Raw genomic sequence first — 72,089 nt, 5'->3', positions numbered from 1 at the left:
AATGCATGGTTATGATTTAAAGCATGTTATTTGACTATTTATTTATCTGAGATGCATGACTATGTGTATTAGTATGCATGTAGGCCCTAATTGTGTTTGAAGGGCATAATTGTAATTTTAGCCCGCTAAGGGCATATATGTGATAATTGTATTCCGTGATTTGTACCACGTGAGTGTGGTGTTATTATTGTGATGCACGTGCCGAGACGGTCCTAGAGAGCAAATTTAACTTAAGAGTCACAACGGGAATTCTATAGCCGGCTCGGGAGGAGCCTAGGGGTACCTCGGGAATTTTATGGCTAAGTTGAGATTTAGCGGGTAATGGTTATTGGTGATTGAGTAACCTGGGTAACCATTAGTTACTGCTGTGGGTAACAAGTTTTAAGGTAAAAAGTGATAGAATTGAAATGATGTGTAAAGACTTAAGTGCCCTTGAAGGTTTAGTTAGGAGGGATTAGTAGGAAAGGGTAATATGGTCTTTTGGCAAGGGTTATAGACATATTGCAGCTGGGATTTAGGGGTATTCGGTTTGGGCATTTATGTCACTTAAGGCTTGATAGAAATTGAAGAGAAGAAAGAGAAGGAGAAAGAAGGTTAGGGCAAGAAGAAGAAGAGAAGGAGAAGTGGGAGTCTAGGAGGAGATCAAGGACTTTGTGTGGGTTCTCCATTTGAGGTAAGGGTTTTATACACATCTAAGTTTTGATTTCTGTTTTGATTTGTAAAATCTAGAGCTTGAATTGTGTGTTTGAGTTTTTGGTTTGAGTTGCTGAAAATAGGAATCAAGGGGTGGATTCTTGAGTGTGTTGATGTTTTGATCTTGTATCTAGTGCCTATAGGTTGTTATATTGTTCATATGAAGCTTGGAATTGAGTTTTGGGGTTTGGGTATTGGTTTGGTATGATTTTGGAAGGTGTTAGCTCGGAGAAACGCAAGAGAAAACCCAGAATTCTGGGTTCGCGATGGGGCGCCGCGGCCCTGTTCTTGGGCGCCGCGGCGCGAGGCTGTGTCCAGGCGAGGGTGGCTTTCTGTCTTGCTGGGCACCGCGGCTATAGGGCAGCGCCGCGGTGCTAGGCCATTTTCAGGGGTTGGAAATTTGCATTTTTGAGCTTTTGCTCCGGGGGTTCGGGGGGTGTTTCCGATGAGTTGTTTTAGGGATTTGGGAGTCCCGAGAGTGTGGGATTGGTCCCGGGAAGCGGTTTTTGGATTTGATTAGTGTTGAGGGTGTTTCTTGTGTGTTGTGACTAGGTTATTGGAGAGGCTTGTGCTAGAGGACCGTGCTCGCGGCGTGAGTGCATCAGGAGGCTCGGAATACAGGTAAGAAAACTATAACACCCGTAGGATAGGGCGTGGGCCCATAGTGTGATTGCGGGGCACGGCCCTATATTTCATGATGAGATGATTGCCGGGCATGGCCCTATATTGCATTACATGTTAGGGTGTAGACTTAATGAATTAACATTTATTGGATTGTTGTTGTGTTATGCTATATGTGTGATTATAGTAAATTGAACGGCAAGGGCCGAGAACGGCGTAGGCTGGGTACGGCAGCGGGGCCGGAAGTAACACCTAGCACGTGGGATGCTATAGTCAGGGTGGGACCCAAGGGATACATGAGTTATCCTCGCGGTGAGAACCGATACCCCAGGGCTTTGGTAAGGTTTCTAGGGCGGCATGGCTGTGTTTGCTTAGTCTAATGATTGACTTGTTTATTTGTGGATTATCTGTTATGATAAACTGTATACATTGCATATGTTATGTACTGCATGAGTTTTCTTGCTGGGCTTCGGCTCACGGGTGCTCTGTGTTGCAGGTAAGGGCAATGTCTGAGTCAACCAACCATGAGTACGGAGAGCATGAAGCGACGCATACATGTTTGGCCTGCCCGACTGCTTTGGTTGGGGGTTTATTCGAAAATGGCTGTAATAATCTATGATTTTATGATTTCTCAACTGTAACCTTATTTCAAGATGTAATTAGTTTTCAAACCTTAATTTGGGATCCCAAATGTTTAATAATAGAAGTTTTAATGAAACGACGCATTTTCAAAGATTACAGCCTTAACTTTTAATTAGTCACACTTTTGTTTCAAAACCTCGGTTAGCGAGTTCATTGCACACTGTTTTGTCTTAAAAACTCACTTAGTAACGGCCCTAAGGAAGTAGGGCGTTACATTCTATTTCCCAAACACCATTGTAAGATACAAAAACGTAAACAATGGAACCTGTAATGAAAAAAAAAAACCAAGAAATTGTTAAAAAAAAAAAAAAAATTCAGATTTTAAAAAGAAATCTATCAAGCTTCTATCGATCCTACATCAAGAAACAAGTTTTTAAAATGAACATAACCCTAACCAAACATTTCACCAAGCCCCTATCAAGCCATAATCGAGCAACATCGAGATTAACAGAACCTACACCATCTACCTATTATCGAGCCCCTATCGAGCTCCCATCGAGCACGTATCAAGAAAATACTAAACCAAATAGTCTAGGGTCCAATCGAACCCCTATCGAGTTACCATTAAGAAATAAATGCTAAACCTATCGAGCTATCATCGAGCCACTAACGAGCAGCATAAAGTTGGCAACTTAACAATCTTCTAAATATCATCGAGCCCCTGTCGAGCTGTTATTGAGCTCATATCGAGCAAAAATGTTGTAGAAAACGCAAAAAACCTAGAAAAATGTAGATCACAAAATCTCTCTAACAAACCCAAAAAACACACCAATATAGGCTCAGATCTATTCGAAATAGCCAAAAAAAAAGTAAACAAACAATACCCAACAAAAAAAATGAACAATCTTCTTACCCATGGTTTTTCTCCTCAAAATTGATGTTTCCTTTGATATTGTGATCTTTACAGAGACAATAGAGATGGCTAACAACAATTTTAGCAAGAAATTTGCCACTCTACCGTGGTTTTGGTGAGGGTTTCGTGAGAGAGAGAGAGAGGAAGAGAGGGTTTTGGTGTTCTTGATATAATGGGAGGGATATTTTGGGTGGATGGGCAATGTTTAGCATCAAAATGAAAGAGTGATTAGTGGTGGTATTTTTTGGTAATAGTAGAAACTATTAAGCCTAAATAGTAAAATTTCCCATGTGAAATTAGACGTTAAAAAAGTTGTATAAGATGACAACTTTAAATCTGACGTTAAGGAGGTTTTTGTTTGTAAGTATATAATTTCTTTTCTTTAGTATATAGAAATTGATGTATTCTTTGTTTTTTGGTTTAACTTTCTAGTTCACTATTAAGTATGGTTGAAAAGGCCCTCACATGTTCTGCTCATCGTCGTTCTGGCTGTGACTTTCCTCAGAAGTAATATCAGGTGTAGCGAAGGAATCGGTGGCACATCATCATGGTTTCCATCATCTCCAGTGTTTTTTCTTTTTGGAGGCTTTTTTTATTTTATATTTTTGGTGAGAATGTTTGAATTTGAGATTAGAAAAAGACTTGAGTTCAACTCTCAATAAATGCACCAAAATATTGACATAGTTTTTTTTTTATAATGATATATTTTTAGAAGAACTACAAATGTTTGGTTCTATAGGTGTTCTGCCACTTCGCCACTTGCTTTGACACGCCATCGTTAACTTACGAGGAATAATAAATGAGGAGTTGTTTTGTGTGTAAAATCCTAAGTGGAATCTTTGTTGTGAATAATGAACCAAAGACAAAGAAATAAATGTGGTAATAAGCGAAAGAGGCACGAGTTTATACTAGTTCGGCCCCAAAAAGATGACCTACGTCCACTTGAGTTAGCTGTATTTATGATAAACTTTGAACTAGCAAGAACAGTTACACTGAGTTCTGAATCTATTCTTGAGGTAGTTACAACAATGGAGAGTGAAGGCTCTCTTGAAGATGAATGGTTACTGACTTATTGATCGACCCCCTTTACATTTTGATTTGCAGCATTTATAGCCGCGGAGGTAGGAAAAGATGATTGTAACGTCTCGAATTTGCTAATAGGGCTTAGTGCCTTGATTAGCGTCCCGGGAGGGCATAAATGGATTATTACATGAACTTAATTGGATATATGTGTGATTATGTGAAATATATGAGTTATATTAAGATATAACTATTTATGCATGCTTATGTGTATTAAATGTGATTGTGGGCTCGTTTTTGTGAAAAGAGGCATTTTCGTAATTTTGACTTGTTAAGGGTATAATTGTAATTATATGTTATATGATTGGAACCATATTATTATGTGGATATATTTGCGATAATTTGCCTAAGTCGATCCTTTAGAGAGATTTGGCAAAAAAGTCACAACGGGGATTTATACCCAGCTCAAGGTGAGCCAAGGGGTATTTTGGTAATTTTGTATAGGTCAGGAATTAGTGGAACATTACTGGAGGAAATATTTGTATTTGGAGGGTTAGTAATTTAATTGGGAAATTAGGAGTGTAAATTGAGGTTTAGTGGGATTAGTTGTATAAAGACCAAACTACCCTTGGGAATTTAACTTTGAGACTAAGTAAGGCTAGAGGTAAGGTGATCATTTGACTAATTGGTGAGGCATATGGTTAAGTCTAGACTCAGATGCAGTTCATGTTTTGGACACTAAGCCCCTTCTTGGTCACTCTCAAGGGACACACAAGTTGGGTCAAGGAATTTGAAGGATCCTTATAAGAAATTGGAGGTTCTAGGGACCAAAGGCTGCCAAGGATAGCTAATTCCAGCTACGGATTCGAATCTAGAGAGGTAACATTCTCTTTATTTCCAAGTATTAAGATAAATTTTTGATGTTCTTAGTTTTGGGAAATTTTGGGCTTTAGTCTTGCTAGTGATGATGCTGAATTATTTTAGAGGTTTGATAAGAGTTAGAATCAAGTTTGTAAGCCCCTTAAGCTTTGAATCCCTGCTGAGATCATAAATTTAGTGAAGATTCTCGGATTTGGGGCAAGCTCAAGCTTTTGAATTGTTGCAAATTGGTGATTTGTGGGGGTTTTGGGTGTATTTTATGGTAGATTGATGTTGGTATTAGGTTGTTAGGGCTGTATAGGGCGTTTTTGTGGTTATAAACTTGTTGGAGAGTCTGTTTGGAGTCGATTTTCTAGGTCTGATATGCAGGGGAATATGGGTTTGAGAAATTGGGGAAGAACATAAGATCTGGGGCTCGATTTCGAGTTTTTGGCGACCTAGCGCGACTGCACTAGGTTGGGGCGTGATCGCGCTAGTGTCTCAGGGAGTGGGGATTTTGCTTTTTTATTTTTATTTTTTTTTATTTTTGGGTTTCAGAGTTAGTGGTTCGACCGCGCTGGGATAGGGCGTGGCCGCGTTAGTATCCCAGAAAGCCCAAACTTTCTACAGCCGCGACTGCGCTAGGTGCCCCGAAACATGGTTTTCTGGTTTTAGGATTAGGGCTCAGGGAGTCCGGGAATCCATTTGGTGGCCCACTTGGGGGCTCGGGGGATGTTTTTAACGTCCCGAAAACTAAGAATGGTAATCTTAAGGATAGGGTTTAGAGTGGGGCTCAGGATTTGAAGTCAATCCCTAATAAGAGTATGTTTATGTTGTGACTAGATTATGGGGTCAGGATCGTACTTGAGGCCGTATAGTCTATCGTACGAAACTTGAGGTAAGAAAACTGCACCCTGGTTGTGATTGGGGCTTGGGCCCCTGTAATTGGATATGACTATGATTATAATTGTAATTTCCCGATAGAGCATGCTTGTATATGTTGTATCTGATTACGTGATTGTGGAAGATAAATATGTGATTATATTTATGTTGAAAGACTGGCCTAAGGGAGTCATGGCCGACATTAAGGGTGCGGAACGCAGCCCGACCTAAGTGAGCCGGGGTCGGCCATAAGACTAGAGGACTCGGTCTAAGGGCACCGAGTCTGAATGTCACTTAAATAAATAGAAGTGTCAATTGAACTTAACTAACTGTATTGATTGTTGAGATTGGAATATGTATTTGATTGAGTAGATTATCACAGCAAGCTTATTGCTTATATCCCGTTACTTATTGAATTTGTTGATTCAAGTTTATTGCTTATATGTTGTTGCTTATCGTATTCGTTGATTTAAGTTTTCTTGCTGAGCTTTGGCTCACGGGAGCTATGTGGTGCAGGTAAGGGAAAGGGAAAGTTGGACCAGTTGTGAGTTGGAAAGCTTTAGGGGTGACGTGTAAAGCTGGACCAGCTGTGAGTTGGAGAGCTTTAGGGGAGGCGTGTACATCAGCAGCTACTCGACTGCCATGGCTGAGGGATCAAAAGGGACTAGAGCCAAACTTAATTTTGCTGCTTAGGCTGGCTTAAGTTGTAATTATTTTGAGAGTTGTAAATGTCTTGTAAACACTTATTTTTGGGATCCCATGTACAAACTCACACTTTTTAATGAAAAATAACTATTCCTATGATCAAAATCTTTTAACCTTAATCCATTAATTATCCTTAGTGACACATTTATATCCAAACGACTTGATTAGAAAGTCCAGCACTATTTAAAATACACAATGTAATGGTCTTGGCTATCTAGGGCAGTACACTGATGGTGGCAAGTCGTTTCCCGATCCGGCTAATTTCTGAGACACTCAGATGAACACCAGGTTTTTGTACCCTTCAAATATGGAAATACAGCATTTCATGTGCGTGAAGAGGTTGGTTGAACTTTTCGGTGCTAAGGAAGGCTCTGGTGGCGAGGGCCACCAGCAAGTAGTGACAATCACTGGTGACCGACGTGGGCCACCTGCGATTAGCTAGGGCCATCAGTGATGGGGGACTGGCGAGGAGCCCCTAGTCCTCGTTTTTAGCAACGACCTAATGGAAACGGTGACGGGGCCCAAGCGGCTGAGGGCTGACTAACCCATGCGATTGGAGAAGTAGACTCTTGCTAGTGAAGTCCATTTTTTTCTAAGTGTTGTGGGACTGATGAGGGTCACTCCCTTGGCGAGTGACGATGATTGAGGTGTTTTGCCACTTCGATACTTGGTTTGACACATTATTAACTATGCAGATCACCACGAGGAAATACCAAAATTGGGTATAACATCTTCTTTGTTGCAAATTGTTTTATAGAAATATCCTAGGATTAAGGAGAATCAGTTTTTTTTTTCTTTTTCAAATTTGCTTTCTCTTTATAATTTTGCACCTGCTTGATAAGAGCACTAGCTCAAACACTTTTTCTACTATGAGCAAAGTACTTACTACGTATTGAGTATGTGACATATACTATGACCACTTTACTAAGATTTTGATGTTTGAATTGGCCATACCTTTACTCGAGCAAGTGGTCGTCTTTTTTTTTGTCAAACCTTACTTGCCTTTCTCCTGCGCCCGAAACTAGGCAAATAGGAAACCGTCATTTTTTACGTGATAAAAACACATTTAATTTTTTAAAAACAACATTGTTATAAGGCACCTTGGACACATTATAATATGACATATAATGATTGATGTAAATTAATAATGATTGTAACATATTTTAATTTAAATTAGAATATATGAAACTCGATGTTAAATTTGCGGATTATCTTTTATAAATAGTAAATAAATTTGGTTGGAAAGAAGTGTCCCAATCATTGAGAAAAGTGGGTGACATATATAGTGAACGACTTGTCCAATTATCATCTATCGAGTATAGTACTTGTGGATACAAAATCCACCAAGAAAAAAAGAAGAAGTTTCTAGTCCCTTAATGAAGTAAGCAGCTAAGGGGCACCAAAGGTGCCAAGTACGCGATGGAGGCAGAAGGTTATTACAGGCCATCAAAATGTCAGACATTCGCAAGGCCCTAGGCCTCACGAGGTCATTCCAGGCCTCCAAGCCGCATCACCTCGTAAGACGCCTCTATCAGGCGCACATGGCCCTTAGCCATGGCCCTCAGAGTCAAGGCCCCAGCCTCGCGGAACCACTCCGGCAGCACCCAGCTGCGCCTCGCGCATGAGCCACGCGGACACCACTCCGATAGCACCCAGCTGTGCCTCGCGCATGGGCCTCGCAGACACCACTCCGGCAGCACCTAGTTGCGCCTCGCGCATGGGCCTCGCGAACACCACTCCGGCAGCACCCAGCTGTGCCTCGCGCATGGGCCTCGCGGACACCACTCCGGCAACACCCAGCTGCACCTCGCGCATGCCAACACGTCACGCACCACGCCTAGCCTTGCCTCGAGGGTCTCGCACCATGTGTCTCACACCAAGTGAGGCGCGCCTAGCCTCGCCCCAAGGTGTCCCACACCATGGACCTCGCGTCAAGAAGACGCCTCGCACTAGGGATGTGTCCCACGCCTCGCCAAGGCATGCGCCTCGCGGCTCCCAAGCACCTGACCTCGCCTCGCGCATCTAGGAGCGCCTAGGAGGTGTCTCGTGCCCGCACGCACAGGGTCCTCGCCCCCGCGCGCACCAAGACCTCGCGCCAAGGCCTCGCCTCATACGCCTACGGAAATACGTCTTGTGCCCAGAGTACACACTGTTAGGAGTGTGTCCTAAAAGCATGTAAAGACATTTGTTTTTTCTGTGAATAAATAAATACAATGGTTTATTATTATTGTCATATTTAGATTGTTAAATTATTGTTTGAATAATTTTGTAAATATCAGAAAAATTCCATATTCATTATTAAGGATGTGATCTTGTATTAGTACGAGAGAATTAAGATCACATGAATGAATAAAAATAGTCAACAACAACAAATTAAAGTTATGGAATTCTTTAATTGGAGTTGTAAGTACGGTTTACTGAGTATCATAATGATACAAATAATCTAGATTCGGATTATTGATGTGGTAAGACATCTTGGTAAAGGTGCTTTATATAATATGATTATATATGACATGGACCGATATGAATTAAAGTCTTTATCCAAAAACCATTTAACAATAAAGACTTGTAATTCATATCATAATTGATGATCATTTATAGATCAACCTAAATCCTGAGTGTTCATGAACTCTTGTTCATGTGTTATTAAATCTTTTGATTCATTCGTTAAGGTCTCTTCAAAGAATGAGGCTAATGACTTTTGTTTTGGAGATTTAATATCATGAATGGCTGGGAACATGTATCAACAATACGGAATCTAATCTTTCTTAACGGATCGTATATTAGTTCCCTTAAGGGTTAATTCTGGAACTGAATGATTTTGAGCTCAAATCTATAATTAGATTATAGATTAATTATTCACTAGTGAATTAATGGTACTTAAGGAATAAGAAGTAAATTAGAAAGGTTAAATGGTAATTCTCCCATTCTAATTTATGAACTAATTAATTAGAGGGTTGAACTATTGTAAGATGGTTATATCAATGGACGACTTAAGAAAAAGATTTCTGTAAAAGTATATCTATAACATAAAGAGTGCAATTCTGAATTTATAGTGGAGTAATATCAGAATTAATAAATTAACTATTATAATTAAAGAGTTTAATTATTTAGTTTTAATTTATTGGAGCTTAATGTTATAGGTCCATGGTCCCCAAAATGGCTCAAATAATCACTATCAAAGGCAAATACAAAAATGAGCAAAAAGGACTTATGTGATAAGTAAAATATTTTTCTATGTATCAAACATAATTATTGTTTAATTATGTGTAATTAATTAAGAATTAATTAATTATTTGATTTAACAAAAATATAATTAATTTTGAATTAATTTATTTTTGGGATTTTTGGTATTTAAATAATAATAAAAATTGGGAAAAATCACATACCTGCACATGCATGTGGTACACGTGTGGCACAATGCACAGGCACTGTGCTACACGCATAAGAGATGGACTGAGTCTCTTGATTCCACAATTTTAGTTATTTAAATATTAAATAAATAATGAGATATTTTAATATGATTAAAATATTATTATTTAAACAAAAATCTGATAACTGATCAGTTATTTTGAATTTGTTTAAAATAACAAATATTTTAATATATTGGATATTATTAAATATTGGATATCAGTTTTCACGAACGTAAGTTTTCAGGGATAGAAAAATATCTAGGATTCTCTCAGAGAAAAGAGAACAATGACAAAAACAAAGGTCATTGTTCTTCACAAAACCTAGGTCCAAAACTTTATCAGATCTCATGTGTTGAGAACATCTGATAAATAGTTATTGCCTATTATTTGTATAGCGAGCCCACACTCGTTCTTTGTGTGACTGAGAACATTTTGGAAGACCTTGGTGTGAGATCTCAAGGATTCAGCCATACGAAAATATAGCAGCTAGGAAGGACCTGAGGTAATTTTTCTATTCTTGTCCTTGATTCAATATATATATGAGTGTGAAGAAGTAGATCTAGAAATCTTATGGGATTAATTTGACAATTTGATTGTTGTTCCGCTGCGCATAATCTCTGATTTGATCAATAAAAACCAACACACACGTGGGGTCGAGGGGCCCTTCTCACCTCATTCTCATGGAGCCATCTCGCAAGGTACATGATTGACAAGCACCTTAGAATAGCATATAAGGGTTTCAACACTTGAAGTCCATGGGAATAAGATACCTTGCGAGGATAAAAACCTGTGGCTCAAGGAGGTCGTACACGTACGATATGTGCTTGCAAACCAAGAGGTGTTAGAGTACGGACGCGATGTCCATGCCAGACAAGTAATGGTCGTACAAGAATGGTACATGGTGCGGACTCCCTCAGCACGCTTATGAGGTCTGTACCCGACAAGTAGTGGAGGCATAATATGGCACCAAGACAGGAGCACTTTTGCAGACCTCTGACACGTACTGGAGTCGACCACCACTCTTCCAACACCACTACCATCTGTGCTAGTACCCTGACAGTATACTCATGTACTATTTGGTCCCAGGGGACCACCGTGTATAATGGGCCATTGGAGCCCAACTATAAATATAGCTTGACCCCTCAGAATAAGGGGTTGGAAAATTTATTGTATGCAAAGGCTATTAAGCAATAGACAATTTTTACTCCATTGTTGATCTATGTTGATCCTTCCATAAGTCCATTCTAAGTTCTTATCTAAATATCACCTTACTTTGAGTTTTCCGATCTAATTTCGTTGACGAGATTTCACCGTCAACAGTACTCTCTGCTAAAACATTTCTATTATTATTAAGAAAATTTGGAATGAAAATCAATAAGTAGTCTATAAGGTTACACTTAAGTCATTAAGTAGTTTTTTCTGTGGCAAAAATCAGCAAATAGTCTAAAATGTTGCACTTAAGTCACTAAGTGTTTTTCTTTTTGCGGCAAAAATATATAATTCTAATATTGAAATATTAATTGAAATATGTTTTAAAAATAATAAATAATTAAAAAGTTTTAATATGAAACCATTATTTAATTTTAATTAAACTAAGTTTTAATTCAATTTAAGTTGTATAATTTTCTAAAATTTAGTTTAAGTAAAATTAAATAACTTTTTCATGTTAGAAATTTTAAATTATTTTTTATTTTTATAACAGATTTCAAATAATTTTTCAAAGTTTGAAATATTTTTTTTTAGATTTTTATTAATTAAATAAAACTAAGACAAAATTGGTGTAAAATAACTTTGGATAAATAAAAATTGAGGTCCTTTTTTTTTATACCAATAGTATCACTTAGGTCCCCATTTTAAATTTTGTAGCACATAGGTCCTCATTTTCTAGTGAATGCTACTGTAACACCCCAAGTTGCTAATAAGGTTTAAGACCTTGTTTAGCGTGCCTGGAGGGCAATAAATGAATTTACATGATAATATATGAATTTGAATGAATATGTGATTAGTAATGCATGTTTAGGTGCTATATAGATGCATGTGGGCCCCGTTTGTATGTTGGGGGTAAACTGGTAATTTTAGCCCGTTGAGGGCATAAATGTGATAATTGTATTATGTGATTTGTACCGCGTGAGTGTGGAGTTTTTATTGTGATGCACGCGTCGAGACGGTCCTAGTGAGCTAATTAGTCTAAAAGTCACAACGGGATTTTGTACCCGGCTCGGAAGGAGCCTAGGGGTACTTTAGGAATTTTGTAAGTTGAATTGAGAACTGAAGGTTATAGTTTTTGGCGATTGAGTAACCTGTGTAACCATTTGTAACTGCTTTGAGTAACAAGTTTTAGATGGAAAATGGTAGAATTGAATAGAAGTGAAAGGACTTGAGTGCCCTTGAAGGTTTAGTTAGGAAGGACTATTAGGAAGGGGTAAAGTGGTCATTTGGCAAGGGATTTAGACAATTTTTAGCTGGGATATTGGGGTACACGGTTTGGGCATTGGGTCACTTGTTGGTTTTGATAAAAATTGAAGAGAAGAAAAACTAGAAGAAAGAAAAAGCTAGGGCAAGAAGAAGAAAAAGAAGAAGAAGAGTAGAAGGGGCTGAAGTGGGAGTTTAAGAGGAGATCAAGGAAGCTTTTGGGTGAATTCTCCACTTGAGGTAAGGATTTTATGCACATTTAAGATTTTTTTCTGTTTTGATTTGAGAAATCTAAAGCATGAGTTAAGTTTTTAAAGTTTTGGGTTGAGTTGCTGAAATTAGAAATCAAAGGGTGGATCTTTGGGTTAGATGGTGTTTTGATCTTGATACTAGTGTTTATGGGTTGTTAGATGGTTCATATGAAGTTTTAAATTGATCTTGGGGTTTAGGTATTTGTTTGGGATGATTTGGGGAGGTTGTAGCTCGGGAAAAACGCAAGAGAAAACCCAGAAAATCTGGGTTCGAGAGGGAGCGTCGCGGCCCTGTTCTTGGGCGCCGCGGCGCAAGGCTGCTTCCAGGCAAGGGGGGCTCTCTGACTTGCTGGGCGCCGCGGCCCTCTTGGGCAGCGCCGCAGCGCTAGGCCATTTTTAGGACATGAAATTTGCAATTTTGAGCTTTTGCTCCGGGGGTTCGGGGGATGTTTCCAATGAATTGTTTTAGGAATTTGGGAGTCCCGAGAGTGTGGAATTGGTCCCGGGAAGTGGTTTTGAATTGATTAGTATTAAAGGATGTTTTATACGTGTTGTGACTAGGTCTTTGGAAAAGCTCGGGTTAGAGGACCGTGCTCGCGGCTTTAGTGCATCAGAAAGCTCGGAATATAGGTAAGAAAACTGTAGCACCCGAGAACAGGGCATGGGCCCATAATGTTATTGCAGGGCATGACCCTAGATTGTATTACGTGTTAATGTATAACCTTAAATGAATTATTATATGATTGAATGATTATTTCGAGATGTACTATATGTGTGATTATAGTGAAATGAACGGCTAAGGCCGAGAGCGGCGAAGGCTGAGAACGGCCGTGGGGCCGGAAGTAACACTTAGCACATGGAGTGCTTATAGTCAGGGTGGGACCCAATGGATACATGAGTTATCCTTACGGTAAGGACCGAGACCCCAGGCTTTGGTAAGGCCTCTGGGGCGGCATGGCCGTGTTTGTTCAGTCTGATGGTTTTCCTGGTTATCAGTGGGTTATATGTTAATTATATTATATGCATATGTTATTTACTGTATGAGTTTTCTTGTTGGGCTTCGGCTCACGGGTGCTCTGTGTTGCAGGTAAAAGCAAGGGGTCAGTCAACCAGCCATGAGTATGGAGAGCGTGGGGGCGGCGCGTACATGTTCGGCCTGCCCGACTGCTTTGGTTAGGGCCATTTTGAATATGGCTGTATTAACTTGTTCTTTTGATAGTCAATCAAGTGTAAATCTATTTTTGAGTTGTAAATATTTTGTAAACCTTATTTTTGGGATCCCAGATGTTGATACTTAAAGTTTTCAATGAAACTAAGTATTTTCAAAGATTACAGCTTTAACTTCCGTTTAGTCACACTTTTGGTCTTTGAAAACCTCGTAGAGTCAGTTAGTTGCACAGTTGTGTTTTAAACTCACTTAGTAACGGCTCTAAGGTTGTAGGGCGTTACAGCTACAATTTATTCTCAACACCCTATTTACTATTTAAAAAATATTAAATTTAAAGGAAAAACAATAATTATAGTAATTTTTTATTATTTGTGTAATATAATGGTTGTTTGTTTCGTTTTCCGTTATTTTATTACTGTAATATTTTTTTTTCTCAAACCTTAATAGTTTAGAGAAATTCTCAAGTGTTACTGCTCTTTTCTATTTTCGGCATATAGAAAAGTTATAACTTTAATTTTTTTATATCACGGAATTTTGAAGAAAATGTGAATAATTTACTGTGTCGAAAACATGGTTAAAAAAACTGTTACACGTTGTGAAATAAACTGTTTGAACATTGATAATGTGTGTTTATATATATATATATATATAATATTTATTATTATAGAATTATCTAGGTGTCAAAGTGTGTGTATATATATTAATGAATAAAGGTGTATATTTATTATTATTATTATTATTATTATTATTATTATTATTCAAGATGTAAGATTATTTTTATTTATTTAAGATTTATTTTTGTTAATTTATTTAAAAATATTACAAATTTTAATGAAAAATTATTTTTATCTATTATTATTTAAATAATAATTTTTAATTGTAAAAATAATAATTTAAAGTGTTTAAAATATTAATATTATTTTATTATATATAAAATATCATTTTAATTTATTACATTATGAATATTTTAAAAAAACATATTTGATGTAGGAATATTTTTGTCAATTTATCACTTATTCTATTTCATTCCCACACAAAATCAAACAAATTAATTATTATTCCAATGTTTATTCAAACAACAAACCAAACATTTTAATCAATTCCCATTATCATTCTTTTTCCAATCTATTACAAATCTCATTACCATTCCAATTCCATTCCATCAAACAAAACACCACATGAGGTTTATCTATAATTTTTTTTTTTATAATCTTATCATTTACCATTTTTTCCATTCATTATATTTGTACGCCCTGTTTTTCCCACGGGCTGATTAGCGAGCTGAGCTGCAGGCCTAGTCATGGCCATATTTTGGACGCCCCCGCAACCGGAGCTGGGTTGTAAGATCATACCTCCATTAGCTCGAGGTAATCTAAGGAGTCGCCTCTGGCTGCTTAATGACAGAGTCCGGGCTCTGAAGACCGAAGGTCGAGTCAAGCATCCAGCCCGTAGTACGAGCTGGGGGTGAAGGCTCTGACCCTTTATAAAGTCAGCCACGCAAGGTAAACGTGCATATATCAGACATCACGTGTCTGATATATCCCTGACTTCTCGGACACGCAGCAAGAACGTGCGTATTCAGACACCCACGATTGGGTTGGGCCGTGCGGCCCATTATCTCCTTACCAATTGATTTGACCACACTTATGTGTCAGGTTTAGGAATTAATCATGAATGTCACAGAGTTGATATGATAGGTAAGAAGGTCACGGGATGACCTTCTTACCAACTCCTAGGTGCCTTCTCCTATAAATATGGAGACCCTGGGAGTTAAAAAGGGTTGGATTCTCTCTTGTAAGAAATACCCTGTAATCGTATACCCAGAATATAGCAATAATATTGACTAGTGGAGTAGAAGGATTTTAACCTTCGAACCACTTAAAAAACGTGCCTTGAGTAGCCATTTCATTTTCCTAAGATCATATATCTGTTTCGGTTCAACTTTAAGCACTAATCCCTTTCTCTCCTTTTCTTAATTACCTGTTGGCGAAGAACCGCATCAACAGTTTGGTGCTTTCATTGAGAGCAAATTCGATTAGTGCTGTTGCAAACATCCAACTATGGTGACAACTCGATCCAGGCACGGTAATGAGGCAGAGCAACATGATGGTCAGGAGGCTCATCATACTGCCATCCCTGGCGAACAAGGTCCTGAAGTCCAACAGCGGCCCGGAAAACAGCCGGCAGGCCAAGATGATACTGCTAGTTCGGCGCCTCGACCGCCTAATCCACACCCGTGTTACTACACGGCGGTGGAGATGGAGAACGCTCAGCTGAGGAGCCAGTTAGCAACAGCTAGCCAACAAATCAAGGATATGCTGGCCCGACTACCCCCTCTCACAACCGACGCTAACGTTGGAGAGAGGCAAGGTGAGGCTTCTAAGTCTCGCCGGGATAATCGATCCAGGTGTAGCCGCTCAAACAGACTTCTGACGCCCAACTCCATCCCTTCATCACACAATCGAGAAGCAGATTCCAGAGGAATGCCTAGAGCCGAACAACAGCAATACAGCCGTTCGGTCAGGACGTCGACTCCTAGCTCCCAACCATCCTCGAGGACGCCCAAAAGAGCTCGAGGAAATTCTCGAAGGAGATCCGGAGCGGGCTCACGACATCAGCCTGTTCCCAACAACCATCCTGCGCCTCGTCCAGATCGCCAGGCGCGGGACCAGCAGGTTGGCAGGGCCGAAAGGCCCCCACCAAACTTGATCCGTCCTGACGGAACTAGGATAGCCTCCCCAGTCAGGCATCCTCCTTCTCCAATCAGATACCCATCTCCTCCTCGGCCCGTCCGAGACATCCCAACCTATGGGAGTAGTAGGAGAAATTCGCCATCGGCAGGACCTTCCCAGCGTAGCAGGGCACCGAGGGAAAGCCCAGATCCTCAGCACCAGAGGCGGACTACAAGCCTATCTAGCAGGAGCCATTGGACCGGCAGTCGCCGGAGTGATCCCTCTGGGGGAGACCTGCACCAGCGTCTGAGTTCGGCGCAAAGTCATCAAACCACCCAGGGAGGCGACCTGTGAGATCGCCTCAACTCTCATAGAGGAGAACAAGTAGGAGGAGATGTCCATGCTCGCTCAAGGGGGGCTCTGTCCGAAGTACGTAACGGGGGGAATGTCCCAGATAACCTATCTCAAGATAGGAGGGGCAATAACCCACCAAATATGTACAATGGATCCGGAGCTGTTGAACAGCCCCGGAATAACCAAGGACATCAAGACCAAACCCTTGAAAGCTTGACCCAGATGGAGGAGCTGATGAGGAAGCTCCTATCAGAAAAAGACGAATATGATTCGGGGGACGAGATGGAACTCTTCGCCCCCAGCATAGCAACAACGGCATACCCATCTGGTTTCCGTATGCCTCACTTGTCAAAGTTCAATGGGGACGGAGACCCATTGGACCATCTAGGGATGTTCAACACCCTGATGATGGCCCACAACATTGGCCCCGAGCTGAGATGTTTAATCTTCCCTTCCACACTGACTGGACCTGCCAGGCAGTGGTTCAAGCAAAGTAAAAGACAGTCCATCAGCTCCTGGAAGACTTTCTCAGCAGATTTCAAAAGGGCATTCCGAGCCTCCCAGGCTGCCCGTGTTCAAGCCGACTCCCTGGCTAACGTAAGACAACAGCCCGGTGAGACTCTGAAGGCCTACTTGAGCAGATTTGTGAACATCACTGCTCGGGCCAGAGACGCAGATGATAGCTCCAAACTTATGGCCATGAGAACTGGAATCCTCGTCGGAGGAGATCTCTGGAAGGATATACAAAGGAAGGGAGTCAGCTCGGTTAACGAATTCCTTAACAGGGCCCAAGAATGGATAAACTTGGAGGAAGCCGAAGCCTCAGCTGCGGGAAGCAGCCAGGTCCCCGAACAGCCCGCTGGAGTGGGGACAAAGGTCGTGGCAGCGACCCAGAACATCACACAGAACAACCAGCTTGGTGGAGGCAAAAGAAAGGGTAATGGTGAGGGCAGCCAGCACGGCCAAAAGAAGAATAAGTCCATAGACAAGTTTAAGCCCGTCTTCGCGACTTATACCGAGCTCACCCAGTCTAGGGAGAATATCTTCCTAGCTAACTCTGCTCGAGTCCCTTGGAAAAGGCCAGAGCCATTAAAGCACCACAAGGGGAAGAGAGACGCCTCCAAGTTTTGCCGCTTTCACAACGATGTCGGCCACAACACCGACGATTGTAGGCATTTGAAAGATGAGATCGAGACTCTCATTCGAGCTGGCCCTTTGGCTCAATACGCACGGAACAGGGTCCCAGCAAGTCGACCTGCTCCGAAAATCCCGGCCAGTCAGCCCGATCTCGAGTAGACCAGGATGTTCCTCCTCCTGTGGTAGGAGGAGAGATATCCACCATCTCTGGAGGTCCACACATGGCCGGCACGAGCAGAGGTGCCCAGAAGAGATACGTGAACGAACTAAAGGCTCATAACGGAGTGGAGTTCATTCCGAAGCAGCGCCTGCCAAAGCAGCAGCGATTGGAGAAGCAACCAATCATTTTTACAGAGGAAGATGCGGGCCATGTCCAATTCCCTCACAATGACCCTCTGGTCGTAGCACTCCATCTCGCCAACCGTAGAGTGAGGCGGATATTGATAGACCACGGGAGTTCGGTGAAGCTCCTATTCCGATCCACCTTAGAGAAGATGGGTTTGACTATCGCCGAGCTGAAGGCGACCTCCATGATGTTGTATGGTTTTTTGGGAGAAGGTTCAGCAGCGATAGGGACGATCGAGCTGGTGATCACCCTAGGCGAAGGATCTCGGACAGTCTCCAAGCTCCTCGAGTTCGTGGTCATTGACTGCTCCGCTGCCTACAACGCCATTTTGGGGCGACCTACGCTCATAGCCTTCGAGGCCGTCACGTCCATTCGCCACCTCGCGATGAAATTCCCTACTTCGACGGGAATCTGCACTATCCATGGTGATCAGCTCGCTGCCAGGGAATACTACAGCATTTCCATGAAGGGAAAGTCTAAACCCGGGCAGCTGGCAATGGCCATCCAAGGTGAAGAGGAATCTCGGGAACCCTCGGCGGATCCTGAGATTGAAAAACCTCAAAGTGTCGAGGGGGAAAATGTCGACTTAAGTGAGGACATTGACCCCCGAATAGGCGAGGATAGATCCGATCTCCAGGCGATTGAGGAGCTCGAGGAGGTGAACCTTGATCCGCAGAATCCATCACGAATGGTCAGGCTCGGGAAAAACCTCTGTAGCAAGAGGAAGGCGGAGCTGACCAAGTTTCTGCAAGACAACCTGGACGTGTTTGCCTGGTCCCACGAGGACATGGTGGGAATCAGCCCCACTATCATCATGCATACACTTCATCTAGATAAAAGCGTTCCTGCCAATTCCCAGAAGCAAAGGCGTTTAGGAACAAATCGAGCTGAAGCCCTAGAGGAAGAGGTAGCCCGACTCAAGAAATGCGGCTTTATCCGTGAAGCCAAGTTTCCAATATGGGTCGCCAACCCCGTGCTGGTCCTGAAGCCTAACAGAAAATGGCGGACCTGCATCGATTTCTCTGACCTGAATAAAGCCTGCCCCAAGGACTGCTTCCCATTGCCCATAATCGACCAGTTGGTGGATGCCACGGCGGGGCACGAGCTCATGTCCTTTATGGACGCGTACTCGGGCTACAATCAGATCGCGATGAATCCGGCGGACCAGGAGCACACCAGCTTCATGACCCCAACTAACGTCTATTGTTACAAGGTCATGCCGTTCGGTCTGAAGAACACCGGAGCTACCTACCAAAGGCTAGTAAATAGGATGTTCGCAGACCAGATCGAAAAAAACATGGAAGTGTACGTTGATGACATTCTAGTCAAGTCAAAGATTGCCGATAACCATGTTTCCGACCTGGAAGAATGTTTTAAGATACTACGGGAATATGGCATGAGGCTAAATCCACAGAAATGCACTTTCGGAGTCGCGTCAGGGAAGTTCCTGGAGTTCATAGTCAATACCCGAGGAATCGAGGCAAACCCCGACAAGATCAGATCACTGCTCGAACTTCCTTGGCCCAGGTCGCGAAAAGATGTCCAAGGCCTGACCGGAAGAGTGGCAGCCCTCAACCGGTTTATTTCCAAGTCCACCGATAAGTGTTTGCCATTCTATAACCTGCTCCGAGGAAACAAGAAGTTTGAATGGACAGTAGAATGCGAAAGCGCATTCCTCGACCTGAAGGCACATCTGGCCGAGCCGCCCGTACTGTCCAAGCCCAAAGCAGGAGAGCCTCTTTTTCTCTACATGGCAGTCACCGAGGACGCAACAAGTGCCGTTCTGATTCAAGAAGAGGACCAAATTCAGAAGCCGGTCTACTACATTAGCAAAAGACTTCTTGGAGCTGAGTCCCGATACCCGTTGATGGAGAAATTGGTGTTCTGCCTCATCACAGCCTCTCGAAAGCTCAGGCTGTACTTCCAGTCCCACTCGATTCACGTCATGACCGATCAACCTTTAAGGCAGGTTTTGCAAAAACCTGAAGCATCGAGACGTTTGTTAAAGTGGGCCATCGAGCTTAGTCAGTTCGAGATTCTGTACACTCTGCGAACTTCCATAAAAAGTCAGGCCCTAGCCGATTTCATGGCAGAATGCACGGGATTCCAGGAGGACCTCGCAGAAAACTCACCCCAAAATAGCTCGCCCTTGGCTTCGTGGAGAATCTTTGTGGATGGTTCATCCAGCGAGAATGGCTCCGGAGCTGGAATCATTCTGATATCCCCTAAGGGACATAGATTCCACTCAGCGCTAAGATTCGGATTCAAAGCCTCCAACAACGAGGCCGAATACGAAGCTTTGCTGGCAGGACTAAGGATAGCCCAGGAGTTAAAGGCGAGCTCCATCCAATGCTTCAGTGACTCCCAGCTCGTGGTAAACCAGGTTCTGGGCGAATATCAAGCATGGGGACCCAAGATGGCCGCCTATCTGGTGAAGGTAAAAGTTGAGCTGTCCGTGTTTGAGCGAGGCTCGATCGAACAGATACCTCGGGAGCAGAACGCTAACGCAGACGCTCTTGCCAAGCTCGCCACCTTTGGGGAAACGGAGACCTTGGGGCTAGTACCAGTTGAATTCCTGGAGAAACCAAGCTTAGAAGATTTCAGGACGGAGGTCGAGATGATCGATGCCAGGCCGACCTGGATGACCCCCATCCTTGAATACCTCGTCGAGGGCAAGCTACCTGAAGGACGTAACGATGCACGGCGAGTCCTGTACCAAGCTCCTAGATATACGGTAGTCGATGGGGTGTTGTACCGACGTGGGCACTCCCTACCTCTCCTCCGGTGTGTTCTTCCAGGCAAAGCAAAGTCCATCCTGCAGGAAGTGCACGAAGGATTTTGCGGAGACCACACTGGGGGCAAAGCTTGGCCTTAAATGTCCTGAGGCAAGGATATTACTGGCCAACTCTGTCCAAAGACTCGATCTTGTACGTGAAGAAGTGCGACAAGTGCAAGCGGTTCTCTGCAGTTGCCCGAGCTCCTCCAGTCGAGCTGAAGATGATCTCGTCCCCATGGCCGTTTGCCGTTTGGGGGATAGACTTGGTTGGCGCCCTCCCCACTGGAAAAGGCGGGGTCCGTTACACCGTGGTAGCCATCGACTACTTCACTAAGTGGGTTGAGGCAGAACCTTTGGCAACGATAACGTCCAAAAAAGTGCTTGACTTCGTGGTTAAGAGCATTGTCTGCCGGTTCGGCCTGCCTAAGAAGATCGTTTCTGACAACGGCACTCAGTTCGACAGCGACCTGTTCACCGAGTTTTGTGAAAGATACGGAATCGTAAAAAGTTTCTCCTCCGTGGCCTATCCTCAGGCTAATGGCCAGGTCGAAGCTGTCAACAAGACCCTAAAGGCGAGCCTCAAGAAGAGATTAGACGAAGCAAAGGGGGTCTGGCCAGAACAGCTCCCCCAGGTCCTATGGGCATACCGGACCTCGCATCGGACTCCTACGGGTCATACTCCCTTTTCCCTAACCTTTGGGAGTGAGGCAGTCCTCCCCGTGGAAGTTAAAGTGCTTTCGCATAGAGTCTGGTCTTACGACCAAGTTCGAAACCACGAGCTCCTGTGCAATTCCCTCGATCTAGTTGATGAAAGGCGAGAGGATTCGCAACTCCAACTCGCCCATTATCAGCAGAAAATCACTCGCTACTTCAACACCAAAGTTAAAAAGCGCGCCTTTAGCGTGGGCGACTTGGTCCTAAGGAGAGTTTTCCTAGCCGGGAAAGATCCCAAAGATGGAGTTTTGGGACCAAATTGGGAAGGACCATACCAGGTCATCAAAGTCATTAAGGAGGGAACTTATAAGTTAGCTCGACTTGATGGAGGGGCGGTCCCGCGCACTTGGAACGCCATCCACTTAAAGAAATATTATCAATAATTCACCTATAAGGCTTGGAAGGCCACTTTTTATGTATTAATGAGAATAAGTTTTTATGTATGTTTGCAAGAGTAATCTAAAGTAACCACGAAAGACCCTTTCCCAGTTACTTGGGGGGCATATGGTACCTGGATATAACCAGGTCTCCTTAATGACTTAGAAGTTGATTCATATCGATTGACCGCTGTTTTTCTTAAAAAATACGAGATATTGATAAGGATTAACGCTATCTAAGTCCTATCCTGGTTTTAACCGGGTCATAAAACTTAGAAGTTAATTTAAATCTATTGATCGTTGTTCTTCCTAAAGAGCTCGAGATATGGATAAAGGTTAACACGAACTAAGTTTTCAAAATAAGTTCCTGGTCATAACCGGGTCATAAAACTTAGAAGTTAATTTAAATCTATTGATCGTTGTTCTTCCTAAAGAGCTCGAGATGTGGATAAAGGTTAACACGAACTAAGTTTTCAAAATAAGTTCCTGGTCATAACCGGGTCATAAAACTTAGAAGTTAATTTAAATCTATTGATCGTTGTTCTTCCTAAAGAGCTCGAGATATGGATAAAAGTTAACACGAACAAAGTTTTCAAAATAAGTTCCTGGTCATAACCGGGTCATAAAACTTAGAAGTTAATTTAAATCTATTGATCATTGTTCTTCCTAAAGAGCTCGAGATATGGATAAAGGTTAACACGAACTAAGTTTTCAAAATAAGTTCCTGGTCATAACCGGGTCATAAAACTTAGAAGTTAATTTAAATCTATTGATCGTTGTTCTTCCTAAAGAGCTCGAGATGTGGATAAAGGTTAACACGAACTAAGTTTTCAAAATAAGTTCCTGGTCATAACCGGGTCATAAAACTTAGAAGTTAATTTAAATCTATTGATCGTTGTTCTTCCTAAAGAGCTCGAGATATGGATAAAAGTTAACACGAACAAAGTTTTCAAAATAAGTTCCTGGTCATAACCGGGTCATAAAACTTAGAAGTTAATTTAAATCTATTGATCGTTGTTCTTCCTAAAGAGCTCGAGATATGGATAAAGGTTAACACGAACTAAGTTTTCAAAATAAGTTCCTGATCATAACCAGGTCATAAAACTTAGAAGTTAATTTAAATCTATTGATCGTTGTTCTTCCTAAAGAGCTCGAGATATGGATAAAAGTCAACACGAACTAAGTTTTCAAAATAAGTTCCTGGTCATAACCGGGTCATAAAACTTAGAAGTTAATTTAAATCTATTGATTGTTGTTCTTCCTAAAGAGCTCGAGATATGGATAAAGGTTAACACGAACTAAGTTTTCAAAATAAGTTCCTGGTCATAACTGGGTCATGAAACTTAGAAGTTAATTTAGACCTATTGATCGTTGTTCTTCCTAAAGAGCTCGAGATATGGATAACGGTTAACGCGATCTAAGTTTCTTAAAAAAAAAAAATTGTAACCAAAGTGCGCAAGGACAAGAAAGAGGATCAATTAAAAACAAAAAACCAAATTGTCTCGAGGTGGAAGCACCTCATGCAAAGGTTACACAAAAAAAATATATAATAGTGAAGGGCACAAGAGAGGAAAAGCCCTAAGCTCCGCTAGGTGGCCCCTTGGAGGTCGCCGTCTCGCCTTGCTCAGCTGCGCCAGAGCCTTCCCCGGCCTCGGAGGGCGCCTCTTTATCGAGGCGAGCCTGGAACTTCACCAGCAGACGCTCCCAAAGACTCGCTGACAGGAAGGAGTAATCAGCATCCAGGTTGTAGGCCCAACAATGATAGAACATGTCTTCCAAGGCCTTTTCCGAAGTTGCCTGCTCGACCTCTAAGGCGGCCTTGGCCTCAACCTTCGCGGTATCTAGGTCTGTCCGCGAGGTGGCGAGGGAGGTCTCGAGCTCTTGAACCTTCGAGCAGGTCTTCTCCAACTCGGCCTGCGAGGTCGCCAAGGCATCCTTAGCTGCTTGCAGAGAGGTCTGGTGCTCGTTCCTCATATCCTCGAGCTGCGTTTTGGCCCTGGCGATACTCCGGTGAAGAGCAATGACGCCCTGCGAGAAATGAGAGATAAATTGCCTTAGGAAAAAATAGGGCAAAGTGTAATACTAAAAAGTCATAAAAGGGTGAGTCAGCTTACCGTTAGGGTCATGCCCATTGAAGACTCCATCACGCCCACCGGGCTCATTGTCTCAATGGCCCGGAGCTCCTTCTCAGTGAACTTGTATATGTGGCTGACGGCGTAGTTCGTCGACTCATACACCGTTCCCCGGAAGGCCTCTGGGATCTTCTCCAGGTCCTGGGGGTTGACTGGGATGCGTACCTCGGGGGGTACAATCGCCGAAGCCCCGGCCTCCGTTCCTGCGTCCCGGGCGGTGATAGGAGCCCACAGAGGAGGTGGGGGCATGTTGCTCCCACTAGCAGCAGGAGGATTAGTTCCTGCGACCTGAGCGGCGGGGGGCTGCTCCTTTTCCTTTGTAGGAGATTTAGTGGGAGTTCCGAAAGTTTTCTTCAAGATCCGGGGCTTCTTCATCTTTGGCCCAGAGGCCCCGGCAAACGCACCTCGAAGGCTCTCTTCGGGGTGAGACATCTCTTCTGTCAAAGCAAAAACATGGTTAGTACGAGATTTAGCAATCATACAGAAACAAAAACAAAGGGGGAAAAAGAGTAATTAAAGTACACGCATACTAAAGGAAGCCCTACCCCCCGGGCTAGAAGCAGAACCTATGGTTACGACCATCAGTTCCGGAGTTTCTGCGGGAGAGTCTAAGTCAATTATTTCCCGAGCTGGAGCAGGTTCTGGATCCGACTCCGGTTCCGGGCTGGATTCTTCTACATATTGCCTAAGTCCCGGAGCCACGACACCTCTCCTGAGGGATGGCCAGGACCTAAGGTTGGTCCCATACTCCTCGAATAGGATCGACCTAAAGGACGAGGTGCTATCTACGACTACGGTACCCCTAGGTCGGCTATCTTGATAGTCCAGCACGAGCTGGTCAACGCAGTGGAGCAGGGTTGTGTCCAGATCCGGATCACTTCTGTGGCGATGGACGAGCTGTCTGGGGTTGAACCTAGCTAGCCGGGGGTCGGAAATGGCCCTATCTAAGTTCCTAAACATATAAAGGTTACCTTGGCCAGAAGGACCCGCGGCTGCTCCGGACTGGGTCCTCTCCTCGTCTGTTATCTGGGCGACCTCCAACGCCCGCTTCCTATTCCTCACAAGTGGAGTCTCGTCCTCCTCGTCCTCGTCCATCGCGACCTCCTCCATGATGATGGGCCTAGAAGTACGAGCTGGGGGAAGCCCCCAAGGCCTCCTTAGATTCAAAGTCTGATTTGGGAAAATCAGCTTACAGGCCACCATCGTCTCGTCTGTCACGAGCACTCGGTAGTCCTTCTCACTGGGGGGCAAGCCCGCCAGTGTCTCGTATTGACCCCCGAGGGTCGCAGATTTCTCTGTCCTCGCGAAGATAGCTGTAGAATTGATCTAAGTCAGATAGGGACACAGGAATTTTATGAAACTTAACTTCCGAGCTAAAGATAAAAAGCACTTACGAGGACGGTTGAAGTAATGGAGCTCGCAGTTCCTGAACCCCGTCGACATAAAGAATTGATCTTTAAAGTCATTGGGGTGGCTGGGCAGCTCGATGACCGCAGCCGTGTTGGGAAATCGGGTTAGATAGTAAAACCCATCGCCTCGCCCCCGCTGATCCAGGCTGGCCTTGAGGCAGAAGAAATACAATATATCCGCAGGAGTGGGGACCTCCCACTCGTGCTTCAAAAATAAGTATCTCAACCCCGCCAACAACCGATAAGAGTTGGGGGGAGCTAGAAGGGGGCCAACTTCACATAATTCAGGAAGTCAGCGAAATATTGATCCAATGGCAGGAAGGCCCCCGCCTTAAAATGCTAGTCGCTCCAGGCCGCGAACGATTCGTCGAGTGGCGCGCAGCTCCGCTCGCCCTCTGCGGGAGGTCGGGCCACTATAGATGCCTTCCCCAGCGCGATGTTGTGGGAGAGGAAGATTTTGTTGATCTTCGCCTAGTCGGTGATCTTTGAGACGATCCTATCTGCCTCAAAGAACGTGTCAGGAGCCACCTCGAGCTCCTGCTCCACTGCCGGCCCAAAGCTGGGGATCGGAGAGTCCGGCATCACCGATTTCCCTTTGTCCTGCTGAGAGGCCGAGCTTCCGACTGTCTTCTTTGGAGCGTTCCTCTTCGGTGCCATCTAGTCGCCTAACGAACAAAAGAAAAGATTTCAGAAAAGGCGACCTAAGCATAGGGAAGAATCAAATTGTTCTTTACACGAGCTGAGGTAAGCCCAGCCCGTGGAGAGTGAGACCACGTGGTTCAATGAACACGCGCCTGTTCTCCCAAAAAATCCCCGATTACTCGGAATTCGTGTGTCAGGAGGGTCAGATTAAATTTTTGCCTTGGAGGGAAAGTTCCAATTGGCATGAAAGGCAAAACCGCCTGTGAAGCGTATCCCCTAAGCTACCCGGTTTTGCACCCAAAATATGTCAAAAATCCTACCCAGAAATCGTCCCCAGAAAAGGCATCCTGTAACCCATACTCTTAAGTGATTTCCTACAGCCAAAAATACCCTAACCTAAAAGGCTTTCACCCTTCACTCCCACAAAAAACCAGTAGACCCTTGCATGTGACTATAGTAAATATTTACCTAAGCCACAGTGAAAAATATTTTCAAAACACGCATGATCAGGAGACTTACAGGGTATTTGATTGGAAGGTGGATGAAGGTGTCGCCTAGGTGGGAGCTTCGCCTGAGTATTTGTCCAAAGCTTTGAAGGAGTCCTCACGTCGGAGCTTCCTGAACGCTGAGTGTAACAGTCGCAGAGAAGAGGGTTTTGTCTGAGATAAAGAGAGAAGAAGGAGAAAAGTTCTGAGAAATTTCGAATGAAAGGGTGGCCCATGCGTAGGGTGGCCACCCCTTTTTATATACGTAAAGGGTCGAGTGTAGAGGGTCGTTGGATGGCCCTGATGAGGGATCCGAGGCCCTCAACTCGAAATACGGAACGACGGCTGGACATAGGCTAGGCCATTAAATGCGGTTCTCGTAAGACGTACCGTCACCAACCACGATGTTCCACGTATCAGGCGCCTGCGTAAGAGGTGGAATATGAAGAGTTCATGGGGAAGCCTAAAAGCCCCTACTGTGGTCTTACCCGACGTGGCATACTGCGGGCAGGGGCTTGGGGGGCAGATGTACGCCCTGTTTTTCCCACGGGCTGATTAGCGAGCTGAGCTGCAGGCCTAGTCATGGTCATCTTGTGGACGCCCCCGTAACCGGAGCTGGGTCGTAAGATCATACCTCCATTAGCTCGAGGTAATCTAAGGAGTCGCCTCTGGCTGCTTAATGACAGAGTCCGGGCTCTGAAGACCGAAGGTCGAGTCAAGCATCCAGCCCGTAGTACGAGCTGGGGGTGAAGGCTCTGACCCTTTATAAAGTCAGCCACGCAAGGTAAACGTGCATATATCAGACATCACGTGTCTGATATATCCCTGACTTCTCGGACACGCAGTAGGAACGTGCGTATTCAGACACCCACGATTGGGTTGGGCCGTGCGGCCCATTATCTCCTTACCAATTGATTTGACCACACTTATGTGTCAGGTTTAGGAATTAATCATGAATGTCACAGAGTTGATATGATAGGTAAGAAGGTCACGGGATGACCTTCTTACCAACTCCTAGGTGCCTTCTCCTATAAATATGGAGACCCTGGGAGTTAAAAAGGGTTAGATTCTCTCTTGTAAGAAATACCCTGTAATCGTATACCCAGAATATAGCAATAATATTGACTAGTGGAGTAGAAGGATTTTAACCTTCGAACCACTTAAAAAACGTGCCTTGAGTAGCCATTTCATTTTCCTAAGATCATATATTTGTTTCGGTTCAACTTTAAGCACTAATCCCTTTCTCTCCTTTTCTTAATTACATCTTGGCGAAGAACCGCGTCAATAATATTAATGTTTTTAAGATGATACTACAATTATAGATTTCTCTTTAAATTCAATGTTTTTAAAATGATAAATATGATATAGGGACTAAATTATAGTATTTGAAAGAAAATGAGGACTTATGTTCTACAAAATTTAAATTGGAGACTTAAGTGATATTATTGGTATAAATTAGGATTTCAAGTGTTATTTATCCAATAAATTTTGTTACAAAAAAAAATTAATTAGTGACATTTTAACTATTTAAATACAATATTCTAGATTACTTACTCATTAATTTATATGCAATTTTTTAAACAAGTTACAAATTTACCGATTACTTATGATTATTAATTGACGGGATATTTGCGGCATAAGTACCCAATGTTTGAGTTTTGTACGCGGCATAGACCCAATATTTATTTTTAGTGACAAAAGTACTCAAAGTCAGTAAAACTGTAATTCCGTCAGTCTCCTCCGTTAGGTTTCCGTTTGTGATGACTGGACCAACACGTGTCACTTCGTGATTGGTCCAACTCAATAATATTTTAAAAATAATTATGATTTGGACCAATAAAAACGTGACACATGTCTGCCTAACGGAGGAGACTGACGGAATTACAGTTTTACTATGGGTACTTTTGCCACTAAAAATAAACATTAGATCTATACAGCATACAAACGCCAAACATTGCTTACTTATGTCGTAATTATCCCTTAATTGAATAAATAAATATATAAATGGTGATTCAGACCGGGGTGATGAACTCAAAAGGCTTATTTATGTCCCTTGCGTTGGGAGAAACATGAGTGGTGTAAGTGTAACTCCTTCTCAATCTGGTAACCTTCACAATGTGTTCGTCTATGGCAGCCTCATGGCCGACGACGTCGTTCGCGTTCTGCTCAACCGTGTCCCTCTTTCATCCATCGCTCTCCTCAATGGCTTGTAAGAGTCTCTCTCTCCCTCTTTTCTGTCTTCCTCCTAACCACAGATTTTATCTCGGCGGAGCTATTTCTGTGTTTTTTCATGATTTTCTATTCAAGTATCAGCTTATTATTATTATTATTATTATTATGTATACACATATAGATACACTCGTGATACTTTGAGTTATTAATCAAACCCAAATTTGATTTGGGGTAAAAGATTTGATCTTTGGGTAGTGTTTTAATTTTTTTTATTAAATAATTTATTTGTGTTGCGATTGTTGAATCAAATTTTCATTTTCAGTCATCGGTATAGTATCAAAGGACGTGTTTATCCGGCTATACTACCAGTGGAGAATAAGAAAGTCTCTGGAAGGGTTTGTCAATGTCATATATTCCCTTCCTATTTGTTTATTTATTTCTTTAATGGCTTCCCAGTGACTGATTGGTTTTGACTAATGTTTTTATAGCTGTATGTTATTGTCATTAACATTCATGCGATTCAGCGATCCAAATATTACTCCATTTTCGTAGTTTTAGTGAGAGTTAATTTTTTATTGTAGCATAATTGCTCGGAAGAGCTTAAAGTAAATAAATATTCTTTATTTTGATAATGGAAAGAAAAATCTTCACCTTTACCCGTTGAAATTTTTTTATATTTATTTTATAGAATCTAATCAGTAGTCTGTTATTTGTAGTTGACGGGATATTAGATTAGTTATAGTTGTTAGTTGAGTAACTTGTCATTATCAGTTACCGTTTGGAACCAGTTGATAGTTTTAGTTGTTAGCCGTTATTTCAGTTAGGATTCCTTTAGCTTTGTACTTGTCTATAAAAGGGATCCTCAATCTCATTGTAATGCAGATCTAATTCACATTGTTTACCAATACTCAAATAAGAACTATTTTAGATTACTTTCTTTGTGTCACATACATTCTATAATGCTTGTGTGTGTGTTCTGCAATAGCTTTAGTGCTTGTGTTGTGGTGTTCTTGAGAGGTTCTTGTGGTGCGTGAGATTGGGGAATGCTAAGTTTGATCTTGAAAAGCTGGTATCACAACAATTGGTATCAGAGCCAGGTTGTTTGAAGTAGATTCTTGATTTCATTTTCAAGTTTCAAGTGGACAACCGGAGGAGATGGGGAATGCTAAGCTTGATCTTGAAAAGTTTACTAGTAAGAACAACTTTGGCTTATGGAGGGTGAAGATGAGGGCTCTGTTAGTTCAGCAAGGACTTCAAGCACTTGAAGAGAAGAAGTTTCCAGGTACTATGACAGAAAAGGAGAAGACCGACATTTTGGAGAAAGCACACAGTGCCATAATTCTCAATCTTGGAGACAAGGTTCTTTGTGAAGTGTCCAAAGAGAAGACTGCAGCTGAACTATGGTTGAAGCTCGAGAATCTTTACATGACGAAATCATTGGCCAATTGTTTGTTCTTGAAACAAAAACTGTATTCTTTTAGAATGACACCAGGGAAGGATATTGAAGATTATTTGGATGATTTCAATAAGATAATTTTTGATTTGGAGAATATTGGAATCAAGATAGAAGATAAGGACCGGGCCATTATAGTTTTGACTTCTCTTCCCACGGAGAACTACAAACACTTTGTGGATACCATGATGTATGGTAAAGACTCTGACATTAGAAGAGGTTCAAGCTGCATTAATGTTGAAAGAGATAAAGAGAAAATCAGAGCTTAAGGAGGAAAGCACTGGAGATTGTCGGCTGGTTCGAGGAAAATCTTTCAAGAGGGAACACAAGGGTTAGAACACATCAGGAAAAGGGAAGTCTAGTTCAAAGTTTAAGCGAAGATGCTTTATCTCTAACAAATCGTCTCATCTCAAGAAAGATTGTCCAGTCTTGAAAGAATACAATCATAAGAAGAATGGGAATGCAGATGTTTTTTATGGGGACAGTGATTGTTGTAGTGATGGTTATGATAGCGCAAGTGTTATGGTGGTGACCAAAGGATACTCAGATTTTGGATGGGTTCTTGATTCAAGATGTTCTTTCCACATATGTCCTCACAAGAACCAATTCTATGAGTATCATCAAATAAATGGTGGCACTTTCAAACTTGGGGATAACAGAGTCAAGTAATTGGAATTGGTACAATAAATCTGAGATTAAATGATGGTAGTGTTACAAAATTGGAGAGGATCGATATGTTCCTGAGATTAAAAGAAATTTGATCTCAGTAGCCATGCTTGATCAAGAAGGTTGTATTGTAAAGATGAAGAATGGAGAACTGAGAGTGATCATGAAAGGAACAACTTCAAACGACATTTATGTGTTACAAGGTAGCACTATGCAGGGTCAAGCTAATGTTGCAATAACAAATGCAAAGAATGTTACTATGATTTGACATAAGAGGCTCGGTCATATCAGCAATGGTGGTCTCAAAGTCCTGAACAAGGAGGGTGTATTTGGTAAGGATCAGGTTCAAGAATTAGACTTTTGTGAGCAATGCATACGTGGAAAAACAACCAGACTAAAGTTTGGAGTTGGGTTTCAAAAATCTAAGGGAATTGTAGATTATTTGCACTCAAATTTATGGTGGCCTTCCAGGACAATGTCAAGGGGAGGAGCCAGATATTTTCTAACATTCATAGATGATTTTTCTAGACATGTTTAGGTTTTCATTTTGAAACATAAAAATGAAGCTCTATCTAAATTCAAAGAACTGAGAATCATGCTAGAAAATCAGACAGAAAGGAAGATAAAGAAGCTGAGAACAAACAATAGACTAGAGTTCTGTGCAGAAGAGTTCATGAAGTTTTGTAAGCAAGTTGGAATAGGAAGGCACGTGATTGTTGCAAGGACACCCCAGCAGAACGGATTGGCTGAAAGGATGAATGGGACAATCCTAGAGAGAGTTAGATGCATGTTAATCTTCTCAGGACTTCCTAAAGACTTTTGGGCAGAAGCAGTTGCACTGCTTGTTACTTGATCAACTTATGTCCATCATCTGCTATTGATTTCAAGACCCCATTGGAAGTATGGACTGATCACAATGCCAAATATGAGCATCTAAGGATCTTCGGGTGTGTGACATATGCTCACATTAAGCAAGACAAATTGGAGCCTAGAGCTAGGAAATGTATTTTCCAAGGGTATCTAGAAGGTGTGAAGGGTTACAACCTATGGAGTTTGAGCCTAAAAACCACCAAAGATTTTTTATTAGTAGGGATGTTGTCTTTGAAGAAGACAAGGTGTACAAAGATACAATTGCTACCAGCTCAAAAGAATCAAAGCAAGAGAATGACCCCAAGTTACAACTCGAGGTGGAGATATCAAGCAATGACAGACCAAGCAATCAAGTAGATACAGAAGAAATCTCAGATGATGTTGAAGAACAAGAAACTGAGGAAGATGATGTAGAATCAGATGGAGAAAACATTCAAGACTATCAGTTAGTGAGGGACAGAAAGAGGAGCTATAAAACCCCCCAGACAAATTTGGATTTGCTGATATAGTACACTATGCTCTAAGTGTAGCTGAGTTTAGTGCAGAGGAACCAAATACGTATGAGGAAGCCATGAAGTATAGTGATAAACTTGAATGGGAAAAGGCAATGAAGGAAGAGATTGAGTCTCTGAATAAGAATGAGACTTGGACTCTTGTTAAGATAATTGTAGGAAGAAAGGTAATTGGCTGTAGGTGGATTTTTAAGTTTAAAGAAGGGATTCTTGGAGTGGAGAAGGCTCGACACGAAGCCAGACTTGTTGCAAGAGGTTTCACACAAAGAGAAGGGATTGACTACAATGAGATCTTCTCTCCTGTTATGAAACACACTTCAATTAGAATACTCTTAAGTTTGGTTGCTACTGAAGACTTGGAGCTTGAAGAGCTAGATGTAAAGACTGCCTTTCTTCATGAGGCAACCAAGAGGTTTTGAGGTGACAGGTTAAGATCATGTTTGTCTATTAAAGAGATCACTATATGGCTTGAAGCAATCACTCCGACAATGGTACAAACGTTTTGATGATTTTGTTACCAAATTAGGCTTCAAAAGGAGTTCATATGACAGTTGTGTGTATGTTAGAAATGCAAAGTTGTTGTCTACTAGCAAGCTCATTGCTAGCAAGCATATAGGTGAGATAGATAAAGTCAAGAAGCTACTGAGTAGAGAATTTGAAATGAAAGATCTTGGTCAAGCCAAGAGAATCTTGGGTATTGAGATCACTCGGGACAGAGGTAACAGAAGTCTGAAGCTCTCTCGAAGGGTATCACCAAATTATTGGATAAATTTGGTTTCTCAGATGTGAAGGCAGTTGGTACTCCAATTACTTTACATTTCAAACTCTCAATGAACAATCACCTCACATAGAAGAAGAAGCAGCCAAATGAATAAGGTACCATACACTAGTCTCGTTGGTAGCATCATGTACATTATGGTATGAGTCGATAATATTGGAAATATTCTGATATTGTGTCTTGTACACAAAGCGTGTATATCTAGAGTACAAGGATCATCCTATAAAGAGGGAAAGAAATAATTACAATAAATGAGAGAATAAGCTGCCTATAACTGCTCTCCTAATTTTTCTGAATATAGTGTAATAAATAAAAATATCAAATATACACCTATACAAGAATTAATCCCAAATATTGCATAGATTTTCCTACACTCTCCCTCAAGCCGGTTGAAAAATGTTCTCCATAGCCAGCTTGCTAGTGAGAAAATCAAACTGTCTTTTACACAATCCTTTTGTAAAGATATCTGCCACTTGTTCTTCAGTAGGGATATAAGACATGCTTACTTGGCCATTCTCAATCTTTTCCTTGGTAAAATGCTTGTCAACTTCAACGTGCTTCGTGCGATCATGAAGCACTGGATTGTGAACGATGGCAATTGCTGACTTGTTGTCACAGTACAACTTCATAGGAGATGACTGTGATGACTATAGCCCTTTAAGCAATCTTTTATCCATATAGTTTCACAGAGCCCTGTATTCAGCTGCCGCGCTGCTTCTAGCTACCACATTTTGTTTCTTACTTCGCCAAGTAACTAAATTACCACCAACGAATGAACAATAGCCTGAGGTCGATCTTCTGTCTACTATACTTCCAACTCAGTCAACATTTGTATAGGCTTCAATTTTCAAATGTCCTCGTGATTTGAACAAGAGGCCATTCCCAGGTGTTTCCTTTAGATACCTTAGAATTTTGTAAACTGCATCAAAGTGCTTAGAACCAAGTGAATGCATGAACTGACTTACCATACTTACAGAAAAGGCTATGTCTGGCCGTGTATGTGATAGATAAATCAACCTGCCAACTAGTCTTTGATAAAGCGCCCGGTCCTTCATATTCTTCAAGTCTACGGATTGTAACTTAACATTAGGTTCAATTGGTGTTTCAGCAGGCTTACACCCCATCATTACTGTCTCATTGAGTAAATTAAGCACATACTTACGTTGATTTACAAAGATACCTTCTTTGGATCTTGCAAAATCCATTTCAAGAAAGTACTTCAAAGCACCCAAGTCCTTGATTTCAAATTCTTCACCAAGTCTTCCCTTCAAATTTTTTAGTTCAACAGAATCATCTCTAGTCTGTACAATCTCATCTACATACACAATTAGAATCGCCACTTTACCCTCTTGTGAAAGTTTGTAGAACATTGTGTGATCTGCTTGACTTTGAGTGTACCCATAACGCTTCAACACGGTACCAAAACGCTCAAACCAGGCTCTAGGGTATTGCTTGAGTCCATATAAAGATTTTTTCAATTTGCAAACTTTTCCTGCTCCAAAGTAGCCTTCGAAACCTGGAGGGAGACTCATAAATACTTCATCTTCTAGATCTCTGTTAAGAAAATCATTTTTGACGTCTAATTGGTGTAAAGACCAATTAGAATTAACTGCTAGAGACAACAACACACGAATAGAGTTAATTTTAGCAACTGGAGCAAAAGTTTCTAAGTAATCAATTCCGTAGGTTTGAGTAAATCCCTTAGCCACAAGTCTGGCTTTGTACCTCTCAACACTTCCATCGGCTTTGTTTTTTATTGTGAACACTCATTTACACCCTACAATTTTTTTCTCCTTCGGTAACTCCACAATTTCCCAAATACCATTCCTTTTTAGAGCATTCATTCTGTCAAACACTGCTAGCCTCCAATTCGGTTCATCTAGAGCTTCCTGAACATTCTTAGGCATGTAGAAATATCATTGTAAATACCTAGAGTTTTTTGTACAGCTAAGTTTAGGTTGTAATTGACAACTAAGTTTAGGTTGTATTTTTTGTTTAGCTCTTTGTATTCAGCCTATATATAGGTCATACTATTTTTCAATAAAATCATATTAGAAGTATTATTCACAAAATCTACATGGTATCAGAGCATTTGTAGTCCAAAATTGTTCTTCTGCCCTTAAAAAAGAATTAGGGTTTAGTTATTTGAGGCTCAATCTTAGAAATCCATTTTAGAGTCGTCTTCTAATCTCACCTCCTGCCTAGAAAGCTCGCCCCACCTCCGATCGGCAAAACCCCAAAGTTTGGGGTCCAGAATAGTGGCACGTGAGCCACACGCGCCGCCTCAACCTCCGGCGACTTATCCCACGTGTCGTGCGCTTGTAGGCGCGTGACAGCGCTTCCAGCCACCTTTCTTCGACATCTTCCTCGTCAGCACTCCCTGCTTCGGCTATGATTCTTTATCTGGGGTTCTCTCACGATTTCATCAAAAAGTTGCATCCTTGACTAAGTTTTTCCTCTTCTAAGTGTGCATCAATTTTCTTTTTGAAATATTTCTCTACTGAATCGTCTTTGCTGCATAATCTCATAAAGAAAAAAAAATTCTAGTCCAAAACTCAATGGCTGCTCTAGCCAACTTCTCTTCCTCCGAAATCCCATCTTCCTCGAAGATTCAATTTCCAAATTCAGTGACTACTCAATCTCAATCATTAAATCTTAGAAATCTTTCTCAAATTCATGGGAGTCCTCTATCAACCATTTGTCACAACGTTAGCCCCTTCTTAAAAGACCCAAGTCAGCCACTTCTCAAACCACATTCAAATCCTCTTCGACAGTTTATGCAGCAGCCAAACCCACCCTCAACTGAGGCAAATGTCAGTATAGTGTCAACAAGGTTTTACATCTCACACATTTACTGCAACCTCCAACAAAGGTACTTAGATAGTGATAGGGACTGGCTCTATAACATTATCAGATGACCTTCTCCTTTCATCAGTTCTATTTGTCCCTAAACTAAATTGCAATCTTCTTTCAATAAGCAAACTTACTCGAGATCTGAATTGTGTAACTAAATTCTATCCAAATCTTTGTGAATTTCAGGTTGAGGGCCCGAAGAAGGTGATTGGCAGTGCTGAAATGCATGATGGGTTCTATATACTTTAGGATTCTCCTAACAGTAAACAAGTTCACAAATCAATTGTGGTAACCATTCCAATTTAGATTCTATTTTCAATCCTGTATCTGTTTCGAATGAAAATCTCGTCATGTTGTGCCATTTTCGACTTGGACATCCAAATTTTAGTTATCTTGAAAAACTATTTTCTCAGTTATTTGACAAAAGACTCAAATTCTTTCATTGTGAAGTATGTCAACTTGCTAAACATACTTGAAACTCTTTTCTTGGTCTTCCTTACAAACCTTCACAACCTTTTTCGATGATGCACAGTGATATTTGGGGACCCTCACGAGTAACAAATATTAATGGATGTAGATGGTTTGTATCCTTTATTGATGACCATACTAGGACAACATGTACATTCCTTATGAAAGAAAAATTTGAAATTGCTTCCATTTTTAAAATTTCTCATTTCATGATTCAAAATCAATTTAACTGAAAGATTTAAATCCTAAAAGCAAATAATGGAAAGAAATATTTTAACTTCTTTATTGGTCTATACTTGTTAGATCAAGGAATTGTTCACATTAGTTCATGTGTTGATACTCTGCAACAAAATGGAGTGGCTGAGAGGAAAAATAGACATCTTCTTGAAGTTTCTAGATCTATCATGTTTTCAAATCATGTTCCTAAACAATTTTGGGGGAAGCCTTACTCACTACCACCTATCTCATCAATCGTATGCCTAGCCGTGTACTACAATTCAAAGCCCCAAGAAATCTGTTACTTGCAACATTCCTTCATATCTCAACTTTCTCCTCAGATCTTCCATTCAAAGTCTTCGGATGTACAACTTTTGTCCATGTTTATGATCACAAAAGAACAAAACTTGATCCAAAGTCTCACAAGTGTCTCTTCATCGAGTATTCCAACACTCAAAAATTGTTCAAATGTTACTCCCCAATTACAAAAAGGGTTTATAACACTATGGATGTCACATTTTTTGAACATCAATCTTTCTTTCCCAAGTCTGGTATTCGGAGAGCATTCACAGGAATATCAGCTTTGGGAAACTCTTCAGGATCATCAAGCTGCATTTCCTCAACCCAATGTTGTGGCACACGAACATCAAAGTGCTCAGTCTTTGTTTTCTTTGCCTATCCAACCAGATCAATCAACTGGTCCTTCCTTGTCTTCTTTTCCTATCCAACCAGATATCAATCCAGAAAACACATCCAACCTGTCCTTTTCTACAATCAATCTGACCTCACCTTCCTCAGAAAATCCAAACACTCTTTCAAACTTACCACCACCTCAAACTCAAGCACAATTTGATACAAGTAACAAAGAACTTCGTGTTTATAGCAGGAGAAAAGTTGGGAATATAGAGATCAACATGCAAGACAAAAACTGTTCAAACACTCATCAAAGCCCTCTCAACCTTGAAAATCATGAAAGTAAGGATTCTATGACTCATGAGTTTGTTTCTCCTATTATTGATGATCTCGACCTACCTATTGCTCATCGGAAGGGTGTTAGAACTTGTACCAATCACCCATTGAAAAATATGTTGCTTATGGGACACTAACACCTATGTGCTGAGCTTTTGTCTCTTTTCTTGATCTTATTTAGATTCCCACAGACATTTATGAGACCTTGAGAGAGCCTAAATGGAAGAATGCAGTCGATGAAGAAATGAATGCTCTTGAGAAAAATGGTACTTGGGTTCTCACTGAGTTACCTCAAGGAAAGCGGACAGTTGGTTGTAAGTGGATTTTCACCGTCAAGTATAATTCAGATGGGAGTATCAACAGATTCAAGGCTCGATTAGTTGCCAAGGGGTTAACTCAATCATATGGTAATATAAGGAGTCCTTTGCTCCCGTTGCCAAACTTAATACAGTAAGAGTTTTATTATCACTTGCTGTAAATTGTGATTGGCTTTTATATCAGTTGGATGTAAAAAATGCATTTTTGAATGGAGATCTCGAAGAAGTCTTTATGGAAATTCCACTAGGGATGAAGAAACACTCTAGTGGTCGAGTGGTGTGCAAACTTCTCAAATCTCTTTATGACTTGAAACAGTCACCTCGGGCATGGTTTGACCAATTTGGGAAGTTAGTTGTCAAACATAGATATACTCAAAGCCAGGTTGATAGAGAAGCTAGCAATTCTCATCGTCTATGTGGATGACATAATCTTAACTATAGATGACTTGGGAGAAATTTCAGATTTCAAAAGACTTCTTGCCTAAGAATTTGAAATCAAAGATCTAGGAACCCTCAATTACTTTCTTGGTATGGAAGTAGCCCGATCGAAGGAAGGAATTGTTATATCTCAGCAAAAGTATATCGTAGATCTTCTAAAGGAAACTGGAATGATTGGGAGCAAGCTGGTTGACACTCCCATGGATCCAAACTTGAAAGTTAATCGAAGGGAGGATTCAACTCCAGTAGAGGGGGAGCTATCAAAGATTAGTAGAAAAACTAATCTATCTCTCTCATACTAGACCTGATATCGCCTTCCCTGTCAGTGTTGTAAGTCAGCACATGCACAGTCCTTGTGAGGAGCACTTGGAAGCAGTGTATCGTATTCTAATGTATCTGAAAATGACACCAAATCTTGGTTTGCAACTCAGAAAACACAACAACCGAGACTTGGAAGTTTACACAGACTCTAGTTGGCCTGGAAAGTTGATCGACAAACGATCAACCAGTGGTTATTGCACCTGTGTGCGGGGTAATTTAGTTACTTGGCGCAGTAAAAAGTAGTATGTGCTCTCAAGGAGTAGTGCAAAGTCAGAATATTGTAGTTTGGCCTTGGGTATTTATGGAGAGATGTGGATCAAGTCTTATGAATGAATTGAGGTTTGACTCTCCCGAGTCCTTTAAAATGTATAGTGATAGTCAAGCTGCAATTAACATTGCTAAAAATCTAGTTCACCACGATAAAACTAAACATGTTGAAATAGACACTTCATTTCTGAGGAGGTGAATTCAAAGAATATTGGGCTCAACTACATTCACATAGAAATAGATTGCCGCCATCCTAACAAAGGCCCTACCAAGAACAAGTTTTGAGGAATTCAATTCCAAGCTGGGTTTGTATGACATATACAACTCAGCTTGAGTGAAGTGTAGAAATATCATTGTAAATACCTAGAGTTTTTTGTACAACTAAGTTTAGGTTATATTTTTTCCTTATATTTTATCTAGCTCTTTGTATTCAACCTATACATAGGTCATACTGTTTATCAATAAAATCAGATTAGAAGTATTATTCACAAAATCTACAAGGCGCAACCAGTTCTGAAAGTTTAATGGTAAAGGCTTTATAGGATTCAGATAAGTGGTTGTAGGATATGTATTTAGCCATGGGGTATTTGGTACAGGTACGGGTTCCTTTCCTAAGAGCAATGGGAATGTTGTCTAACTCAAGATTTCCTGGGGCTAATTCTGGGGTAGTTTTAGAATCAGATTTTGGGTTTAAATCATGTTGAGATGGCTGAATAATATGTGGAGATGAATCAGAAACAGAATTGGAAGAAGAATTACCTGGAATACTCGAAGAACCATTGTCCAGGGCTTTCAATTGACCATGTGTAGGGATTATCAAAGGATTCCTACTTCTTTCAGTGACATTTTTCCTCGAATAAACCACAGGCTCAAGATTATTACGATATTTTATTAATCGTAGCATTTCTTTATTTGACAAACCAATTTCAGATTCGTAAGTGGGATTAGTTTCCTGAATAGAAATATCAAGAATAGTCTTAAGTAAAGCTTCCACAGTTTAGCAAAAATTTGGTTCCACTAAATTCTCCCCCTGGATTAAATTTTTGAAGAAAAAAGGGATATTTTCTAAAAAAGAAACATCCATAGTCGTATAAATACGCTTAGTGATAAGATTGAAACATTTATACCCTTTTTTATTAGGAGGATAACAAAAAAAAAAACACATTTTTCAGCTCTAGGATCTAGCTTAGACCAAGATCGTTTAAGAATGTGAACATAAGCGGTACAACCAAATTTTTTTAAAGGTAAATCAGAATTAATTCTAGAATTAGGAAAGCTTTTTGAGACATTCTAATGGGGTAAGATACTGTAAAATTTTGTGGGCATCCTATTTATTAAATAAGATGCAGTAAGAATGGCATCCCCCTCCATAAATATTTAGGAATTTGCATATAAAACATCATAACACAAGTAGTTTCCAATAAATGTCTTTTTTTCCTTTCAGCCACGTGTATCTGGACAAGTAGATTGATGCAAAATACCTTTGTCTTTTAAAAATTCCCAAGGATTTTATTAAAATACTCTGTTCCATTATCAGTTCTTAAAATACTAATTTTTGTTTGAAATTGGGTTTCAATCATTTTGTAAAAATCGAAAAAAAGCTGCCAGCCTCAGATTTTTCACTCATTAAATATACCCAACAAAGACGAGTATGGTCGTCTATAAAAGTAACAAACTATTTTTTTCCAGAATTAGTGATGACCTTAGATGGTCCTCAAACATAACTATGAAAAAGATAAAAATGTTTTGAAGATTTATAGGATGTTTAACATAAGACTTACGTTGGCTCTTGGTCAATAAACTTCCACATTGAAAAGTGTAGATAATACTGTTTTATTTTATTAGCTAATATTATTTAAATATTTGTTAGAGATGTTAGTTACATAAAATGTGAAACCAATTTGTATATTTCCTTTCTTAGATATTTGATAGGCTGATTTAATTGTAATTAGATGATTTGATTTTATTGTAATTACTCCAGAATGTTAGTTGGTTGGTTAATTACTCCAGAAAGTTAAATTATTTGGTTGGTTGTTATTCTTGGATAAGCTGAATGTCCATGATAACTTGCAAAGGTGTAGACCTTTTCACTATTTGTCGCCAAATTGGTGTGTTTGTTGTAAGAATGAGGGGGAGTCTGTTGGTCATTTGTTTTTGGAGTGTTTGTTTACTAGGGAGGTGTGGTTTAAAGTGCTAGATGAGTTTGGGATTTCTTGGTGTATGCCTTCCTCTTGTTCTCAATTATTCCTTTGCCATTTAGAGGGGGTCGGAGGGTGGCTCGTTTGTGGTAGAGTACTGTGTTGGCGACTTTTTGGGCAATTTGGCTGGAGAGAAATAGTAGGATTTTTTAAGATGTTTCTTCCACAGTGGAAAGTCTCTGGGATAAGATCAAGTTCTGAGTGGCCACGTGGGTGTTTAGATCAAAAGGTTTTGAGGGAGTTTCTTTCTTGGATCTTTGTAGGGAGTGGAGTAGTTTGTGGCTGTAATAGTTTTTGGAGAGTGAGTCGATAGGAGTTTTCTTAAGATTGGTAGGTTTAATTTTTATTTGTTTTTTGTAACCACGGTTTTCCTCCGCCATAAGTGAGGGCTCTCAATGTTATTGAGAGGAGATCATCCTATGACCTCTATCTCTTTTTCAAAAAAAATTACTCCAGAATATTAGGTATTCAATACCAAATATCTCTATAGGTTGTACCATGCCTATTTAAATGGCATAGCTCTCAAATAATAAAATATGTGAGGCTATTTTCCACATGGTATCAGAGCCCATACCCTCACCCTTGAGATTGCAATTTTTTTTTCTGCCATTTTTGAAATCGCAAACAATTTTTTTTCCTTCTTCTAAATCGCAGCCTTTGTTTCCCTTATGGCAGACCCCACCAACCAAACTCCTCCAATGGCTTCCATCACTAGTGATAACTCGGCCAACTCCTCCATCAACAAAACTCTTAAGAATTCTTCTGATGCCTCTCCTACTCCATTTGATCACCAAAATTCTCTCCAAATCACAATCCACAAGCTAAATGGTCAGAACTTCTTGCAATGGTCCCAATCTGTGAAGATGTATCTACATGGACGTGGCCGCTTGGGGTATTTGAATGGTTCTATTGCTGCTCCTGACCTTGCTGATCCATCTTATTCCAAATGGGAGTCAGGAAACTCTCATTATGGCATGGCTGATCAACTCCATGGAAGTTGATATTGGTAAGACTTATCTATTTCTCTCCACTGCTCAGGAAGTGTGGGATACTGTCCAGGAAGCTTTCTTGGATTTGGAGAATTCTGCTCAGGTGTTTGAACTCAAGTCTCGACTTAGGGACCAGCGACAAAACTCTCTTTCGGTAACTCAATACTATGGTATTCTTTATAATCTTTGGCAAGAGATTGATTTATTTTATGTGCTGAATGGAATGTTCTGCTGATGCTTCTATTTATCAAAAGATGCTTGATCGAGAGACTTTTTGATTTTCTCCATGGACTTAACCAAGACCTAGACGAGGTTCGTGGTTGTCTCTTAGGAAATTCCCACCATTCGTGAGGCTTTTGCAGAAGTTTGCAGGGAGGAAGTCGTAAAAGGGTCATGATGGGCTCTCCCGTTGCTGCTGAAACTGATCATTCTGCCCTTGCTGCCCGACGTCCTAATGATGGTGAAGACTCTCGAGGGACTCGTCGTGAACGCTCCTGGTGTACTCACTACAGGAAGGTTGGTCATACCAGGGAGACATGTTGGAAGATTCATGGGAAGCCTGTTGATTGGAAGCCTCGCTCCTCTAATCGCACCAATTCTGAGAGTCACGCCTTAATCGCTGCTCCACCTGAGCCTTTTCCATTTTCTCAAGCCCAAATCACTGAACTCCATCAGCTATTAAACACATCAACCTATGAGCAATTATCTGGAGAAAATTCTATATTTTTATTATATTTTCAATGAATAGATTACATTTGATACTTATACTGTATTTTACAATAAATAAAATAGGAACTAACTCCCTAACTAAATAGGACCTGACTAAAGACTAACTAATCAGCCTATGACTAGGGAAACCATACGACTGATTCTACACTCCTCCTCAAGCTGGATGATATATGTCATACATCCCAAGCTTGTCTATCAATCGCTCAAACATAGGTTTAACAAGAGCTTTTGTCAGAATGTCCGCTGTTTGTTGAGAAGTCGATATGTAGGAAACCTCAAGAATCCCTTCATCAATTTTTTCCTTTATAAAGTGTCGATCAATTTCAACATGTTTCATCCTATCATGATGGACAGGGTTGTGTGAAATTGAAATTGCAGCCTTGTTGTCACACCAAATGATTATAGGACCTTGCTTCAGTACTTGTAGTTCTCCAAGGAGATGTTTCAGCCAAAGTGCCTCACATATACCAAGAGCAGTAGAACGAAGTTCAGCCTCAGCACTACTCCTAGCAACCACAGACTGCTTCTTACTTCTCCAAGTAACCAAGTTTCCAAAAACATAAGAGCAATTTCCTGAAGTAGATCTCTGATCATTTGGACATCCTGCCCAGTCAGCATCAACAAACACTTCAATACTCCTCTTAGCTTGTTTCCTGAACATTAACCCTCTACTAGGAGTCCCCTTAAATATTTTAATACTCAGTTTGCAGCATCCAAGTGACATTGATATGGTGAATCCATGAACTGACTAATACAACTTACTGAAAAAGCAATATCCGGCCTGGTGTGAGCAAGATAAATTAACCTTCCAACCAGCTGTTGAAACATACCTCGGTCAACTGGTGAATCTTTAGGATTGACTTCAAGTTTAATATTTGGGTCCATAGGAGTATCCACTCGTTTACACCCCATTAATCCAGTATCTTCCAACAAATCTAGGACATATTTTCGTTGTGAGACAAATATTCCTTCCTGACTTCTAGCAACTTCCATACCAAGAAAAAACCCGAGTTTCCAAGATCCTTCATCTCAAAAGTCTTTGCAAGATGCTTCTTGATTCTATTTATCTCTTCAAGATCATCACCGGTGATTATAATATCATCCACGTAGACTATCAGTATAGCAATCTTGTTTTTTACTCTATGATGAAACAAAGTGTGATCGGTATGAGCTTGCTTGTATCCTAATTGTAGAACAGTTCTGGTAAACCTATCAAACCACGCCTTAGGAGACTGCTTCAACCCATAGAGAGCCTTCTTCAAATGACAAACTGATCCCTCTCTTTTTTTATTAAACCCTGGTGGTAGATCCATGTACGCTTCTTCTGCCAAATTGCCATTAAGGAAGGCATTTTTGACATCTAGCTGAAACAGCGACCAATCTAAGTTTGTTGCAAGAGATAACAACACTTGAATAGTATTGATCTTAGCCACAGGAGCAAAGGTCTCTTGATAATCTATGCCATAAGTCTGTGTATAACCCTTTGCAACTAGACGCGCCTTGCACCTTTCAACAGATCCATCACTCTTGTACTTAATTGTAAAGACCCATTTGCATCCAACATGTTCTTTCCCTGCTGGTCAGTCCACTATTTCCCATGTATCCTTTTTTTCTAAAGCCTTGATCTCCTCACAAACTGCTGCATACCACTGTTTGCTTTTAAAAGCTTCCTCAATATTTTTTGGTACCACTGTTTCTGAAAGATTAGTTACCAAGGCTTGCGAAGGTCTAGATAAATGAGAATAGCCCAAAAAATCTGATATAGGATGTTTTATAGTACACAAGCGAGTACCTTTATGTAGAGCAATTGGCATATCCAACTCAGTGTTTTCAGGACTTGGTTTCGAAGCAGATGATTGGTGTGCTGGTGGTGCTGGTTCAGTACCTATTTCTGCATGTTTTCTTCTGCTGTAAGTCAGAGGGAAAGGAGAAATTGATGGTACCACAGGCGCTGGAATTTGGGGACTATTTTGACCAGAATTTTGAATTTCTTGAATAGGTAAAGAAGCTAGGTCAGCTCCCTGATTTTGTGGGGAATAAGTCGGCTCAACATGCTGAATTTGTGGACCATTTCGAATTAAATTCAAATCAGAAATATCAAAGTTATTTTGAGAAAAATCTGGCGGATTTGGTGGGATTTGGTCAAAGGAATTTGGACCAATCTAATTTGAATTTAAATTGGAAATATGAGAAATATTAATATTCTGATTTTTTTTCCCTGATTTGATGGGAATACAGTCCCCCCTGAGTCGAATTAGGAGGGGAATTTAAATCCCAAAAATATTCCCAATTTTGTTGAGAAATAAGAGGAGCTGGATCAGAAAAATTCGAAAAATCAAAAGGTTCCTGCTGACTAGAAGAATCCAAATAAAATGACTGATGCTCAAAAAATATTACATCTCTAGAAATAAAATATTTTCTTTTTGAAGGAGAATAGCATCGGTAACCCTTTTGGGTAGAAGAATATCCAACAAAAACACATTTTTGACTTCTAGGATCCAATTTAGTTCTAAGATGAGTGAATATGAACAAAAACAGTATATCCAAAAATTCTTAAAGAGAGATCAAAAAATAGATTACTATTTGGAAAGCATTCATGAAGAACTGAAATTGGAGTTTTGAATTTTAAAATCCGAGATGGCAATCGGTTTATTAAATAGCAGGCAGTTAAAATTGTATCCCCCAATAGTGTTTAGGCAAATTACTAGTAAAAAGTAATGCACGAGCAACCTCTAGTAGGTGCCTATTTTTTCTTTCAGATACACCATTTTGTTGGGGTTTATCAACACAAGAACTTTGATGGATGATTCCTCTGTTTGAGCAAAAATTATTTAGAGTGGCAATAAAATACTCAGTTCCATTATCAGTTCGAAGAATCTGGATACGAGAATCAAATTGAGTAAAAATCATGTTATAAAATTGCTCAAATATTTGCACAACTTTAGATTTTTCACGTAAAAGAAATATCCAACAAACACGCAAATGATCATCAATAAACGTAATAAATCACCTTTTATTTGAAATAGAAGAAATTTTTGATGGACCCCATAGATCACTATGAACAATAGAAAAAGGTTTAGAAGAATGATATGAATGAAGTGAAAAAGGAATTCTAGTATGCTTAGCTAACTAACAAACTCCACACACAAAATTATCCGAGGAAAGAAATAATGAGGGAAATATGCGACGCATGTAAGAGAAACTAGGACGACCAAGACGATGATGGAGCAATTTTATTTGGTGGTGACGCTGAGAAGATAATGAACCATGGACAACTTGACAACAACGAACTTCAGGACCAGCACGAAGAAGATAATATAATCCAGCCACTTCAGCATGCCCAATCATCCTCCCCGAATCCTGATCCTGGAAAACATATATTTTTTGAGAAATTAGCAACACAATTAGAGTCCCGAGTTAATTTGCTAATAGAAAGAAAATTATAAGACAACTTAGGGACAAATAGAACATGGTGTAGCATGAAATGGGAATTAAAAACCACAGATCCAACCCCCTCTACTGGAGCAATAGATCTATCTGCCAATGTAACAGTACTAGTACCAAAATATTTTTTGTACGAAGAGAAAATATTATGAGAACTCGAATCATTAATGTGTTCGGAAGCACCCGAATCAATTATCCAAAACTCACCCAATGTGTCTGACTCGTTCACAGTGGAAGAAGAAATACCACGAGTCATTAATGATTTAGATGAAGAGAACAATCGTCCAATCTGATCAAGTTGAGCTTGAGTGAAGGTCATGGATGAGGAAGCAACTGCATCAGGTTTTTGAGTCACTACATCAAGTTTGGGGAAGGCTGGTGCATCAGGTTTGGAGGTTGTTGGTGGTTTGACTCCATTATTCTGTGGTTGCGTGGCACCTAGTCGGCTGGCTTACCATGTAGCTTCCAACACGTTTCTTTGCTATGATGAGGCCGACTACAGTGTGTACACCAAAGAGGCTTTCGAGAATCAGATGAGCGAGCAGCCATGGCAGATGCATTGGAGTTAAGTGGTGGAGTTGAACTCATAGAAGGACCTCCAAGCATAATACGACGGCGTTCTTCACGACGAACCTCTGAAAAAATAGAATCAAGAGTCGGAAGTTTCTTATTACTGAGGATGCGACTACGAACATCATCAAGGACAGGATTGAGACCAGTCAAAAAATCATAGGTTTGTTCTTTTGCAAGCAATTTCCTATAAATCTCTTGATTGGTAGTGTCTGTCCAAATTGGCCGAGTAAAAAGGTCAAGTTCCTGCCAAAGTTTGGTTAGAGAACTATAATATTGAGTGACAGTACCTTCATCTTGACACAAATTCCTAGAGCGATGTCGTAAATCGAACATTTGTGAATAATCCTCCAAATCTGAATAAGCTAAAAGCACTGCATCCCATCTTGTTTTTGCTATCGGGTAGAACAAATAAATTTTAGCAATGGAATCATCCATTGAGTGTAGGAGCCACGCCATAACCATGGAATTGTTGATATCCCAAGAAGGAAAAGTAGGATCAGTAGAAGCTGGTTTCAGAATCGAACCATCGAGATAGCCAAAATGGCCTTTTCCTCGAATGATGAGTTGAACAAAGCGGGACCATTGAAGGTAATTCTGGCCATTAAGTTTGAAACTTGTAATTTGGAAAGGCAGGGAGTTATTATCAGTGGCAGTAGGATTGGTGGAAGTGATTGTGGGATTTGAAGGTGGGGAATTATTATCAGTAGGATTTGTGGGAATGATTGTGGGATTTGATGGACCTGTGTCCAAGGACACATCAGATTCATTTGTCCCGCTCATTCCAGAAAAATTGAATTTTCTCAACCAAAAAATTGCTTTTAAGTGTGAGTAAGCTCTGATACCATATGAGCAATTATCAGGAGAAAATTCTATATTTTTATTATATTTTCAATGAATAGATTACACCTGATATTTATACTGTATTTACAATAAATAAAATAGGAACTAACTCCCTAACTAATAGGACCTGACTAAAGACTAACTAATCACCCTATGACTAGGGAAACCATACGACTGATTCTACGCAACCACTGCTTCCGCACCTGAACCTGTGTCTACTCTTAATCAAGGTACTTCTGTTGCCTTCAATGCTCAAAAAACTGCCTGGATTGTAGACTCAGGGGCTTCAGACCACATGACTAGTCATTCCAGCCACTTTACCACATATTCTCCTTGGCGAGGTACTCACAAAATTAAAATTGCTCATGGTTCTCTTTCTTTTGTGGCTGGTAAAGGATCTATACGTTTATCATCTTTCCTTATACTCCATGATATTCTCCATGTTCCCAATCTGTCTTGTAACCTTCTTTCTATCAATAAAATAACCCAAGATCTAAACTGTTTTGCTTCTTTCTCACCACTTGGTTGTCATTTTCAGGATATGTTCTCGGGGAAGATGATTGGGAATGCGAAGGTATGTAGCGGGCTGTACCACTTTGACTCAGTTCCTCCTGCTAAAGTCACAAAAGCTTTTGTTTCTGGTTGTATTTCTTCAGATAATAATGATATTATTCGGTGGCATTATAGGCTAGGCCACCCTAATTTCTCATATTTAAAATATTTATTCCCTAAGTTGTTTCAGAATAAAGACTTGAGCTTATTTCATTGTGAAATGTGTCAGCTTGCTACACATACTCGTGCTATTTTTCGTTCTATCCCTTACAAATCATCACAGCCTTTTAATCTTATTCATAGTGATATATGGGGACCATCTCAAATAACAAACACTACAAATACAAAATGCTTCATCACTTTTATTGATGATCACACAAGGGTTAGTTGGGTATTTTTGCTTAAATCTAAATTTGATGCTGCCATAATTTTTAAAAATTTCCACTCTATGATCAAAACTCAATTCAATGCAAATCTTCTAGTCTTACACACCGACAATGGAACTGAATATTTTAACTCAATCTTGGGTGATTATCTCCTCTCTCATGGCATTGTTCATAAAAGTTCTTGTGCAAGCACACCCCAACAAAATGGGATTGCCAAGTGCAAAAATAGACATCTATTAGAAGTTGCTCGAGCTATTATGTTCACAACTTCTGTTCCAAAACACTTTTGGGGGGAGGTAATACTCACTGCTGCCTATCTTATCAATAGAATGCCATCTCGAGTGTTGAAATTTCACACTCCTCTCTCTATGCTTCTCAAAGTATATCCAAAAACACCGTTGGTTTCTAATCTTCCTTTGAAAACATTTGGTTGTCTCTTATGTTCATGTTCTTGGTCAACATAGCTCTAAATTTGATCCTCGAGCCCTTAAATGCATTTTTTTGGGTTACTCTTCTACAAAGAAGGGCTACAAATGCTACCATCCTCCCACTCGTCGTATGTACATTTCAATAGACGTTACATTTCATGAAGAGCAACCCTATTATCCCAACCTTTCGAGGGATAGTGAGTGATGTCTCAAGTTGGGATACTTGCCTTCCAAAGGCTATCCCCGAAATTCCGGAATTTCCAAACCCATCTGAACAACAAGAATCTCAGCCACCTAAGCCTAAGGAAGTCTTAGTCTACTATCGGTGACCAAAAAATCTTCAAGTAGTGCAGTCCACTAATGCTCCAACATCTCATGAATCTGATCCACAGACTACTCCTGATGTAAGTAATTCCTCCCTTGCTCCTATTTTTCCTAATAATACTTTTCATGATGAGTCTTCCCATATGATTGAACCTGAGTCTGAGTTACCTATTGCTAAGAGAAAGGGAGTTTGGAGCTGTACAAAACACCCTATGTCCAGATATGTTTGCTATAGTAAACTTTCTTCTCATTATAGAGCTTTCCTATCGAAAGTTGAGTAGGTGGTAATTCCCAAGGACATCACTGAGGCTCTCTCACAGAAAGAATGGAAGCAAGCAGTGTATGAGGAGATTGGGGCATTAGAAGCTAACACTACATGGACACTTGTCAATCGACCTAGCGGTAAACATGTGGTGGGGTGTAAATGGGTGTTTATAGTTAAACACAAGGCTGATGGAACAATAGATCGATACAAAGTGAGACTAGTTGCAAAAGGATTCACTCAAACGTATGGTGTGGACTACAACGAGACATTTGCTCCTATTGCAAAGTTAAACACTGTTAGAGTCCTACTATCTATTGCCGCCAATCTAGATTGGCCTTTACAGCAGCTAGATATCAAAAATGCCTTCCTTAATGGGTATTTGGAGGAAGAAGTTTTTATGAGGATTCCTCTAGGATTCGAAGACAGGTTTGGAAAAGAGAATGTATGTCACCTGAAAAAATCTTGGTTCGAAAGATTTAATCAGGTGATAAAAAGGCATGGATACAAACAAGCTCAATCAGATCACACTTTGTTTTTCAAACACTCACAAGAGGGTAAGGTGACTATCCTCATTGTTTATGTTGATGACATGATAATTACAGGTGATGACTTTGGAGAGCAGGAAAAACTTAAAGGTGTGCTAGCCCAGGAGTTCGAAGTCAAAGATCTCGGACCCATGAAATACTTCCTAGGTATGGAGGTGGCAAGAACTAAACAAGGAATTGCAGTCTCTCAGAGGAAATATATTCTGTATTTTCTCAAAGAAACCAGAATGAGTGGTTGTAAACTTGTAGCTACACCAATTGAACCAAAAGGGAAGTACAACAAAAATAAAAAAGATAAGACTATTGACAGAGGAATGTATCAACAACTAGTGGGTAAACTGATCTATTTGTCTCATACCAGACCCGACATTGCTTTTGCTGTAAGCTTGGCTAGTCAATACATGCATAATCCTCTAGAGGAACATTTGGAAGCCGTGTACAGGATCTTGCGCTATCTAAAGAAGACACCTGGGATTGGATTATTGTTCAAGAAAAACAAATAACGAGGTGTTGAGGCCTTCACAGATGCGGATTGGGCAGGTTCTATTGAGGATAGAAGGTCAACCACGGGCTATTGTACAAAAGTTTGGGGGAACTTAGTTACTTGGAGAAGTAAGAAACAACCAGTGGTAGCTCGAAGTAGTGCAGAAGCAGAACTTAGAGCCCTTGCTCAAGGAGTATGCGAATTAATCTGGATCAAACGTATGTTTCAAGAGCTGAAACTTCAAAGAACAGAGCCTCTAAAGTTATTTAGTGACAACAAATCAACAATCAGCATTGCACATAACCCAGTTCATCATGATAGAACGAAACATGTGGAAGTGGATCGACACTTCATCAAAGAAAAAATTGAAGGAAAAGAGTTATGTGTTGTATATGTTCCTAGCAGACAACAACAAGCTGATATGTTCACTAAAGGTTTATCAAACGACAGTTTCAACGAGAATGTTTGCAAGCTGGGCATATGGAATCTCTATGCACCAGCTTGAGGGAGGGTGTAGAAAATACTGTTTTATTTTATTAGCTAACATTATTTAAATATTTGTTAGAGATATTAGTTGCATAGAATGTGAAACCAATCTGTATATTTCCTTTCTTAGATATTTGATAGGCTGATTTAATTGTAATTAGATGATTTGATTTTATTGTAATTACTCCAGAATATTAGGTATTCAATACCAAATATCTCTTTAGGTTGTACCATGCCTATTTAAATGGCATAGCTCTCAAATAATAAAATATGTGAGGCTATTTTCCACAAAAAGATCAAGGATTTAACCCTTTAAACAAAGTTGGAAATAAATGTTTTAAATAAGAGAAACTAGGATGACCTAACCTATAATGCCAAACCATTATTTGATCATGAACAGAATAAGAACTAATGCTACTAAACCCTTGACCAATTTTATTCTTAAAAATATTATCTTTGAAATAATAGAGACCATTAATCATCCTAGCATTGCCAATCGTCTTCCCTGAACTCCGGTCCTGAAAAAGACAACAAGATTCATGGAATATCACAAAACAATTAGAATCTCTTGATAATTTACTCACAAATAAAAGATTGCAGGGAAGAATAGGAATATGAAGGACAGATTTAAGATCTATTCCCTTAGATAAATTTACTAGATATTTTCCTACAATAGGTGAGAAATTACCATCTGCAATCCTAACTTTTTTATCACCTAAACAAGGTATATAGGAATCAAAGGATTTACTATAATTTGTCATATGATCAGAAGCCCCAAAATCAATTATCCATGTAGCATAAGATGTAAAGTGGCAGTTTAGGGCATGTGTTTCATTACCTGATTGTGCAACAAAAGCAATAGGAATACCAGATGAGTTCGAATTGGATTTCAGCAATGCATGAAGATGATTGAGCTGCTCCTTAGTGAAAGGATTGGTCTCAGCTTCATTGGCAGTAGGGGTGCGACCTGATTTCTCAGCTTTGCTCTTCCAATTTGCAGGTTTTTCATGGATCCTCCAACAGGTTTCGCGAGTATGGTGAGGCTTGTTACATAAATCACACCAAACTCGTGGTTTTTCATCAGATTTAGGAGGAAATGAATTGTTTCTGCTGTAATTTCCTCCAACAGTGAGTGCCAAGCCTTCAATAGTGGCCCGAAGTACCTTTTTTTCCAGCATAACACTCCTTCGACTCTCCCTCTCCTGACTTCCGAGAATACTTCACCGATTGGAGGCAAGTGCTGCCTTCCAATAATTCTCCCCCTCACCTCATCGAACTCCACATTGAGACCTGCCAAGAACTTGTAAATTTGGGTCTTCTCAATGGTTTTCTTGTGATGTTTTCCATCTTCACTCGATTTACATTCATAGGTGTCAAAGAGATCCAAATCTTGTCATATTTGTTTCAATGAATTGAAGTATTTTGTAACGCTGTCCTCCTCTTGCCTTATCTCTCCAAGTTTGAAATTCAACTCAAATATTTGAGATTGATTTTCCCGGTCAGAGTACATCTCAATAACATTGTCCCATAGTCCCTTAGCCGTGTGATAACACATATAATTTGAGCTAATATCTTCCTCCATAGAGTTAACAAGCCACGCCATTACCATAGAGTTTTCTGCATCCCAATTGTCATAAGTTGGATCAATCTCTATTGGAGCCTTCTTTTCACCAATTAGATACTCCATTTTTCCTCGGCCTCTCATATACATTTGAACGGATTGATACCATCTCAGAGAGTTGTCGCCATTTAAGCGAATGGTGGTTATTTGGATAGAGTGGGATTAAGCAGTGGTGTTTTTGGTAGGATTGGCATTTGTGGAGTTGGCTTGAGTGTTGGTAGATTCACTGGAATTTTCAGACATGATGGGATCGGCTTGGGGTTTATGCGATTAGGAAGAGATGAAGATGAAGGAGATGCGATTAGGGTTAGGGAAAATAAGATGTGATAATGCTCTGATACCAAGTCGATAATATTGGAAATATTTTGATATTGTGTCCTATACACAAAGCGTGTATATAGAGTACAAGGATCCCTATAAAGAGGGAAAGAAATAATTACAATAAATGAGAGAATAAGCTGCCTATAACTGCTTTCCTAATTTTTCTGAATATATTGTATAATAAATAAAAATATCAAATATACACCTATACAAGAATTAATCCCAAATATTGCACCGATTTTCCTACAGTATGTACACGACCAGACTTGTGTTATAGAGTTAGTGTAGTAAGTAGATATATGGGAAGGCTTGGCATGGAACACTGGAAGGCAATCAAATACTTGAAGGGAACCATAAATGTAGGTCTGGTTTATGGCTGAAAGAGTGACAAAGCAGGAGCAGTGGGGTTTGTAGATTCGGACAATGCATGGGACCTAGACTCTAGAAGATCACAAACAGGATACGTGTTTCAATTGAATGGATGTACAATCAGCTGGAAGGCAAATTTACAATCCATTGTAGCCTTGTCCACCACAGAGGCTGAATACATAGCCTGTACAGAGTCAGTCAAGGAGGCATTGTGGCTAAAAGAAACAACAAGGGAACTTGGAATTGATCAAACTCAGGTAACTGTGTACTGTGATAGCCAGAGTGCATTACACGTCAGCAAGAATCAAGTATTTCATGAGAGGACCAAGCACATTGATGTGAGGCTTCACTTTATTCGAGATGTCATCACAGAAGGAAAAATCAAACTCAGCAAAGTTTCAACTACAGAAAATCCAGCTGACATGCTTACAAAGTCCTTGCCTACCCGAAATTTAGTCACTGTGTAAACATACTTATGATTTCTGAGTATGTTGTCTACTATTGTATCAAATCTAATAACTAGTCAAGGTGGAGAATTGTTATTTGTAGTTGACAGGTTATTAGATTAGTTATAGTCAGTAACTTGTCACTGCTAGTTACTGTTTGTAACCAGTTGATAGTTTTAGTTGTTAGCCGATATTTCAGTTAGGATTTCTTTAGCTTTGTACTTGTCTATAAAATGGATCCTCAATCTCATTGTAATGCAGATCTAATTCACATTGTTTACCAATACTCAAATAAGAACTATTTCACATTACTTTCTTTGTGTGTTACATACATTCTATAGTGCTTGTGTGTGTGTGTTCTGCAGTAGCTTTAGTGCTTGTGTTGTGCTGTTCTTGAGAGGTTCCTGTGGTGTGTGAGATCAAAGGCACTGAATCACAACATAGTCTACTGCCCTTGTAGTTCTTTCAGACGGAACCTCTAAACTCCTTTTTCTTTTTCTTTTTTTAAAAAAAAGAGGTTATCATTAATTGCTAAGGAAATTGTTAGTTCACAACTTTGTCATATCACAAAATGCTAATGTAAGATTGTGTTCATTTGGGGTACCGATACCATAAAAGTTAGAAATTTGTGCTCTCATGAGAAAATTTGTCTGCAGGTTTTGACGGGTATCACAGAACCTGAGCTATATATCTTAGATACATTTGAGGACGATGAGTATGAAAGACACACTGTTGAGGTTTCATTAGAGGTAAGTGTTATCAAACTAGTCATTATTGGTTTCTTGTATGTGTACTACATACATAATGATAATGTTATCAGAAATTAAGGTGATAATAACTTGGAGGCTGATTGATCAAGTATGGATACCATCCTTTCAAATGAATTCATGCTTCGTTTTTGCTTGATTGAATTTTGATAGAGTATATTGGTATTCTCATTCTTGACATTGAGAGAGATGTTTGTCTTTCAACTGGTCTTGTGGCTAGAAGTGAACAAGCTTCTAAAGATAATGCATTTTGAGCTCTTATCCAAAATAGCATGTTAAGCTGGGATTGAACTTTATTTCTTTCCCTGCTGATTTCATGAGAAAGAACTTCGTATTCAGTAGATTTTGTTCACAAATTGAGAGAAGCAGTGCAATTTTTTGCAGGATAGTTCTGGAAAGTTACTAGCTCACACTTACGTTTGGAGCAGCATAGATGATCCCAACTTATATGGAGAATGGGATTTTGAGGTAAAAAAAATTCTCTCTTTCATAATTGGTTATTGGCCTAACAATGAAATTTTGTATTTTGTTAATTTATTTTTCTCCTCGGTTAAAACTAGGAGTGGAAACAGCTACACATGAAGGACTTTGTCGTGATGACCAAGGGTTTTGTGGAAGAGCTGAACCCGCCTGAGTCGAAGACAAGAGTTTCTACATATGAATCTTTCTATAAGCAGGAAGGTGACGACAACCATCCTGCCTCCTAAGTCCATTTGGGCATGTATATATTAAGCTCCATTTATCTTTTCTATACAGTATTATTACTATTATTACATGTCAGTATTTCTGTTGTAGGTGTAGTATTTCAATTGTAAACCTATGACTTAATGCCCTACAAACAATATTTAAGCTTCTAAGAAATAAATTGTCGGTATTATTTGCTTGTTGGTAGCTTGTACACATTTCTCTCTTTTTTTCTTTTAATAGTTCTCCTTGAGGAATGGAAAGTTTCATTCAGACGTTCTTCATCAATTTGGAATTAAAAGCTTCAGGGTTTTGAGAAGAAAAAGAAGGTAATGATGTGCTAATGCGGGAAAATTGGACTTCTTAAAAGGAAAATAAATTGTGTTATTGTGAGAAGCCAAGGAAGAAGGCCTCACTTTCTGAAAAAAAAAAGCGGTTTTTTCTGTTATACACGATTATATTCCAAAAATTAATTTTATACGTTTTTACACAGATTTTTACATTTCTACAACAAACTTTTTTTTATCAAAAATACGAGTTGGTCGTAAATACTCTCACAGGGGAGGAGCTTCTTCTTCACGTACCCACAACAAGGAGCTTTGAGCAATGGGAAAACTCTATGGATGCTAGCGACCAGTTAAAAAAAAAACGCCACAGTAGTAACTCGATCTAATCACCTTCACAATTGCTGGAGATTAGAAACAAAAAAAATACCATCTTTGGCCACCTCAAGCTATAAACGAAAAATCAACCAAAAAATAAAAAACATTTTTCAGTAAGATTTGGAAGCAAAGATGAAAAAAAAAAAAGAGGTAAGATAGAAAATATAGTGAAAAACAAGAAGATTATTTTGAAATTTATAATTATCCAAACGTTTATGTGGTGTTGTTTTTATGTTTATATCACTGAACATGGGATATAAAATATATAATTTCCACTGAAAACATTGTAATATTTAATTTTAAAAAAACTAAGATTATTTACCTTTCAAAGAATAGAATCCAATGCCGATTTTGGTGCAAAACAATGGATACTGAATGATAAAAAAGAATTATGTTGATTTTGAAGCAAGTGAAGAGTTTATACTGAAGGATTGCAAATGTAACACCCTACTAATATATTACCATTACACTGTGTTTAAAATAGTGCTTAACTCGTTAAACGAGTCATTTGGACTCAAAAGTGTAATTAAAATAAACTAAAGGTTTAGGAATTAAAATTTTTGGTCAAAGGTATAAACTTTTCTATTTAAAAATTGTAAACGTTTATAAGGGATCCCAAAAAGAGCTTTTAAACAAAATACAATTACCACCAAAGTTACAAAAATAGTTGACCTAAGCGGCAAAACTGGACTTATACTCTAAGTCCCTCAAAAGTATCTCGGCGAGCAGGCCGAACGTGTACGCACTGCTCCAAAGTTTTCCAACTCATGGCTGGTCGACCTTTCTCTTGCTCTTACCTACACTATAGAGCACTCGTGAGCCAAGGATCAGCAAGAAAACCCCACAATGCATAATAATAGTGGCATTAAATATAAACAACAGTTAACATGTTTCATAGAAAATCAATGCACTCATTTCAATCATATAAATCATAAACACATTTTACAACTTATAAATATGCTTAATTCAAATATATAAACCATTTACACAGCCCAACCAAGCAGCGTTGCCAAACTGCCCAACCGAGCGAGGTGCGTCTCCCAACACCAAGCTTACGGTCCATGCTAGGAGAGTGGGTACCGCTCCCTCAAATTGATCCTGCCTTCACGGCCCACGTTCCGTATGATTACCGATCGGCCCACGTTCCGCACGATTTCCAAATATAGATCATACCAATCATCCACAAACAAATCAATGCTAATAAGTATAGTGAACAACATTATGTATGAATGGAAACTCAACCCTAACAAATTTAGATATACGGTTATAACCTCATCCCAATATAACCAAGCAAACAACCTGGTCTATGTGCATATGCCATTTTTCTTACCTTGATTCCAGCAATAGCGATAAAACGACCCAAGTGTGATTCTGTTCAAGCGTCTTTAGCCATCGGCGTCGTGACGCCTAACATTTGTGCTACAACACCCGCTGGTGGCAGAGAGCATTACGAAGCCTAAAAAATGCATTTGCTCCGCAGTGCCCAACCACTTGAGCTGCGACGCCTTTGCGATAAAACCCAGAAATTCTGTGTTTTTCAAGACCCCAAACCCAACCAAAAGACCCAAAATTCGTCCCAAACCTGCAATCAACCTATAATTTGTGTACCAAAACAAGTGTACACAATATAGAACATCCCATAACCATAACTAAATGTCCAAATTCAGTTCCCAAATCAAAATTCCACCATTTAGGTCAAAAATCCCCAAATTCCCAATTTTGAAAATTCAAACCCAAATCATGGTTTCAATCCCAATTCAAGCTTTAAATCAGATTACATATAGGTTTCTATCATCAATACACACATTTGTACAGCCTAAGCACACAAATTCGTGATTGGACACCAAAATCCCAACTTTCTACCAAGAACACAAGACAAACTAGTGAAGAACAGAGGAAAGAATCCATACCTCTTAGAATTCGAAATTCCTACATGAGTTATAGTTTTTGGCAGCTGTTAGCACTTCTCTTGATGCCCAAATCCTTCAAAAATCCTCAAGTCCCCAAGAATTGACCTCTAACTTTGCTAATTGAGTGTGTGCCTTTGATGAGTTGAAGATGAAGAAGAGAGAGAGAGAGGGAAAAAACGTGAATGGGAAAGTGGTTTCAGCACTTAGCCATTTAGTCTACATTTAGGGTCAAAAGACCATTTTTCCCTTCCCACACATGCCCATTAACCAAACCCAAGGGTATTTTGGTCATTGCCTATAATTCCCTCTAAACCTCAAATTACACCACAAATTTTCAAATTTATCAACTAACCCATCAAGCATAATTATTCCACAAATTAATTTCATTTTACCAATAATCCCAAAATATTTAAATTCCAAATAATATCCCTAGGCTCGCCCGAGTTGGACATTTTTCCCCCGTTGTGACTTTTCCTCTAAAACGCTCGAAATGATCCACTCCTGCTGAATATCACATATATATCCACATAATAATGTGGTCTCAATGCATAGACACACAATAATTACAAATATACCATCAACAAGTCAAAATTACAAAAATACCCAATTTTAACAAAAGCGGGTCTTTAAACACATTTAATACACATAATCATGCATACTAAATTATATAATAATATAATTTACATAATTACCCCACGTGCCCTCCCGACATGCTAATCAAAGTACTAACCCTTATTAGGAGTTTTGGGATGCTACAACAAATATGAAGACTTTGTTGAGAAACTGTATCAACAATGACACTGCAACCCATAAACAACGACCATTCAACTATAGTATTAAGTGAAATAATGCTATCCGCCACTGAAAATAAGGCAACACAATCAACCATTCTATTTTTCAACTCTAGAGAGTCAATAATGACACAATAACATGGCACACAAAATGAATTAATTCATGAATATAAAAAACAACACAAGATCAATCACGGATAAACACCATAACAACTATGGCCTAATAAAAAAAATGTATAGTCAACGCAAGAGCAACACCAAAGCAATAACATGTCAACAATGTCGTAAATATTTGAAGAAGAAGAAGAAGGAATATAGAAAGAGATGGAGAGAGAGGTGTTGGGTTGGAGAAACAAAAAAAGAGAGTTAATAGACAATGTATCATATTGATTTTTGAAGAAAAAAAAAGGAAAAATGGAGAAGATAAATAGAAAGTGAAATGACTATGAGGTATTGGGGAACATGCAAGAAAAGAAAAGGAAAAAAGTGATTAAAAGGTGTCAAAAGAAGAAATAGGTGTCCCGTCATATCACTTGCTAGTTGTTAAATATTTCTACACATCATATAATAATAATAATAATAATAATAATAATAATAATAATAATAATAATAATAATTGTTGTTGTTGTACCCCAAAATAAGTGTGGACTCAATTATTCAACTAGGGGCGCAGTTGTCAGATAAACACATGGAAAAAGCAGGCGAGTAGAACATCTAGCTAACGTTGATGTGAGTAGCTCGAGTTAGGACTTGACAGTACGACATGTGGATAATCTCCAAATTGCCTCTCAGGACAATAATCCAGTTCGAGACATGTAATGGCTAGATCGCCTTTAGGATGCTTTGAACTTAATCCGAACTAAAGTTCGTACACTCTTCGATCACCAACTTGATGAAGATGTTCAGCTCGTGGAAACCTGGTCATGACGCACCGTGAAGGATCCCGAAAGACTTGGAGGTCCCTTATACGCTCATTAATGACCGGGCTATGTTACACATTTATTTCTCGAGATAACGGGAGTGATTTCCATAGGCAATCGTATCTCTATGTAAATGGAAATTATCTTGATTAATTGTTTACCATATTTATGTACACGGTTACCCAAACCTGTCCAGGAATACCCACTATAAATATCAGGGATAACGGACAAGAAAAGGGGACTGCTTTTTGTAATACAGAAACTCTGCAAAAATTGTGAGAGAATAATAATATTGTCTCGCAGACTAGGTGGATTTTAACCACTGAACCACGTAAAATTGTGAGTGTGAGAAGTTGTTCATATCATTCATTACGGTTTAGAAAATAACACTAATATCTTTGTTATTGGGTTTCTTAATCTACTGTTGGCGAAAAGCCGTGTCAACAACAACAACAACAATAATAATAATAATAATGGAGGGTAGCATGTGACTGTATACAAAAAACAAATGAAGAGAGTGTCGGGGTTTTATGACCTAATTAAAACTCAATTTCTTTGTGTACGCCCTGATTTTCCCACGGGCTGATTAGCAAGCTGAGCTGCGGCCTAATCATGATTATCTCGTGGACATCTGATAACTCTAGGATTTAGAGTTATTTTCACATCTTTAAACATAATTTTCAAACCAAAACAAAAGAGTAATGAGTTGTAAGTAGTGTAATTGTGTCCATTTAGTGTATATTTGTATCAAGAGACTGTGTATCTGTATTATCATACTTTTCTTAGTGATTTATGTAGTTTCGTGTGTATGTTAATCAGGAAAGGAGGCTAAAACAGGTGATTGGGAGCTTTGGATCATGAAGAGGAACAATTCTGGAAAGAGCGTGTTACTGTACCCTTATTGCTGTAGCAAACCTACCGTAGCAATTGGCAGAGCCCAGGGAGGAAACGTGACAAATGCCAGTTGGACTTAATGAGACATAAGTGGCGCTGAGGTGGCGAGAATATTGTACAATTAAGTCAGCTGGTTGGTGTGGCAAAGGACAGGGGGGAAGATTGACTTTGACTTGCTAATTAGGGTAAACCAAGTACCCTTAAAAGAGAGCCCAGCCGAAATATTAAAAGGAGGGGATCATTTTTGGGGGATTCTGAATATTTTTCACTAAGAAAAGTACAGAGAGAAGCAGAAAGAAAGAAGAAGAAGGGAGTACGAAATAGGAGAGAAAAAGAAGACAGACGCCTAAGGGGGACTAGAGCTCAACACTCAATTCTCTCTAATCTCTATTTCTCTTTAATTTCGTATTATTTTCTCATCTCAATTTCTGCTCAAACTCCATGGAAATATTCTGTACTGGTTTTATGTTTATAATTTCAGCTATGAACTAACACTCAAAAGATTTGGGTGGTTATGAACCCTTATGTATGAACTAAATTTCTAAATGCATGGTGAAGTTGTTTATGTCATAGTTCAATTGAATGTGTTGTAATGTTAATTACTGGCCATATTTAGCATTTATTAAGTTAGATCTAACTTGGAAAAGGGAAGTCTAGCTGAACCCATTCAATTGATGCAAGAGATTCATCTATTTTTAGGTGATTTTTAGTAGTGGAATAGGACTATTTTGCTGCCTTGTATAACCCAAAGATTTGGTGCTTGATGGATTGTTTATAGTCTGTTTTAATACAGGAATGTATTGAGGGAGGTTATAAACAATAGATAGTAAGTTTTGGGAAAAACTCACTGGGTTTTACGAAATCTGTTAACTGCGACATAAATTGCTGACCCATTGCTGAACCATTGCTGTAGCAACTGGAACGAACCAAGGGGAATTAACCACCTAAATCTATTTTTCTCATATCTGAAATCCACCCAGAATTCTTCCATTTTGATCTCTGATTTTTAGTTGAATTAAATTGCTCATTTACATTTATTTTCATAATTAATCATTCAAAATTTCTCTTGATTTGGTTGCTGTATTATAAACTGTTTTTGGTTGATTTTACATTAATTTAGTTGAAAAGTCCCTGTGGAGACGAACTTTGATACATTATCACTGTATTACTTGTTGTCGATTGTGTATACTTGCGCATATTTTAATCGTTAGAAAATTCACAACAAGTTTTTGGCGCCGTTGCCGGGGACTTTAAAATTAAATTCTGTTTTATCAACTATTTTACAGTTTATTTTCATTGTTTTTAATCTTGTTGGTTCGGGTTGTGCAATCTCAGGTACCTACAGTGTATGAACCAGCAAGAGGTCAGTGAACTTGCTCCTATTGACCCCGAGATCGAACGCACTTTCAGAAAAAGGAGAAAAGATCAAAAGGCTCAAAGCCGAGGCACCATGGCTGAACGTGTTGATGATGAGGGGGATGGCCAGCAAGTCACTAATCCCATTGTTTTGGCAGATGACAGAGCCAGAGCAATACGGGAATACGCTGCCCCCATGTTTAATGAGCTAAATCCAGGCATTGTGAGGCCAGAAATACAAGCAGCGCAATTCGAGCTCAAGCCAGTGATGTTTCAAATGCTCCAAACCGTGGGGCAGTTCAGCGCGATGCCAACGGAGGATCCTCATCTTCACCTTCGTTCATTCTTGGAGGTGAGCGATTCCTTTAAGCTTCAAGGAGTGAGTGAAGAAGCATTAAGGCTGAAGCTATTTCCATTCTCATTAAGAGACCGAGCTAGATCATGGCTCAACACTTTGCCTCCTGATTCTGTCACAAATTGGAATGATCTTGCTGAAAAGTTTCTGCGCAAATATTTCCCTCCCACCAGAAATGCAAAATTTCGGAGCGAAATCATGTCATTCCAGCAGCTTGAAGATGAATCAACCAGCGATGCATGGGAGAGATTTAAGGAGCTTTTGCGGAAGTGTCCACACCACGGCATCCCGCACTGTATACAGATGGAGACCTTCTATAATGGCCTCAATGCAGCTTCTAGAATGGTGTTAGATGCCTCGGCCAATGGTGCTATCTTGTCCAAGTCTTATAATGAAGCTTTCGAAATTCTGGAAAGGATAGCCAGTAATAATTATCAATGGTCCAACACAAGAGCTCCAACAAGCAGAAAAGTGGCGGGGGTTCTGGAAGTAGATGCATTGACTGCTTTGACAGCCCAAATGGCTTCCATGACTAATATTCTGAAAAACATGAGTTTGGGGAGCAACATTCAGCCAGCTGCTGCTATTCAAAGTGGAGACATGTCCTGTGTATATTGTGGAGATGGGCACATGTTTGAAAATTGCCCTTCCAACCCAGTAGCAGTTTGTTATGTGGGAAACCAGAATTTTAACCGAAACAGTGGCCCATACTCAAATTCGTACAACCCAGCTTGGAGGCAACATCCGAATCTATCTTGGGGGGGTCAAGGAGCAAGTTCCAGCAGTGTACCAGCACAAGGGAAGCAAGCTTATCCACCAGGTTTTGCTCAGCAGCCAAGGGCTCCACAACCGCAACACCCTCAAGGCTCTCAATCCAACTCTTTGGAGAATCTAATGAGGGAGTATATGTCTAAGAACGACGCAGTAATACAGAGCCAAGCAGCGTCTCTTCGTAATCTTGAGATGCAGCTCGGTCAGCTAGCCAATGAAATGAAAACTAGGCCACAAGGATCTTTGCCTAGTGATACAGAAAACCCAAGGAGAGATGGGAAAGAACACTGTAAAGCTATTCAGCTGCGGAATGGTAAAAATCTGGGAAATTCTGAGGAACTACAGGGTAGTGGAGAGCCCACTTCAATCCAAAGCGAAGGAGAAACAAGTAACAAAACTGCCCAGGAAATTGCTGAAACTAGCCCAGTTGCTACAACAAAGGGTCAGCAAACTGCTCCAGTAATTCTGGTCCTAAACCGCCCCTTCCATTTCCGCAGCGATTTCGCAAACAACAACAGGATGGTCAGTTCAGAAAGTTTTTGGATGTACTGAAGCAGCTGCATATTAACATTCCCTTGGTCGAAGCATTGGAGCAAATGTCGAATTATGTTAAGTTTTTAAAAGATATTTTGACAAAGAAAAGGCGATTGGGGGAGTTTGAGACTGTAGCTCTCACAGAAGGTTGCAGTGTGATGTTGAAAAGCAAAATACCTCCTAAGTTAAAAGATCCTGGCAATTTCACGATCCCGTGCTCAATTGGGGGTAGAGATGTGGGAAGAGCATTATGCGACTTAGGCGCTAGTATCAACCTTATGCCTATGTCAATTTTCAAGAAGCTGGGCATTGGTGAGGCACGACCCACTACGGTTACGTTACAACTTGCGGACAGATCTATGGCTCATCCCGAGGGCAATATTGAAGATGTGTTAGTTCAAGTGGATAAATTTATATTTCCGGCGGATTTCATCATTTTAGACTATGAAGCGGATAGAGAGGTACCTATAATCTTGGGTAGGCCTTTTCTTGCTACAGGGCGTACTCTTATTGACGTGCAGAATGGTGAACTTACCATGAGGGTGAATGACCAACAAATCACCTTTAGTGTGTTTAAAGCTATGAAATTCCCGGATGAAGTGGAAGAATGCTCCAGAGTTGACGTTGTTGATACTTTGGTAGCTGAGAAGTTCAATAAAAGGGTGGAAAAAGCTGCTATGGGAACCCAGATTTTTGGAGATGAGGAGGAGTATAGCAGTGAAGATGAGGAGATGATTACATGGGTAGATTCTTGCCAACCAACCAAGAAATATAGTAAGGTGTTTGAAGCTCTAAATTTGCCAGAAAAGCACTTTCAGGCCCCTAAACCATCTGTTGAAGAACCACCTCAGCTGGAGTTAAAGCCGCTGCCAAGCCATTTAAAGTATGTATACTTGGGCGAAAATGACACTTTACCTGTGATAATATCTAGTTGTCTGGAGTCTGTTGCTGAGGAGTCATTGCTGAAATTGCTGAAGCAACATAAAAGGGCGATTGGATGGACAATGGCTGATATTCAAGGGATTAGTCCAGCGCTATGTATGCACAAGATTTTGCTGGAATCTGATTGTACTCACTCTGTGGAGCAGCAAAGGAGGTTGAATCCAGCAATGAAGGATGTGGTTAGAAAAGAAGTCATTAAGTGGCTTGATTATGGAATAATCTATCCAATTTCCGATAGCACTTGGGTTAGTCCTATCCAATGTGTTCCGAAGAAGGGGGGTGTTACAGTAGTTACAAATGACAGCAACGAACTTATTCCTACTCGCACAGTTACTGGGTGGCGGGTTTGTATGGATTATAGAAACTGAACAAAGCCACTAGAAAGGACCATTTACCTTTGCCCTTCATCGACCAAATGTTGGACCGCTTGGCGGGTAAGGAGTTCTTTTGTTTCCTTGACGGGTATTCTGGGTATAATCAGATTTCTATCGCGCCTGAAGACCAAGAGAAGACTACTTTCACCTGCCCATACGGCACATTCGCCTTTAGGAGGATGCCCTTTGGATTGTGTAATGCACCGGCCACATTTCAGCGGTGCATGATGGCGATTTTTTCAGATATGGCTGAGAGTGTTTTGGAGATATTCATGGATGATTTCTCTGTCTATGGGGATTCATTTGAAGGTTGCTTGGAGAATTTAGAAAAAGTCTTAAAGAGGTGTGAAGAAACTCATCTAGTGTTGAACTGGGAAAAATGCCATTTCATGGTGCAAGAAGGCATTGTGTTGGGGCATAAAGTGTCTAGCAAGGGGATAGAGGTTGACAAGGCTAAACTGGAAGTTATTGAGAAACTACCAGCCCCTACCACAGTAAAAGGCATTAGAAGTTTCCTCGGTCATGCTGGTTTTTACAGGCGCTTTATTAAGGATTTTTCGAAGGTGTCAAAACCGTTATGCAGCTTGCTGGAGCAGAATAGACCTTTTGCGTATACTGATGAATGTCAAGAGGCATTTTTGAGATTGAAGTCAGCCCTTGTTACAGCACCAGTGATCACAGCACCCGACTGGTCATTACCTTTTGAACTTATGTGTGACGCCAGTGACTTCGCGATTGGAGTTGTTCTTGGGCAGCGGAAGAACAAAATTTTTCATTCTATTTACTATGCAAGCAAAACATTGGTGAATGCCCAGATTAATTACACTACAACTGAAAAAGAGCTGCTGGCCGTGATCTTTGCCTTTGAAAATTTTCGATCCTATCTTGTGGGGACTAAGGTCATTGTGTACACGGACCACTCTGCAATCAAGTATTTGATAGCCAAAAAGGATTCTAAACCGAGGCTCATACGTTGGGTTTTGTTGCTGCAAGAGTTCGATTTGGAAATCCGAGACAGAAAAGGGACAGAAAATCAAGTGGCGGACCACTTATCAAGGCTAGAAACTAATACTCACAGCAGCAATTTAGAGGCAGAATTACAAATTCAAGACTCATTTCCTGATGAACAGCTGCTGGTTGTGGAGCAAGAACAGGTACCATGGTATGCGGATGTTGTAAACTTTTTAGTTGGGGGTGTACATCCACCTGATTTCACCAAACAGCAGCTTAAAAAGTTCTTACATGACATCAGATTTTATTTCTGGGATGAACCGTACCTGTACAAACAGTGCCCAAATCATATAATGAGAAGATGTGTACCAGAAACGGAAGTTTCCAGCATTTTGGAACACTTTCATTCAGCTCCATATGGTGGTCATTTTGGTGGACAACGCACTGCTGCCAAAGTGTTTCAATCAGGTTATTATTGGCCCTCTATATTTAAGGATGCCCACGGCTTTGTTCAAAGATGTGATCGCTGCCAGCGAGTGGGAAATATCTCAGCAAGGAATGAAATGCCACTTAATTACATTTTGGAGGTGGAGTTGTTTGACGTGTGGGGCATCGACTTCATGGGGCCTTTTCCCCAATCTTTTGGGAACCTCTACATTTTAGTGGCTGTGGACTATGTATCGAAATGGGTGGAGGCAGTAGCTAGTCCAACGAATGATGCCAAAGTGGTAATGAAATTTCTGCATAAAAATGTTTTTACACGATTTGGGACGCCAAGAGCACTAATCAGTGATGAGGGGACGCACTTTGTCAACAAGGTCTTGGCTGCCTTATTAGCTAAGTACAGTGTCAAGAATAAAATAGCCACTGCATATCACCCACAGACCAACGGGCAAGCAGAGATTTCGAACAGAGAAATTAAGGGAATTCTTGAAAAAGTGGTGAACCCCAGCAGGAAGGATTGGTCCCAACGATTAGATGATGCACTCTGGGCTTACCATATAGCTTTTAAAACTCCTTTAGGCATGTCTCCTTATCGCCTAGTTTATGGGAAGGCATGCCATCTTCCTGTAGAATTAGAGCATAAGGCGTTTTGGGCATTGAAGAAGTTAAATTTGGACCTTGTAGTTGCTGGAGAAGCACGAAAGCTGCAGCTGAATGAACTGGACGAGATGCGGCTGTTTGCTTATGAAAATGCAAAGCTGTACAAGGAAAAGACGAAAAAATGGCATGACAGCAGGATCAAGGAAAGAGTATTTGAGAAAAATCAGCAAGTGTTACTGTTTAACTCCAGGCTGAAGCTATTTCCTGGAAAGCTTAAGTCCCGTTGGTCTGGACCATTTACTGTGATGGAAGTGTATCCATTTGGAGCTGTCCTGGTGAAAGATGAAAAATCGGGAAGAGAATTCACAGTTAACGGACAGCGGCTGAAACATTATTTTGGTGGGGAGGTTGGCAGAGAAAAGACCTCCGTCAATCTGAAGGATGTTTGAAGGAGAAAGGCTATGGGTTGCCATGCATTTCTTGTAGCACATTTGGGTAACCCATGAGTGAAAGAGACAGTTGTAAATAAATAAAGTTAAATTCTGGAAGGAAGTCAGGATCTGGGAAAATTTGGAATCTGGGAAAGACATTAAGTTTGGGGTGTAGAAGTATTGCCCAGTTGCTATAGCAATTCGTTTAGCAATTGCTGGGCAGTAATTTGACAAAGCTGGGTTCAAAACGAGAAGTATCGGGCTCGAAGCTGGGGTAATTGGTTCTGTGAGAATTAAGGGGCACGTGATCGAGAAGAAAGAAACATTTTAAGTGAGCCAATGATTGGGAGATAAGTATTCAATCATTGGGCTTATTTAAAGAATTAGTGGGACCACTTACCTAAGCCCTTTCTCTTCTTGCAATTTTGGGAATGGCCCGTGGAAGTCAATGAATTAAAGAATTAAGACAAAAAGAGACCCATTTGAAAATTTTGTTTTTGGGGATTAATTAGTCAAGTCAAAAAGGGCCCCATACATTTTAATTTCGGCCAGACCAAAGAAATGGGTTTTGGGCTGACTTAGAAAAGTCAACTGGGCCCCTGGTCCACTTTGACCCCGAAATACTCAGTGGCCCACTACATCTCAACCTACCCTACTGCATCTTCTCCCCTTGGCACGAAGCACAGTAGCCGCCCCTCTCCACATCCAGCTCCGTCGCATCAACCCGAACCAACCACGAGAACCCCGACCACATCCCTCGACCCACCTGCCACATACACCGTCCGCACCACCGACACCGAGCCAGCTGCTGCGAAACCACCACGCGCATTCACAGCCGCAAGATCCCAGTCGTACGCCGCCTCTGCCCAGTGACATGAACCCAAGCCACTTGCCGCACTCAAACAATCTCCACCACTAAGTAAGCCCTCTCCCTTGTTTACTCGTCCCTACATACGAACCATTCTCTGACTAACCACCATACACAGCCATTCATTTCCACCATTACCCAGAAATCAACCATCAACCCAGCAATATTCGCACCCTCTGCCCGAACCAATTGCGTGCCCATTACCCAGCCCCCAGCCGAAGCTATTCTCTTTCACCATCCACAAATGCCGAGAGTAAAATCAGTTGCTCACAGAGAGAAAGGAAAAAGGCGGCAGTTTACTGAAGTGGCCAAGTTCTATTGCCCAGTTGCAGAGGCAAAATACAACAATCAAGTCGTTCATCGCGAGTTGTACGTGGAACGGGGCCTCGTGGCAGATTCAGAGGGCCTCCAAGAGTTACCCGAATGGTTACAGGCAACAATTGCTGAGAGGGGGTGGGCTAAAGTTGTTATGACACCGGAACCAGCTATCACTAAAGTTGTTCGCGAGTTCTACGCGAATTTCTTATCTCAGGAATGGCCCACCGTCGTCATAGTGCGTGAAGTGCCAGTCTCATTTACTGCCGAGGCGATTAATAACCTGTTTGGGCTCGAGACAGGGCAATGTGTGTTTTCCAAGAACCGAGGAGAGATTCGGGGGGATGAGTTGGTTGAAGTGATGGAAAATGTCGCTCCAGGTGATGTTTGGGATGTCGATGAACAGGACAACCTGCGGCTTAGACGGACGGATTTAGAGCACGAGCTGAAGTGTCTCTATTCATTTGTGCAGACCACTTTATGCCCAACTTCGCACGATTCCACTGTTAGCAAAGCCCGAGCTTTCATGTTATACTGCCTTCGGAAGGGGTTGCCAGTGGATGTTGGCACAGTCCTAGCGCGGGAAATTTTTGAGTGCGCGCAGCGGGGAAAAGGGAAGCTGTTTTTACCAGCCACTATTACTGCCTTATGTCGAGATGCTGGTGTACCGGTATGGCCCGAAGAGGGGCTGTTGCATCCTAGAGCGGCAGTGAGTTTTGGCCCGGCCCGAGCTTCGAGGACTTATCGTGCCTCTGCCTTCCCCTCAGTGCATGACCCTGCTGCCCCTGTCGACAATGCCCTCATGGAGCGGTTTGCTCAGTACGAGATGATGCAGCATCAAATGCATCATCGGCAGAGCGAACTTTGTGACAGAATGCAAGCATTTTGGCAGTACAAGCATAAAAGAGACGGCATCGTGGAGCGTACATTCAAAAAGCTAACTCCCAGGATGGTTCCGCAGTTCCCGCAGCAGCTCCTCGACCCATGGACGGACTACTCAGCTCCTGCTCCCAATCCGGAAGCTCCCGAGGAGGACTCCGAGTAACAGGGGGTTTCCTTTCCCTGCTTCTATTTTCTAATTTCTATACTGTGTCTTGTCCATTTGTTTTGTCTGTTAGTGGTTAGTTATCTAGTGTCCAGTAACTGCTTTTGTGGTTCTTTTTGGTTTGTGTTAGTGTGTGTTGAGAGATTTAAAATTTATTCCTGTGGGCTAGTGTTCCGCTCGATGATGATACTTTCCATTCATTCCATTCATGTTGCTGCCTGGTTTTATATGTTGCTTTTGCTTGTTTAGTTGTTGGATATCATGGATGTTTCCTTTTAGTCTCTCCTCAATAGTTTTATACTTTTATTTTCCCACCATACTTTGAATTTTTCAAATGACTGCTGCATATGAAATTTTAGCATCTAGAATTGGTTAGTGCATTTTCTTGAGGCGAAATCCTAGCTAGACTTATCCCTAAGACATGATTTAGGCCATCTTTGGATGTTTGAGCCTTTCTAGCCTTCCTTACACGAATATTTTCCCTTAGTCACCCAATTTTTGAGCCGATTAGCCTATTTTTGTTGTTCAACCCGATCTTGCATACCCATTACCCCTATAATACACTTTCCATGCATGTCCCAACTTAATTGCTATCACTTGTCAAGAACCGATTCTTTGCGCTAAGTTTGGGGTGAGTGTGGTGAGTGTAGCTTGTGGCGAGCTAATTCATGATTACCATTTTAGCCACATTGGGGACAATGTTGGGTTGTAAGTTTGGGGTGGGGAATTAGCTCACAAGGCATATCATTATATAATAACAAGCATATTCTCTTGCTATTTATCATATAGTTTTCTCTTTTTGTTGTGAATTTGTGTAGTTCTAAAAAAAAAAAAAAAAAAAAGAAGAAAAAAAATATATATATAATGGTAGTAAATGAAATATCATAAAAAGTAAAACAAACAAAACAAAAAAAAAAAACAAAAAAAAAAAAACAAAAAAAAAAACAAAAAAAAAGAAAAAGAAAAAGAGATCAAAAGAAACAATAGCAAGAGAATTACAGTACTATAACATGTCCTTGTGAGTAGAAATAATTATAGGGAAGTGAATCAAGAGAGATAAATCATGAGGGAGAGGCTCGGTTTTTGATAAGTGAGGTGGTTAGGTTTTAAGCTAGTTAAAAGACATCCTTTACCATACCCTAGCCCAAGCCTTACATTACAAGCTTAGTAAAGTCCTATTGATCAAGGGGATAAGTTTAGACTACATTAGTGGAGAGGAGTGCACTAATCCAACATATGGAGCTATAATGAATGTCAAAATCAAAGGGTAGTTGTAGAGAAATTCAAGGTTTTGGTGGGATGCAATTGTATACACTATTGATTAGGTGACTTTGAGGAGATATTAGTGATATCCAGTGAGCTAAAATTGAAAGGGCAGCATATACGGTTAAGGCAGAAACATTTCTCTATTCCACTTAATTCCATTTTTCTGAGAGCATCATGTTCACTAGGCCATTTTGAATTCTTTTGAATCTCTCATCTGTTTTGTGTGTGTTGTGTGTGTTTATTGTTGTGTTTACTGTGGTGTCATCATTACTCGAGGACGAGCAATAGGCTAAGTTTGGGGTGTTGATAACTCTAGGATTTAGAGTTATTTTCACATCTTTAAACATAATTTTCAAACCAAAACAAAAGAGTAATGAGTTGTAAGTAGTGTAATTGTGTCCATTTAGTGTATATTTGTATCAAGAGACTGTGTATCTGTATTATCATACTTTTCTTAGTGATTTATGTAGTTTCGTGTGTATGTTAATCAGGAAAGGAGGCTAAAACAGGTGATTGGGAGCTTTGGATCATGAAGAGGAACAATTCTGGAAAGAGCGTGTTACTGTACCCTTATTGCTGTAGCAAACCTACCGTAGCAATTGGCAGAGCCCAGGGAGGAAACGTGACAAATGCCAGTTGGACTTAATGAGACATAAGTGGCGCTGAGGTGGCGAGAATATTGTACAATTAAGTCAGCTGGTTGGTGTGGCAAAGGACAGGGGGGAAGATTGACTTTGACTTGCTAATTAGGGTAAACCAAGTACCCTTAAAAGAGAGCCCAGCCGAAATATTAAAAGGAGGGGATCATTTTTGGGGGATTCTGAATATTTTTCACTAAGAAAAGTACAGAGAGAAGCAGAAAGAAAGAAGAAGAAGGGAGTACGAAATAGGAGAGAAAAAGAAGACAGACGCCTAAGGGGGACTAGAGCTCAACACTCAATTCTCTCTAATCTCTATTTCTCTTTAATTTCGTATTATTTTCTCATCTCAATTTCTGCTCAAACTCCATGGAAATATTCTGTACTGGTTTTATGTTTATAATTTCAGCTATGAACTAACACTCAAAAGATTTGGGTGGTTATGAACCCTTATGTATGAACTAAATTTCTAAATGCATGGTGAAGTTGTTTATGTCATAGTTCAATTGAATGTGTTGTAATGTTAATTACTGGCCATATTTAGCATTTATTAAGTTAGATCTAACTTGGAAAAGGGAAGTCTAGCTGAACCCATTCAATTGATGCAAGAGATTCATCTATTTTTAGGTGATTTTTAGTAGTGGAATAGGACTATTTTGCTGCCTTGTATAACCCAAAGATTTGGTGCTTGATGGATTGTTTATAGTCT

The 72,089-nt window shown here is 40.2% G+C and overlaps 1 protein-coding gene across 4 annotated transcripts; it reads left to right on the top strand.

Moving 5' to 3' along the window:
* Positions 1 to 28,588: 28,588 nt before the first annotated feature.
* On the top strand, positions 28,589 to 55,512 carry LOC133807048 (AIG2-like protein D). 4 transcript variants are annotated; one of them, XM_062245187.1, is made up of 6 exons: positions 28,589 to 28,771; positions 29,057 to 29,129; positions 48,174 to 48,209; positions 54,519 to 54,611; positions 55,014 to 55,097; positions 55,190 to 55,512. In XM_062245187.1, exons 1-6 carry the CDS (start codon positions 28,632 to 28,634, stop codon positions 55,334 to 55,336), a joined length of 573 nt encoding a protein of 190 aa, XP_062101171.1. In that variant the 5' UTR covers positions 28,589 to 28,631; the 3' UTR covers positions 55,337 to 55,512. The 4 variants fall into 4 exon arrangements, 3 of the variants coding, with proteins under 3 accessions (XP_062101171.1, XP_062101172.1, XP_062101173.1); XM_062245188.1 differs by lacking the exon at positions 48,174 to 48,209; XM_062245189.1 differs by lacking the exon at positions 48,174 to 48,209 and having other exon boundaries at positions 28,638 to 28,771; positions 29,057 to 29,139.
* The last annotated feature ends 16,577 nt before the right edge of the window (positions 55,513 to 72,089 follow it).

This window comes from Humulus lupulus, chromosome X (assembly GCF_963169125.1).
Source record: "Humulus lupulus chromosome X, drHumLupu1.1, whole genome shotgun sequence".
NCBI classification, from domain to species: Eukaryota; Viridiplantae; Streptophyta; class Magnoliopsida; order Rosales; family Cannabaceae; genus Humulus; species Humulus lupulus.
Note: the sequence above shows the minus strand (reverse complement) of the source record. Positions and strands in the feature narration are given on the sequence as shown.

Coding starts and splice junctions, on each gene's coding strand:
- LOC133807048 (XM_062245187.1), top strand. CDS start 28,632: ATGAGTGGTGTAAGTGTAACTCCTTCTCAATCTGGTAACCTTCACAAT. Junction 29,130..48,173: donor ATAAGAAAGTCTCTGGAAGG/GTTTGTCAATGT, acceptor TGTCATTTTCAG/GATATGTTCTCGGGGAAGAT. Junction 54,612..55,013: donor CTGTTGAGGTTTCATTAGAG/GTAAGTGTTATC, acceptor AATTTTTTGCAG/GATAGTTCTGGAAAGTTACT.